This window comes from Sphaerodactylus townsendi, linkage group LG05 (assembly GCF_021028975.2).
Source record: "Sphaerodactylus townsendi isolate TG3544 linkage group LG05, MPM_Stown_v2.3, whole genome shotgun sequence".
NCBI classification, from domain to species: Eukaryota; Metazoa; Chordata; class Lepidosauria; order Squamata; family Sphaerodactylidae; genus Sphaerodactylus; species Sphaerodactylus townsendi.
In genome coordinates this window covers 38,327,266-38,399,268 of record NC_059429.1, presented here as the reverse complement: position 1 = coordinate 38,399,268, position 72,003 = coordinate 38,327,266, and the positions used below count along the sequence as shown (strand labels likewise).

The 72,003-nt window shown below is 43.3% G+C and overlaps 1 protein-coding gene and 1 long non-coding RNA gene across 2 annotated transcripts; one reads left to right on the top strand and one right to left on the bottom strand.

The window, feature by feature from the left end:
* The first annotated feature begins 4,013 nt into the window (after positions 1 to 4,013).
* Positions 4,014 to 10,116, top strand: S1PR1 (sphingosine-1-phosphate receptor 1). Its single transcript, XM_048497267.1, has 2 exons — positions 4,014 to 4,456; positions 7,662 to 10,116. Exon 2 carries the CDS (start codon positions 7,810 to 7,812, stop codon positions 8,947 to 8,949), a length of 1,140 nt encoding a protein of 379 aa, XP_048353224.1. The 5' UTR covers positions 4,014 to 4,456; positions 7,662 to 7,809; the 3' UTR covers positions 8,950 to 10,116.
* Positions 10,117 to 11,667: 1,551 nt separating this feature from the next.
* On the bottom strand, positions 11,668 to 49,526 carry LOC125433020. The gene is made up of 3 exons (XR_007244583.1): positions 49,400 to 49,526; positions 13,913 to 14,006; positions 11,668 to 11,940 (listed from the first exon to the last, which is right to left on the bottom strand). It is a non-coding gene; the product is annotated as an uncharacterized LOC125433020 (long non-coding RNA).
* Positions 49,527 to 72,003: the final 22,477 nt, after the last annotated feature.

The following is a 72,003-nucleotide window of genomic DNA, read 5'->3' as shown; positions in this document are numbered from 1 at the left end:
TCAATTTACTCAGTCAAAGAAGGAAATGGGTTTCATCTGGCAGGACCTGTTGGGAACAAATATGTGCTGGCTTTCCTTCAGATGCTTGCAAATTGATTTTAAAATCTGTTTCAATATCTTCCCTGGGATAGATGTCAGGCTGACTGGCCTGTAGTTTCCTCCCACCTTTCTTTTTTGGACTGGGATAACATTTTTTGTTCCTCCAGTGTTAAGACCACTGTAGGGCATCATTCCTATAGTTGCTTCAGGCTTACCAGAAATAATATGAAGAGTTTCACCTGAGGAAGGAGAAACCATCTCAAGTTCCATTCCTTGAGTCCTGATACTTCCACCATACCTGCCTGACTTACAGTTTCCATTCCCTGTATTCTTGGAGGGAGGTGGATTTGTGACAGCATCATCCTGGCTCTACATTTGCCACAGTGAAATGGGGACAAGCAGACCTGTGCAGGCTTCCCCTTGGAGTAGAATAGAGGCCATGGGTTCACTTTCTGTGCTGAGGATGAAGTTGTGGCCTTCTGCTCCCTTCTTGTGTTAGCTTGGAAGGGATGCATGACAGAGATAAAGTCCATAGCAGAGCGGTCTTCACAGCGGTTTCCTGATCTGTGACCCACCTTTAACCCATCCCTCTGCCGGGACAGCAGCACAGGATCCATAAGCAAGCACATTATGATCACATGAGAGGAAGAGGAGGAATTAGAATTACTAGCTTAGTCATCATGTCTTGGCCAGAACTGGGAATAGGAAAACATACACTGAGGATCAGGTAGTGTATCACAGCAAGAGACAAGCCAAGGGTCAGTCATGAAGGGATCTACTTCACCACTGAGTAACCTGGTTTCACCATCCTGCTACCCTGCAATTCTGTATGCTTGCAAAGAAAGGCAGGAGGCCTAACATTCTTGCTCTTTACACACGCATCTATCAACATTCCTTCCAAAGGGTGGTTATGTGATGTTACTCAACAGCTGACACTCTGTAATCCCCCATAGGGTTCCAACCCATGGGCTAAAGACCACTGTCCTAAGGGGTCTAGTTGAGGACTGTCACTTTGTTTGGCTAATATAGCTGTCAGAATACTCATAAAGTGAGCATGGTTGGAGGATGGTAAGAAAGCGAAACACAACTTTGACAGCTGGCAAGGGAGATCGACTTCCTTCCTCATGCAAAGTGAGGCCATGAATTAGGGGCCTCTAAGTCCCCTACTTCTATTAACTAATGTTGAAGTCGACAATAATTACACATTCCAAATATGGGGATTCCTGGAATTGGAGAGGCAGAGCAGGTCCCATTCCTTTACTTCATCCACTCCTTCCCTATCCCCTACCCTGATTCTGCTGGGCTTTAGAATAACACTCAGAGCTTAGTGCAGCTGGTGGGAATGTGGCTATGTCTCAAGACATCACACAATAGCTTGGCTGCACAGATGGAGAGAAAAAGGCATCCCATACGTATGAACAGTCCTACTGAATGATCCCTATTCAAAGATCTGATGCCAGCTTGTGCAAGTTGCATGACATTTTCCCTGTATTCCCTTTAGTGCTTGCAGAACATCATTTAATACGTACATTTCTTGGGAATTTCTCTTTATCAGCTTAGTCTCATTCAAAATTAGGGTTCTAAATTTTTAAAAACCTACCAGTTTACCCTGAGCCATCCACATACACACACTTCTATGTCTTCTCAGTGCAACCTTGTGAATGAAAAAGTTGATCCATTCTTGTGAATGCAGCAGGGACGTATCTGGGGGTGGTCAGAGGGGGAAGGTAACCCAGGCTCCACTTTTGAAAGTCACATGGCGGCACATTTTGGCCATTCTCTGCCCTGACCTCCCCCATAAGCAAGAAGCAGGGCCCAGCAGCACATAGCCCAGCCAGTCCTCTCGTGGCCCATCTAACAAGCAGCACTTGGTGGGGGGTGGGGCAGTGGTGCCACTGGTGGGTGCTGGGCCATGGCAGCAAAGAAGTCCTGCCACTGGTCCAGCAATGCACAGACCTCCTGCAGCTCACCCAGCAAGCAGAGCCTATACTGGTGAAATGGACTGTACAACTTGGGGCGGACACGTGGAGGACCACATTTTGAATATTCCCTGTTATTACAACTCTTTACAAATAGAAAACCAGGACAGTAAACAGAAACAGGGATGACTCTCTCTTGTAGCTGTCCTTGTTTTTCATCTGCGTGAAGTTTCTTAATGCAACCTGTCATCTCATCACTCCAGATGCTGATGAAAAACGAGGACAGGTACAAGAGAGATTGCAAAATGTGGTCCTCCACTTGTCCGCCCCAAGTTGTACAGTGTCTTTTGAAAAGGGTTAAAAGCATGAATGTCCTTAACTTTTTCTGCCATGCTGCTGCTTCAGATATTTGGCATCCATCTCACACTGGCCACCCATGACTTAGATAGTCTGTAGCAGAAGTTTAGACTAAGGACTTCCTGGATCCCAGCTGGAGTCTGAAGTCTGGAGTCTGATTCAAACATGCAGGAAGTCCTTAGTCTAAACTTCTGCTACAGGCTACCTAAGTCAGGGGTGGCCAGTGTGAGATGGATGCCAAATATCTGCAGCAGCAGCAGTTTGTGACACAGCTGAACAAGAGCAAGTGAGCCTGTAGCTATAGGCCAGATCTCCACTTCTACCTACCTTTCTGACACTTTGATGAAGCTTTGCTCTCTCAGTCAGCGACATGGCAGAAAAAATTAAGTACATTCCTGCTTTTTAACCCTTTTCAAAAGGCTAGAGATCTCCCATTATCTTCCCTTGCTTGGCTAATGTACCATTCAGAAAGTTCACAGTCCAAATCTCTTCTCTGCAAAGGACTCACCGGAAGTCTCTCCCCATATATGAAGTTTGAGAATAACACTTTTACAGGTGTGTAATTACATCAATGTTTATAAAAGACCAAATGCTTACTATTGTACCTACTACATTTTGCCCTGTTTTCTGCAAGTTTTTCTTTGGTGGGTGAAATCCGTGACACTCCTGAAACAGGCTAGATCAGGGGTAGGGAACCTTTAACACTCAAAGAGCCATTTGGACCCATTTTCCACGGGAAAAGAAAACACTTGGAGCCGCAAATAATTTTTGACATTCAAAATAAAGATAACACTGTATATATTGGGCTTTTTCCCCTTTTACGCCGAGCCATTCTGGAGAAGCCTGCGATGGATGCGACTGCCGCCCTGCCACACTGCAGGATGGCGGCGCAAGGATGGGGCTTTCAGCTGCTCAGCCTTGCCGTCACGCCGGGAAAGCACCCGCCTCTCGCCGCAACAACAAGCGGGCGCAGAGGGGAAGCCCGCCGGGTGTTGCGCTCCAGCCGCCGCTGGCAATCCAGGTGCGCGCGCCTCTGCTGAGATACCTGGGCGGGCGGGTGGCAAGGATGAAGCTGGCGGCTCAGCCTCGGCAGCCGCCAGGAAAGCGCCCGTCCCGCTCCAATGGGGCGGGCGAGAGGGGAAGAGCGCGGCCCAGCCAGCTGTGGGCAATTGGTGCGCCCGCCCTGCTGCCTGCAGGGTGGGCAAGGATGAAGCTGGCGGCTCAGCCTTGCCGGCTGTTGGGAAAGCACCTGCCCCGCTCCAACGATGAAGCCGGCGGCTCGGCTCGTGGAGCCTCAGTGCAAGGGCAGAAGAGCTGCATGCGGCTCTCGAGCAGCAGGTTCCCTACCCCTGGGCTAGATATTCGCATCAAGTCCAGCAGTTTAACTGACCACTGCGAAAAGGAAGACAAATCCCCAGCCTGGGGCCTTCTGCTGGCTCTCTGACTGCAGTTAGGAGAGGGCACCAAGAGAACCCTTTCTCAGCTGCCAACGGCTGCGCATCAGGCTGCTAATAAAGGCACAAGGCTGGCGACCTTTTTTTTTCGGGTGAAAGGAGACCTCTGAGGAGCCACGCTGGCCAGGTGGCGGCTTCGCTTGGCTGGGAAGTCTATAGAGAGGAAGGAAAGCCAACGGGCTCGGTGAATGCTGAATACCCTCAGGCAGCGCCTCCCCCCCATGGCGCCCGGCGGCTGGGAAGCCGCGCGCGCGCACACCCTTCCTCTCCCCTGTATAAAAACCCTGCCGGCCGAGGCGCAAACGACCCGCGCAGAACTTTTCGCCCGCCGCCAGAGGGAAGAGAAGGAAACAGGTGTGAACCTTTGGCCAGCCAGGCCACGCCCGGCGAAAACCTCCCGCCCGAGAGTCACCCAAACAGGCGCCTGAGGCAAGGCGAGCCGGGCAGAGTTGCCCCAAACGCCGCCCCCCCGGACTGGCCCCTCCGTGAGGCTCCTCAGGGGTTAAACTGAGAGGCGCTTGAGGAGGAGGAGGAGTGGGACTGGGAAACTCGAGGGGGTGGAGACCACTTTGCTGAGAGGAAACGTTGTCAATGAAGCCCCGGGGCTTTGTTATGCAAGTGCCGAAGCAAGATGTGAAGCTGGGGCTGCGCGGCGCTCTGGAGAGAAACGCTCGCTGCTTTGGAGAGGTAAGAGTTGGGGAAGGGCGCAAGTGGGAGCCGGTGAGTTTTGCACGGGGCCGTCTGATGGGCTTTCCTCGAGGGGAAGGAATGAACGGGACACACACATGCTGCTCTTGGAGGCTTCCAGGAATCGCCCTAGGAACCGGAGTTTATAAACTTTGAAAGAGTCATTGCGCTTTGCCGCATAGCTGCTTTGGGAAGGATGGCGGTGAGCCCGAGGACAAATCGGTGTCCTGCTGTTAGGAGTTGGTGGGGCATGGCAGAAAGTAGATCCATAGCAGCAGATTTCCCCGAAATGTTGCATTTTCGTGAGCTTTTCGGAAAGCTGTTGCTTTCTCCTTTCTTGTTTGAGATAACGAGCAACTGCATGTGCAAACTGCTCCTGCTGTGATTGTGCTTTAGCGGACGTACAAGATTTTTTTTTTTTTTGTGCTGCGTGATTTCTGAAAGCAGGTCCGAATACGGGTCTTCTCGTGCCTCAGAAATCCAGGAGTGTAATTTATACGTGCCTCAGTCCCTACAGAAGAAGTGTAAAATAAAGATCTCTCTCCTAGTCGACTGGCTCTTGTGAAGATGCTGCCCTGTATATGCAGATGGGAGGAGGCATAGTAGAGGATAAACAGAGTTAAGGAGGTGAAAGGAACATAATAGATACTTGCAACTATAGTTGATAGCAATTACGGCGCCATCAAGTGAGACATAATCTAGTGCAGAGAGAGAGGTGGGATGCAGATAATTGTCTTGATGGTTTCGAGAGTCCGTGTGTGTGTGTGTGTGTGTGTGTGTGTGTGTGTGTGTGTGTGTGTGTGTAAAGTACTGCCAAGTCGCTGCTTGGCTTCTGAGATTTGCCAGCCTGGGCTCTTGGGAGATAAGAATTCTCTAATTCTGTTTGTTTTCTTAATGCACAGAACTAGCGATGATGCATTCAGAGAGAAAGATTATGGTGGAAGCCCATGCAAGTTTTCTATGCAGATCTTTCTCATCAGAGTTCTTATGGATCCCCAAAACTTGCCTGAACTTACTTGGCACCTCCAAGTTGGAGGCTAGCTGAACAGAAAGCAGAGTCTGGATTCTTCAGTAGAACTGACCTTGTACCTTGGTACTGGTACTGTGGTCCCCTTCTGAGGGAAAACCGAACTTGAGAAAGGAAGGAAAGGGCTTAGGGGCCAGGCTAAGCTTTTTGGAGGATAAAGGACAAGAGCTTTGTTCTCAGACTCTTGAATTTAAAACTCAGCAATGTGTGGGGTCACAAGGAATTTTTGCCTGGTTCTTGTTGGCTGATTCTCCTCCTGCCACACACACGCACCGTTCTTTATATATTTATATAGCTTGCTTGAATCCTTTTGCCCATGGCACTTCTGACAAATGTCATTTGTGCTTATTTTTGAGCTGGACTTTAACACATAGGCTGTTGGAAGGGTTTGGCTAACTACATCAGACATCTGCTGGTCTTTCAGCTCTATTGTTCCTACGATTCTCCTCTTTTCTGAATTTGCCAATACTAGGTATCTGCTGGTATAGCACTGAGACACTGGAGCTGAGGAGCCTAGACTTGAAGCCCAGCTTCTACAGGATTTGTATCTTACTTGTAAAGCTTAGATTTAGATTGACATGGTTGTGTCAATAAAAGCAGCACTGGGAAGTGGATCTTTTCACAATCTCTCTGATCTCCATGTTTAATGCAGAGTGACCATGTATGTATCATTTACAACTAACCAGGTCATGTACATTTGTTTGCTGTTTCAGTTCTTGTGTGTTTTGTACCTGCATATACAATGTAATTTGGCACTTTATTTCACAGGGGCATCTTATGCTAAACCCTTTCTAGTTAAATTTCTAAACATGCAGCTCTAAACTTCTGAAGTGAAGGCTGGGACATAAATCTCCATTCCTAGATAGCTGAATGAAGTCTTGACTTGGTTTCTTCTGTCATTAATGACTTGATCAAACATTGCAATATGCAAAGTGCCTTGTGCAAAGTTCTCTGTTCATATCATATTTTTTTCTGGGCAGTTCAGGATGTGCAGGCTTTGATTGTATGTATAAAACACAAGTTAGGCACCATTATGTTAATGGGACTCAAAACTTCTCTTTGCTAGTATGTTTTCAGCCAAAGGCTTTTGCCATTATTCTGGTCCCCCCCTCTCATGCTTAGATGATCTGCCTGGCCTCTCTGAACTCTTTCTTCCAGTTCTACTGATATTTTCATTGGCACTGTTTTTGCCCTCTTCATGGTGGTGAAGGAGGGCATTTTTCCTGTTGACTAGTTATGTAGCCTTGGAACCTGTTCAGATGCTCATTTATAATGGGAAATAATGAGGTCTTTCCTACAAAGCAGTTCTGATGCAAATGTTACTTTTTTGCATACACAAAACAAACAAGAGCCACTTTCCTTCCACAACAGGAGCCATTTAAACAGCAGGTTGTTTTCTGCATTAAGAGTATGAGGTTATTCAGGCCATAAAATGAGTTTTGGCTTTGTATGGATTTGAATGGTGGCATCTTACAGCAGCTGCAATCCAGAAATTCTGTGCAATTCCCACATCCTCTCACTTCTGGTGAATTTTGAACAGTCAGGGATTTTGGGGAGTGTGTGTTTACATTGTCTCAATTAAATTAATTAATTATGTTTAAATTTCCACTGTTGAGAGCCAGAGTTGTACAGTGGTTAAGGAGTTGGACTGGGACCTGGAAAACCCAAGTTCAAATCCCCACTTTTGCTATGGAAGCTTGCTGGGTAACTTTGGGCCAGTCACACACTCTCAGCTGTGACCCTGGCTAGTAGCTGGATGGGAGACCTCTAAGAAACAGCAGGGCCATGACGTGGAGGCAGGCAATGGCAACCCCTCTCCAAATATCTCTTGCCTTAAAAACCTGTGAAGGTGATCTGTGTGAAAGAGGAACTAGACGAGAATTGGTGATATCTGGAATATCCTTTGAGGCACAGAACTCTGTAGTTTTTGTTCTCTAGAAATAGTATTTATCCTAGCATAGGTGGCACTGTCAGACAAGTGGTTCCATTTGCTGCTGGTGCTGGATGCTCAGGCAATCATGTATAGAATTTTTGGAAAGTGTTGCCATCCTCGATAAGAAATATACATATTATCTAGTGAACTTTCAGGATCTGATGTTTGCACTTTGGCATACTGGATTGTAATTAAAATATTATTCTGCAATTAACTCTGTTTTGCCCATGTCTCCTGTTTTTAAGGACTGTGGCTTCTGAAGTATTACCCAGAAGGAGCTAGATGTTGGAGCTGCATATATTTGGCTGTTGCAACCAGGGCAGCTGGTGAAGTTCCTGCTCTCCATCGCTGCTTGGAGCAGGTGGTTGGCACATAACAACCCAGGCTGGAACCATGGACTCTACCAGGGACCCCCATGTGAAGGCCCTCAGTAGTGTCAATGACTATGTCAACTATGACATCATTGTCAAGCATTACAACTTCACAGGGAAGCTGAATGAGAAAACAGATAGTGGGATCAAAGCCTCTTCAATGGTTTTCATCATCATTTGCTGTTTCATCATCATAGAGAACATATTTGTCCTACTGACCATCTGGAAAACCAAGAAGTTCCACAGACCTATGTACTATTTCATTGGCAACTTGGCACTTTCGGATTTGTTGGCTGGGGTGGCTTACACAGCCAACATTTTGTTGTCCGGAAGCAAGACCTACACCCTAACCCCAGCCCAATGGTTTCTGAGGGAAGGGAGCATGTTTGTGGCACTGTCAGCTTCTGTGTTCAGCCTCCTGGCCATTGCCATTGAGAGGTATATTACAATGCTGAAAATGAAACTCCACAATGGCAGCAACAGTTTTCGTTCTTTCCTGCTGATCAGTGCCTGCTGGGTCATCTCGGTGATACTAGGGGGTCTCCCTATTATGGGGTGGAACTGCATCAACATCTTACCAAGCTGTTCCATAGTGTTGCCCCTCTACCATAAGCATTACATTCTCTTCTGCACAACAGTGTTCACTGGCCTCCTGTTGTCCATTGTGGTCCTCTACTGCAGAATCTACATCTTGGTGAGGACTAGGAGCCTTAGGCTGACCTTTCGGAAGAACTCTGCTAAAGCCACCAGGAGTTCAGAGAAGTCTCTGGCTCTGCTTAAGACAGTGATCATAGTTTTAAGTGTGTTTATTGTCTGTTGGGCTCCCTTGTTCATACTACTTTTGCTGGATGTGAGTTGCAAAGTCCGATCCTGCCCAATCCTCCTCCAAGCTGAATATTTCTTAGTTCTGGCAGTTCTCAACTCTGCTACAAATCCTATCATCTATACGCTGACCAACAAGGAGATGCGGAGGGCCTTTGTCAAGATTGCCTGCTGCTGCAAGTGTCCCACCACAGACTCTGGGACCAAATTCAAAAGACCAATCATTGGAGGGATTGAGTTCAGCCGCAGTAGATCTGATAATTCCTCCCACCCACAGAAAGATGAGGGCGATACTCCAGAAACTATGATGTCTTCGGGTAATGTCACTTCATCATCTTAGGAGTTGTCGTAAAGATGAGGCATGAGCACCTTGACATCAGACAAATGGGAACAGTTCTGCTTGCTGGTCTGCAAGCCAGAATGAGAAGGCTATGAGATAAAAAGAGTGGGATAGGCCTGAACAGAGAAAGCGATGAGCTTACTTGGATATAATTGATGACAATGGGGAAAATCACATGATCTCACAACATTTTCTCACTGGAAGCTTGTGTCTTCTTTTTGTCTTTGCACTGAAGCAACTTAGGGTTGGGTCAAGATTTAAGCGTTAGTAACTCTGCAGGGCTGAAATATCAGTAGACAGATACATGTTGGCTGAAGGTCTGGATGGAGAAATCTTTATTGCCCCCCAGTGGTGGGATTCAGATAATTTAACAACTGTTTGATTACAAGCACCATTTTAACAACTGGTTCTGCCCAAGTTGTGCGAACCTGCTGAATCCCGCCACTGTTGCCCCCCCTCCCCAAACCAAATGTGAATGTTGACAGCCCCTGAAATACAGGTTTTACTATAGCAAATGACTGCCCAGCTTTCCTGATTATCTTGTTTTCTGCATAGCAAGGAAAGCAAATGAGTCAGCATATTTTAGGTAACGTGATGAAAATGTGCCTCAAGATTGGTCAAGGTGCAAATGACATTTTGGGATTTAACTTTCTGTTGAGAGCCAGTGAGAACTGGACACGAAGATTGTTTGAGGAATCCAGCCTCATAACTACTTGATTTAACTGAACTTTACTGAATCTAATGATAGGGGGTGTTCAGAGCTATGCCATTTGCACCTTGGAATTGAACTGACAAACATGCTACAGTTAATATGGCACCTCAGCATATGGCAGCCATCATCGTGTTTATCCATGTTCTAATCCTGTGATACAGTTTAGAATGAGAGATGGAGAGACTAAGGCTCTTGAAGGCCTCTATGACTGAAAAGGGCTACGAAGCTGGGTCTTTCTGTTTGTTGTAGCCAACAGTGTATGTTCTGCTACATCACACCCTGCATCCTTTTTATATCCTAGACAAGTGTCCCCAAAGGTGCCAAGTTGCCTGCCAATACCTTTTCTGGTACCCACCAAATATTGTTAGAAAGTGGGTGGGGCCAGATCAGCCAGATCGGTTTTGCCCTTCGGAACCTCTGATGGGCCACTGAAAATCTGATTGACTATGCAGATTTTTTTTAAAAAGTTGTTTTGGCAATAGCTGCCTCTACAGCATAGGGGTATTTGCTGCATGACTGAAGGAAAGCTCTGTGTGTGCATAAAAGTGTTTTAAAATAGTATGTTCACTTTGAAAGGCATCCTAGTAAAGAGGGCCTCTGCTCGAAATGTTGAAGACATACTGTTAGTTATGTATTACCTTACTCCCTGCCATTTAGTGGCCAAACCTGCCTCTGTGAGAATTCTGAAGGCGCCTGAAGGCTTAAAAAGGTTGGAGACCTCTGTCCTAAAATGTTTATAATGATTAGGAGTTCTGTTATTTCCTGTGTGAAATATCCTTTGTGTTAATTGAATGTAACTTTTACAGCATACGTTCTGCAATTGTCTGTATGTACATAATATTTTTTTCTAACTTCAGTTAACTGAATTGAATGTGTACACCGTATATAATGCAACAGGCCTAGGGGCTGCCCTGTGCTTAAAGCAGTAGTCTTCAGATTTCAGACCTAGGATCCAAACTAAAAAAGGGTCTAAATATAAATTATTTTTTCTTATGTTCACATCATTCCTCCTCTGTTTAGGATAACCGCATGCAAACCAGAACAGCAGAGCTACTAAACCTTTAATGGTCATGTGGAAAAGGGAATTTCAGTTGGTTCTACTTGCCAGGAAGGGGGTAAAAAAAAGCTTTTCTCCCCCAAATATCCTGTAGTACACAATTTTGAGCAGAACAGCAGCCATATGCTTCCTTTGTGTGTTGTAATTCTCCCCCGTCATGCATCTTTGTGCATATGAGAGAAAGATCTAAACAAAAAAGAAAATGGTTGTGGTGGTATCTTTGGCACAGCCCATCTGAAGTCGGGTCAAAACCCACTTATGGCTTTTTTTGTAAGATAGGTGATACTTTTTTCAGTATTTTCAGTGCAATTTTTTAAAAAAAAGAATAGTATTTAAAACTTTTCACTATTGTTGTGTTGTACAATTTGCACATAGCTTTATTGACTTCTAAACATTAATAAACAGTATTTGGGTTTTTGTACATGTTCTATGACTGTTTTTGCCCCTCACATTTTTATCTACACATATAATACATCCCGTCACTTGGAGAAGTCAGTGAAAAGTCTTCTCATTATAGGGTGTAAAAAAATTGTTTGGGGAAAAATTCAGATTTGCGCAAATTGGACCCCAAATTTTCCAGATTCCCAAATATTCCTGAATTTCTATACCAGTATTGGGGTTTGGGGGGGGGGGGATCTGAAAAAAAATTCATTATAGCCTGTGGGGAATCTTTCCAGTACTTGGGGGGACTATTTTTTAATGATAAAAGCATCGAAGTTTTAGCTGCTGGTGACACTTTTTAGAAGAACCCCCAAGTTTGTTAAAGATTGGGGTAGGGGGCTTAGTTTTATTGGCTTACATTTTTTCCTTCATCTCTCTCCTCTTCACAATCAAGTATGTTAGTTCCTGAATAAACCTTTATCTACACTTTAATCAGGTTGTACACCTTTTCTGTGTTATTCTGTCAAGCTTTTGTACTGCTAAATAGTGTAGAAATGGGAAATAATAGAGGATGGATGGGGCATCAATTTTGATGGATTTCTTAGAGGACCATACCTTAATCCAGGGAATGTGTCCTGCCAAATTTCAGGTAGATAACAGAAACCTTCCCCTTGTGTAAGCAATTAAACTTCTTGCATTCTCAACAATTGTAAGGAAGTGTTGATCCTTTCTTAGGATCCTTCAACAGGAAGTTTGTGTGGAGGAGATCTATTTTTTCAATCAACAGGAACATGTAGGTGAGGGCAGCTAAATGTGACTTCTTCAATTTATCCTCTTGCACCTGGGAGAAAACAATAGCAATTAACTTGTCATTTGGGGATGGGAGGAGAACAGGGGTGTATCTATGCAAAACAGCACCTAGGACAGCAGTTCTCAACCTGTGGGTCGAACGACCCTTTCACAGGGGTCGCCTAAGATTCTCTGCATCTGTGTTCTCCATCTGTAAAATGGATAAATGTTAGGGTTGGGGGTCACCACAACATGAGGAACTGTATTAAAGGGTTGCGGCATTTGGAAGGTTGAGAACCACTGACCTAGGAGAAGCTTTGAAAACCCCTCTCTCAGCCTGGCCAGGTCCAGTGTTAATCTGGGCACACTGCCTGTGAAGCCCCAATGAACTTCAGAGGGATAGCCTACAGTTCACTGTTAGACCCAGCTAGGCTGAGCCCATCGTACTATTGCTGGCTCCACCTCTGAAGTACACATGACTTTGGGGGCAGAGCCAGCAGTATAAAGCTTGCAAACTGGACCTGGCCAGACTGAGCCTAGTGTCGAACTGCAGACTTGGCCTAACTGGGTCCAGCTTTATCCTGCTGGCTTTGCTTCTGCTGTCCATATGACTTCAGCCTGGCTGTGTCCAGCTTCTAACCGTGTCCTCTGTCTTTAAACTGCGAGCCCACACTTCGAGGGAGGGAGGGGGCTGGATATCCAAGGGTGTTCTCCTTCAAGTGGCACTTGACTCGGGGGGGGGGGGTGTTAGGGTTTAAATTTCTTCTCCTATATACTTGAAAATAGACCCAAAAATCATGTTTCTGTATATCTAGCTTTAAAAACCCTTATCAGGGCTGATAGACGCTAGTGTTGGAGGGTGGGGAAAATATGCATCAAGTAATCACCTTCACAATGTTTGTCTGAAAGCAGCCCACCATTAACCATTAAGCATGATAAGCACAATCTTAGGGCACGAAGGGGAAAGGAGGCACCACAGTGAAAAAAGGGCATCACCACCACAAAAAAATGTCTGTGGTGCTAAAAAGGGTTGTGACAAAGGGGTACCACCACCATAAAAAAAGTCAGCTCAACTTCAGGTGATTTAGGGTCCCAAAATAAAGGCCTCTGTCACATACATGTGTGTCTTACAGATAGAAATGCAGCCAGTATCCTTAACTAAAATGTATGTCTCTATCCCATCTTAGTATCACCACCTAGAGCAGGGGTAGGGAACCTGCGGCTCTCCAGATGTTCAGGAACTACAATTCCCATCACCCTCTAGGGGCTGATGGGAATTGTAGTTCCTGAACATCTGGAGAGCCGCAGGTTCCCTACCCCTGACCTAGAGAATGCGAATTCTGGCAGCTGGAGTTACTGACTAAGCATTCACATTGATATCATAGCAACCACCGGGAGCAGCCAGTTTACTTGTATATACATATTATCACAGTATCAGTAGGCATATACAGGTAAGCAGAGGTGTAGCTCCGAGGGGGTGGTGGGTGAGTGACGCGCCAGGTGCACGCCCCTGTGGGGGCGTGGTGGTAGGGCAGTGGTGGTGAACTTTTGGCACTCCAGATGTTATGGACTACAATTTCCATCAGCCCCTGTGGCAGGGACTGATGGGAATTGTAGTCCATAAAATCTGGAGTGCCAAAGGTTTGCCACCACGGTGGTAGGGCATCTCTCATCTAGAGGGCTGTCACAAGACAGGATTTGATGTCTCTTCTGGTTGAACCCTGCATTTCGGGGTGGGGGGGATAAATAGTTCCCTATATTCTTTCTACTGTTCTGTCTGCCTTCCAGAAGGTAAAACCTTCTTTACATTTTGCTCTGTTTGTGTAGCCATTGTCTGCTACAATGTTTTTCTCTCCAGCATCCACCTCCAGAATGTAAGGAAAACATGGTATAGAGCCCTTCGGGAGTTGGGCAGTATAGGAAAAAAAATAATTAAAAGTGATTACCAAAATGCTTTAAACAAAAACACTACTTTCTGCAAGTGAGTACTGAATATGTCAAGACAGTTGGCTTTTGATACTAACTATGAATGTGGGGTGTCCAGATGCTGAGTGGAATCTCTACGATGAATCCCTTTCTGCTGCTTAGTCAGGTGTACACCCCTCATGGCTGTTATACCTTATTAGACAAAGATGGATATCTATGCATTAGTGCAAGAAACATCTAAATGGCTGAGAGGGAGGAAAAATGAAGATAAAGTGAATTATGTCCTTGAATACTATTTGGTGATTTTACTTTATTTTGCACACAAAGCTGTATAATACAAGCTGAAATATATGAAATGTTAGTACCTATTTTTAAAACTAGAAAACAGTGTAGTTTTTAAAAGGTATTATATTATTTGGTTCAGGGGATCTCTAATGAGAGCCATCATTCTCAAAATGCATAACATATCCCTAACAGCTGATCTATATGTTCTGCAGAATTTGATAAGAGTGTTTTCCTGATCTATTAGACAACAGACTGCATTCCTCAGTGGAAAGTTAGCACCTCAGGGAAGAGGTTAATCCAAAACTTTTATCTTCATCTGCTAGTTTTCTCTACGTAGTGAACTCTAATTTTTGTGGATGACTGTTCTAATAGGCTATTCTTGCAAAATGAATAGCTCATTCGTGGGGGAAAATTCTCTGTAGCAGGAGGTAGAAGGTAACTAGGCGGGAGGTACTGGTGCCTCACTGTCTTTTCCTAACACTTAAAAATATACCTCACCTTAGCTAGAAAATGAAATATGGATCTACTTCTTACAGCTGCTGAGAGACTATTTATGCTGATTACAAACAGGTGTGTGAGCTGATTTTTGAGAGGATTTTCCCATCCACATTATTTCTTCCAGTACAGAATTGAGGCTTCTTGTTAAATCTGATCTGCTTACTCATGGTGAACATTGTCATGGAACAACAGCAAATAGTCATTATTTGTTTGGATAACTTGAACAATTATTGATAACCAATTATTGATAGCCAACATCATTATTTGCAGCTCTTTTTTTAAAAAAATTGCATCTGTGGACTTCGACATTTGCAGCAGACAGAAAATTAGAATTAATGGGCTCCAGATGATTTATTCCATGATTCAGTACTCTGATTGCTTGTCCTTGTATCTCTCTCATGTGTTGACTGTCTCATTTCCTCTCTTTCCGTCTCTAGGTAGTGCCTTGGAATTTTACAAAAACATACAGGATGTCATTGGGTTGCAAAGATAACCCTCTCCTTCTTAAGCTGTGTGTAATGCCTGTGTAACATTTATGATGGGAAACTGGGCTGGCTGAACGCAAAAAGGGTTTTAGGTCACAGTGTTATACTTCCTGAAGGAAATTCCAAAAATGCCCTGAAGACAAAAAGGGGAAACAGCCTGGGATTTCTCTCCATCTGTCTGCCTGCTCAGAAGGAATGATTTCATGTGTGGTCACTTCCTTTTCTTTTCACTGGTGTCCTCCATAAAAAACCTTCTGGCCTATATTTGCGTAAATGCTAAAGTGTTCTTGGCATAGACATTTGTTCTAGCAATTACATATTATTATGTATTCTATTTTCCATTTCTATTCTGCCTTTTCACTTGGTCAGGGTTAGCACCCTAAAGAGGCCTTCAAGGTAAATGTTAGTTTTTGTATGTGTGTGCGCGTGAGGGTTTTGAAAGAGTGCATCCTCTATGTAGGTTATTTTTGTACTCATGAAGGAAAACCTTCATAATATACATATAGTCTAGTATGCAAAACAGTAGCATCCAGAAGTTCAGGCATTAGCAATTAGAGTCAATACCTTGCAACCTGGATGTTAATGCCTTCCCAAATCAAGACAGCCAGAATGGCTCTGACTTCCCCAACCTTGTGAGAGCTTGGAAGTAAAGCAGGGTTGGCTAAGTTTAGTACTTGGATGAAGACTGGGACTGCTATGCAAAGGACAGCAATGGCAAACCATCTCTGATGATAGGGTTTCTAATATCCAGGTGGTAGCTGGAGATCTGCCACTATTGTAACTGATCCAGAGATGAGTTCACTGGGAGAAAATGGCTGTTTTGGAAAGTAGACTGTATGATGTTGTATCCTTTTGAAGTCCCTCTTCTCCCCAAACCCCACCTTCCTCAGGGTCCACCTCCAAAATCTCCTGGTGTTTCCCAACCTTGAGCTAGCAGTCCTATCTGCATATCTCTTGTCTTGAAAACCCCACGGTTCTGGGGTCACCATGAGTTGGTTGTAACATGATAGCACGCAGTTATTAATATTAAAACAAGAAACAGCTGTGATTCATCCCACCCATCTTGTCCTGTGTCTTCTGTTCTCTTCATAATTTGACTCGTGCAGAGGCACAGTTGGCCACCTCTGAGGTGAGTAATTCTGCTGTTTTTTTGATTCAATTGATTCTGCCACATTTCTGGATGTGGACTGCACACATTTCTGCTTTACCTTCACTATAACCTACCAAAGGTGTGTGTGTGGGAATCATTCTAATACAAATAAAGATCTGACCTTCATTTATTCATCTACCATGCGTTACTAATTTTGTAGACATTTTGCTTGTGAGGCTTGCAGATATATTTCAAACCCCGCCCCCAAATAATTAATTCAACTGTGCATCACTTGCAGAAACTGTTAGTTTCTCTTCCTCCTGTCAAATTACTGGTAATGAAATATTGTGCCTTGTTCGAAACCATCCCCAGAAAGTGAAAACTTCAGTGAAAACTAGCTACTTCTGTCCTCTTTGCCACATTTCTATATAAAAAGAAGGTGGCTTCTAATGTTGATGCACTTCAAAAAAATATCTCACAATGAATGTAACATTAAGGTAAGGCAGACAAGCAATTCCCCTGACTAATATTTAATTATATTTCAATATTTCCTATATATTTGGCCTACACTAGACTGGTATAACATAAGTCCTTCTGTTCAATTGCGGTCTCTTCTGTATTTGCAGCTACGTGAAGATTTCCGACCACTCAGGGCCCTCCACAAGTCTGTGGGAATATCTGAGTCTGGATAGATAGGTCCTACATGTGACTTTTATATGGTGGAGTGATTACCACAACAATTTCGAATAGATCTACTCCAAGATCAGTTAGGTGTACATCTTAAGTTAAACTCTTCAGCATAGTGGGGAAGTGAATTGGAATATCACATACAAAAGAAACAAGTGGTATCTGTAACATTCCCCACCCTGGGTCTATATCATATTCCCACCCTAGGTCTGTGTGTTCTCACATGCATGTTGTGTGTCTGATTGCATGTAAAAGTCTGTTTCCACTTTGTGCCACCAGGAACCCTGGTAAGGCTATCTCTGCGCAAGTACAAAGGACAGAGCTTTCACCATGGTAACCTTAGGATTTTCCCCTGTGAGTGCATGTACTTTACAGCCCAGTTCAGATGTCTGGGTTGTGTGTGTGTGTGAATGGTTACTGGAGTTGCTGCAGGCTCACACCAATGCATTTGCTCTCCTCAACAGTGTAACTGGCACTTACACCTGCCAGGAGGGTAAACAGGGACGTGAGTTGATGCTGTGGAGCTCCGTGGCATCCAATCCACATCTACAGCTGCACTGGTCTAACATGTAGGTCACCACAGCTGGGGGCATTCTGGGGGCAGGATGGAGGGCAGGATGGGGGCAGGATGGAGGCGGACTCACCGGTGCACTGGGCGCTTTCCCCCCTTGCTATGCCTCTGTGTCTCACTGGGCTTTGGCCCTGGAAATGCCAATAGCAGGGAAAGTGGACTTATACCACCCTTTCAGGTGGTATAAGTCTATTGAGCCCTAAGGAGGGCTTTCTGGTGGCAGGAGTTTCCCCCCCTTTTTTCTGCCTGCCCACTCCACTGGAAAGCCCTCTAAAGGCAATGGGGTGGTGTGGCCATGGCGCCATCCTGGCTGACTCAGGCTGTGGATTGGGCTGCTCATGTGTAAGAGAGGGATGTGGTAGGGATTTCAGTCACAGACTGGTTTCTTAAACATGAAACTTGTGTGTGGGTTTTTTAAACTGTAGATTAAACTTCAGCACATATATGGAAAATAGGCATCATAGTAAGAGGTACAGATTTCAGGAAATAAGTGAAACATAATTCCAACTAGGTTAGATGCTAGATTATGCTAGTTTCTTTCAGCTGGAGAAAACACATCTCCACATCTCAAGGACAGTTTTCATGTGTCTGAACTGCAACTGCAACTCTTTGATTGGTCACTTAATATTGAAGCTAAAGTAACCTCTTTGGGTTTCACTTGGGAGTTGTTACTTATGCTTACTGCCCAAGAGATATATCACCTATTGAAAACTGGATTGTTTGAAAAGGAATATCAATTTCTCTTGAGTAAAGCTGAGAGTTCCTGCTCTCCATTGTTCTTTGGAATTACTCCCCATAAATTTTGCCCTGCCACCTATTTGGTCAATTGGTAAATCACAAATTTAGGTGGGTCATGACCAGAGCAAGATGTAACTCCTTTCCTTCAGATTTACTTCAAAGCCGATTTGCTAATATTTCTCATTCTGAGCATCATTGCCTGTTTTGTCCTCACACTGTTGACTCTCTTGTTCATATTTTGCTTCACTGTCCTAAACATAATAATCTCAGATCTGATTTGGTTGCATTATACACAATTTGTGTCTCTTCCAGATAAAATAAAAATGATTAAGCTACTGAATAATTCTGAGATAGAAATATCGGAAGCTGTAGCCACATTCCTTTCTCATGTTTTGAATGTTTTGAAATAATGTTTCTCTTCTAATTGTAATATTTCTCAGTTTCAGTTCCTTTTGAATTTTAATGCCTAATAAAGGTCTCTTCAAGCTTCACATGTCTGAACTGAGCTCCCCTTCTTCTCATATCCTCTCATTTTGCCCCACTTCTGAACAAAGGAAGAGTTCACCATTCTGCCAATTTGCCTGCTGAGATAAAAACTGCCCTCTCCCAATCTTGGGTCACATATCTTGCTCATGTAGGGCTTCCCTGTGCCCTCTATGTACCTAGCTTTGAGTGTTATTATCTAGCAACCTCTCTTTAGTAGGCATGGCAAAATAGTGGATTTCAGACTCATGTACTTTGGCAAAACTAAGATGAGAAAGTTGATGATTCTTTCAAAAAATGCTAACATATAATAGTTTCCACAGTAAGAAATATTTGCAAAGATGTGATCCTACAGCAATGGTTTGCCTTTTCTGTAATCTCTTAGCCATTTCACCTTTTCTGTTGTTACTAAGTTTTCTGGAACACCAAAAAACAGACAGGTTTTTTAAAAAAATGTTCTTTGCAGTGTTTCTTTAATATTCTTATAGAAAAGAGAGACTAAATCCTATGCCCATATTTCCATGCTTGTAGACAACAATGAACCTGCCAAAATCCCATGTCAGTATGCGTTTTGAAAAATGTCTCAAAGTTTTGCTGTAGTTCTTTGTTCCCATTTTTTCAGTTGTGGTTGGTTTTTCTTCACCTTTACCCTATTCTGTCAAGTAATTGTCAAGATTTTCCTTCATTCCATTTCCCCTCATTCCATGTTCATCACAGATTGTTGGCTGCTGAGGAGAAAAGCAAACAACAGGGCACGGATGTTACAGCATACCCTACCCATGAGCTTCTCAAGGCATCTGGATGACCAGTGTGGAGACAGGATGCTGGACTAAATGGTCTTCAGGTCTAATTCAGCAAGGCAATTGTCATGTTCTTTACCTAATGCCCATTTTCTATTCTGGACATATAAGCTGCTTGACTCAGCCAGCCATGCAGTTCTGAGGTTTCTATTCATTCAACCAGGAGTCAGGATATAGGGAGGGTGTGTGTGTGTGTGTGTATGTGTGTGTGTGTGTGTGTGTGACATGATTACTGATTCTCCTGCCAAACTGCATGAATCACACAGCAACTGTGTGCATTACTGTTAACCCAATCTGCTGTCTCCTGTGTCCCTTCCCTTCCCATAGTCTTTTTGTGAGCAGGTTGCTGGAATAGCTAAAAAATTTGAGGGCTGGGAGAGAGAGCTAATGATGTGTTCCAGTCAAATGGATCTTGATAGCAAAACATGTTTTCTTCACAGACTTTCTATCTGTTTTTGTGTGGATCATTGGTCATAGGCCAGTGGAGGCGTAATTTTACCTCCAGGGCCAAAGAGTGGGTTTCCCATCAGCCCCTGCCAATTGGCCATGCTGGCAGGGGCTGATGGGAATTGTAGTCCATAACATCTGGAGTGCCAAAGGTTTGCCACCACAGTCATAGGCAATGGTGGGATTCAAATAATTTAACAACTGGTTCTGGTGGTGGGATTCAAATAATTTAACAACTGGTTGTTTACAAGCACCGTTTTAACAACCGGTTCTGCCGAAGTGGTACGAACCTGCTGAATCCCACCATGTGAGTGACTGAGGAAAAGACCAGTTCCGCCCTCTAAAAAGCACTGTGGCTCAAAAGGGAAAGACTGTTCCTCCTTTCACTGAGCTTTTGCTGCGAAGTCACCACGTGAATACTGCAGCTTTTTCCTGCGATTGTGAATCCTCCTATTCTTTTAAAAGGCTCTCAGTAAATTGCACTGGCAGGATTTTTCTTCGTTTTTAGCACAGATGAGGTAACCTGAGGTGTTTTACTCAGTGAAAAGGCCCAGTGTTTCTTTCTGGTCAGTGTTCTTGTCTGTCCTTAACCAGTTGAAAAGTAACCTGACTTGCTTACCTTCCTTTTTCTTCAGCTACAGAAGGAAGAAGGAAGTCCTGCAACACAGCAGTGTTAGACACAATGCAAGATTCCTGGCTAGAGTGACCTGAATGCTCTAGCAAACTTGATGGATGCTTTCCACAAACTCAGCACCATTACAGATATATTCTCATCTATCATTGCAGGAGGCTAACATTTTTCAAATTAGATATGACAGGGCAAGCACATATATTTATTCACATTTATATATAAATCAGTGTGGCAGGGTTACTTGAAAATATAAATTGCTTTCCTCCAATCTTGCTGCCCTGTGTTCTTGCTGCCCTTGCTTTCCTCCAGTCTTGCTGCCCTGTGTTCTTGCTGTCCTTGCTTTCCTCCAATCTTGCTGCCCTGTGTTCTTGCTGTCCTTGCTTTCCTCCAATCTTGCTGCCCTGTATATCAACCACGTCCCCTGCCAATATCCATCAGCAAGAAGTTATCAAAAGAGGTCTACTCTTTTAATCTAGTTCTTCCATTGTCTTCAAGAATATTAATTCTAACTCAGCAGTCCCAAAACTTTTTGAGCTTGTGGGCACATTTGGAATTTTGACTCAGCAAGATGAGCGAAGCAACAAAAAATGGCTGCCACAAAATGAGTGCAGTAGGAGGCAGAGCCAGCCACAAAATAGTTGCCACAGCTTAACTTCAGTAACATAGCTCATAGCTAGAGGGTAAAGAATAGCCGGGGAAAGCAATGGCAAACTACCCCACAAAAGAGGCTTGCCTTTGAAATCACTGCTCGCAGTGGTACCCCAGGGTCGGACACGACTGAAGGGGAAACTTTACCTAACTTCAGCAACACAGTGTAGATACTTGTGCTGTAGTGGCAGCTGTTGCCAAAGCAACATTTAAAAATATCTGCACAGCCATTTAAATCTCCAATAGTCAATCAGAAGCCTTTCAGGGCAAACCCCTTACCTAACAACACCCACTTAAACTACTTGGCGAGCACCAGGAAAGGTGACAGCAGGTGTCATGGCACATGCAGGCACCACGTTGGGGACTCCTGCTCTAATCGCTCCCTATTTTTGTGGGGTTATGTCTTGCTACAATTTCTGGCAGTTGCAGACTGATTTCTGGATTGGATTGTACAATTCCTCTGAGGGACTAGAAGTTAGGAGAAGCTAGTTCCCCCCCTCAAAATCAGGACAAAGACTGGGGTTTGTTTTCTTTATAAGTTTCTCTAAATATTGTCGTTTTGCTGTTAAATATTTTATAGCTTTTCTTGTGCTACTCTTACAAAGCAAAAAAAGGTGTTTATGGAAGATTTGATTTAAATTTTTCAATTCAGGGTTTTTTAGCTTAAAAAGAACTAACTTTTAAATAGCTTTGGACTGTTTTTTCAGCATTCTCTGCTTTTAATGGATATTTTCCAATATTTAATATCCATATCTGAAAGTTCTGTGTTTTATTTAGTGTATTGCAGATCTTTTGTTCAAAACTCCCGAACCAGTGAATTTTCTCAGTTTCTCTGATTAACCTTGTGCTTTAACTATGCTGCCCCAGTTTAAATAATTAATTGCACAAATACCAAATTCTGGTACATAACACATTCCTTTAAAAAAAGTATGCCATGAATGCAGGTTTTTGAAGCCACTAATTTCTGTATTCTGGAGCTGAGTATAAATACGGATACATTTGGCAGTGTCATTTGGTCTGCCTTGGCTCTCTTAAATTAGGCAATTATTATGTAACAAAACTGGAGTGAGGGGTGTTAACAAAAAGGATATAAATACCCCCCACCTCCAAAACAGGATAATACAGGCTCTCCCTGTTTATGGAAACTGAAATAAACCTTCAGAAAACGAAGCACTGGTTAGCTTCACGAACAATAGGGCATCCAGTTTAGCTTTTCACTAAACTTGTTGGGGAAAAAACGCAGAGGCCCCTGAAGAGGGTTCAGAGAAGGATAACAAAGCATAAGAGCTTTAATAGGATGAACTAATATAAAAGACTCAGTGAGCGAAGGCTTTTCCCACCAAGTTCAAGAGATTTCAGAGGGTCTGTGCTCCCATTGCTAGGGAGAATGTTTGAAGAGGCAGCTAGGGGGTGGGGGTTGAGTTCCAGCTAGAGAGATGGGGAAGGAATACAGAAAAGGCCCATACAGGAATACAGGCTGGTATCTTAGACTATAAAAAGATCTCCCCCCCTTAATTTTAGGTCTGTATTATTATTTTTTTTTGGGGGGGGGAGACCATAAATTGTATTTTATTGGTTTGAAGTGCAGCATAGTCTTCCAACAGTAGTGTTAAAAGATAAGTACTGTTAAAAAGAGAAGTTCAAGGTACAACATTGGAGGAAAGGGGATTAAATAAAAAGGGGAGGAAAAGGTAGAACATTTGCAGTTTGAGCAATAAAAACATGTTCCAGCTGATGTCTGTGAACCCGAAACCTGTTTCTTTGTTTTAATTTCCCCAAATTTAATGTTATCTTTAGGGCACAAATCAGTCTCTCAGTGAAGCTTACAATAAATTCTATTGGAAAAGTACAGCGTGCCTATAATGTAAACCAGAAAAATGCCAACATAGCAATAAACAAAACAAAGCTTCATTTTTGAAAGTCAGGATGTATGGAACAGAACCCATATGGGACAGATTGATCCATTCTGGAATATCCCACTGTTGTTTATTTCATTTGAATCAAGGAACTCAAATTGGCTTGCAGAGGAAGCAAGCTCATGCAAATTCAGAACCTTTACAATTTTTTTAAGGTGATGGGGATACCATGCTATAACAGGAAAAGGAACAGGTTGATATTTTATTAAGGAGGAAGGATGTTCATTACAATGGCCAGGTTACAAAACATAATAAGGCAGTTATCTAAAGAGAAGGGAGGGATGTTTCACAAAACTTAGTTCCTCTTTGATGAAGTACCAATTTTCATGAGAAGAAACCAGGAAATGGAATGCTGAACTAAGATTGTGTATGCAGTATAGGCAACAAAGTAGATGGAGCAGCAAATTGCTCGGCTTTTGGCTGGTTTCAGGTTTGGGGGGACTTTGGGCACAAAGTGCTCAGCCTCCCAGCTCTTCTGCCCAGCTTCTGGCTCTCTGCCTGTGCTTCCTTTCTGGCCACATACCCCTGGCCTGTGATCCCTCATCTTTCAAGAAGGCCCCACTCCCATCTCCACAAGGAGATTAGGACAGGGTAAGCCCCGCTTGCCAGCATTTAACTGCACCCCTGCTTCGACTACCAGGGAGTTCAAGACAGGGGTGCAGATACCAGGGGGGCAGCTCTGGAATGCATCCTTAGGAAGTGGTTCCTGGGACTCCAGCCCCCTGTGCCCCCTAGCTATGCCACTGGATACATGAGATACAAACAGGCAATTTAAAAAATGCACATAAAAAGATCAAAATAAACATACAAACCAACAGACCAAATGCATTTCAACTGTTATAGTCTTCTTCAGTGCTCTCTAAAAACTGAAAATAGTATTTTCTGTAAAATTCACAAAACTGATAAGACCTCAACAGTCTAAGCACAACACCAATTTCACAACCAGCTGCAAAACAAAGCCCCTTAAAGGATTTTTTTTCTAGGATGTGTGGATGGTACAGTATTTTCAGGTTGTATGAAAATGAGTTCATGCAGACATATGCTAAACTGGTCTTTTGCCAGGTGTTGGTGGAGAGCAAACGTAGACAGAAATGTGTGGTCCTCTCCAGAGCAGCTACAGCATGGTCTCCTCAGCTTTTAATATTGTCATTTTGCTCCCATCTCATCCTTCCTTACCCCTCTCCCATGTGTCTATTCTTCTGTTACTTGTTGCTTTCTCTTGTATTTTACTACCGCCTTCCTGCCTGTGATCTTTTCATTCCTTTTTCTGTTACCTCATGTGCTGTTTTGTCGTCCCCTCCATACTCAGTCTAATCTGTTTGCTGGTGGAAGCGAAACCTCTTGGAATCCTGATCAGAGAGAGCAGGTCCCTTTGAACTCTTGGCTTTGCTGTGTTCGCGGCAACCCACTGGAATTCACTGATTACAATTGTGCTCTTGTAGCAAGGGGAGGTGGGAGTATGGAGTCTGCTGAGACATCCCTTGTGCAGTAAGACTTTTCATGCTGGCAGAAACGTTCACCATAGCACACTTCTTCCTCTCAAACAAAGGCATGAAGTCTTGAAGGACTGAAGGATATTTATAAGATTTAAAGAACTACAAAAAAGTTGCAAGCTTTCCCACATTTATGTGGGACAGGCAGAAAAAGCAGTAAATGATCAGTTGCATTAGAAGGAAAGGATTAATTGATGCCATCTGTTTCCCAAGGAGTGGCCTGCAGTATTGCCCAGAATATATGTTCAATTTCTGCTGCATGTGCTGACTGAAGGGCAGGCAACAGCAATTACATAGTAATAAATGGATGCTAGATTAAGTCAAAATTACTTTGTAATTGATGTGTAATTGTTCTGTATAGGGCTCTTGAATTCATTGGATTTGCTTTAATACTTATATTTTTGTAATGAATTACGCAGTTTGCATATCTTTGAGAGATAGTGTTGGACTGTTGTGCTGTAGGAAAAACCATAAGCCATTGGAGACACTTCTGTGGTTATAAAAATTATTTGCACAAGGTTAGGCCCATCCAGAAAAAGGGTTTTTTTTCCCCCATTGTGCCTCCAATTCCAATTTTTCTATTTGAAAAATGCTGGAATGTCCTTGGAGGGAAAAAATCAGATACACTTCTCCAGTTTGTTTATGTTTTTCCAGGCCTTCACATCTCTATTCTTGGCCTACTGAATTGTTCCTTGCCTCCATTTGCTGCCTTATGGTGTCCCACATTCAGTAGGGACAATACTACTACTATGGTGCCCCACATTCAGAGGGGACAATACTACTGGCCATGTAACTATCTCTACTTCTTCTCACCATCACCCAGTGTGATGCTGTCTGCTGGAAAAGTTGTATTTACATATTTTAATGACATATTTAATTAATAAATAAACTGGCTGTATGCTCAGGCTTCTTGGTGAACTTCCAGAAGAAAAAAGTTCCAGTGACTGCAGGCAATGTCCAAAGAGCCATTATCAGCCCACCTTTGTATATTCCACCATGCATTCAAGATAGTGTGATGATAGTACAAATTAGTAACATGTTTATACAAATACGATCTGGGGACAGTGTTGAAGATACTTCAGGGCTAGCAACTTCTTTCTCAACCCTGGTGTGTTCTAGCAACTATGTTGTCACATGGTGACAACAAGAAGAACTTTATTGTGGTATGTATTGTAAACAAGGAAATTTCATCTAAAAGGGCATGGAAAATAATAACTAGGTACCAAGGCTGAATCTTTAGGTCTTATGTGCCTGCCATTGATACCAGGCAAGTCTAGAGTCAGTTGAGGAGGGGTGTTTCTGCTGGGATTAGAACAGCGTTCTACCTGTTATAAGCTTGATATCATGTACGGTCCAGCCTCACTGAACAGGGCAAGAGTAAGATGGTCATCGATCTCAATTCAGGGGCTTTGATATCAAGGATCTGCCCTACCCACCTCTTGTATTGTTGGTCTTTAACTATCTAATTCTCCCAAATAATGAAAGGAACAGACAATTGGGTAACACCAGTTATGTTGCCCACTCCAGTTTTGGAAATTCTTGTAGATTTGGGGGCAGCCCCTGAAGAGAGTGACCACCTAAACCTCCATGTAACCCTGGCTGAGCAGGAGTAGAAGACCTTCTTGGAGTCCTGCTGTTAGAATGAAGCTCAAGATAGAGATTTTGTTTAATAGTGACAATGTGAGAACAGCTCTTAGGAGAAGGCCCTGGAACCAGTGAGCTCTCTAGGTGACCAGTTCCATGTGAGCAGTGGGCTACAGTTGATCTCCAGACTGGGGTAAGGTGGGGTAAGGAGGGATCTCAGCAGCAATGTGATGCCATAATCTGTGACTGCCTTCCAGAGTTTCCATTATCTCCAGAGGAATCAATCTCTGTAGTCTGGAGATCAACTGTAGCCCACTGCTCACATGGCACTGGTCACCTAGAGAGCTCACTGGTTCCAGGGCCTTCTCCTAAGAGCTGTTCTCACATTGTCACTATTAAACAAAATCTCTATCTTGAGCTTCATTCTAACAGCAGGACTCCAAGAAGGTCTTCTACTCCTGCTCAGCCAGGGTTACATGGAGGTTTAGGTGGTCACTTGTGGAGCAATGAGAGCTGCTGGTGGCCCGCTCACCAGGCTAGAGAAGGAGGGAATCTGGAGGAATCAGTTGAAGGCAGGGGAGGTGTCACCTCCTTCCCATCTCTTCTTGTTGGTATTTGCAAGTGTCTGTCACAATTCAGACATGAAGGGGTTAACTGTGTGCATGCTAATTAGCTACCGAGGTCAGAGTTTTATGGCCAGTCCATTTATTAAACTATTGGTCAGCTAGCCCCAGCATTGCCTATGTGGAACTAGACAGAAAGTTATAAAGTATGTTTCTTTGTTTGACCACACACTACCATTGCACACTGCTTTTTGCCAGATAGGCACCATGTGGGACCACATGGTGCAGAGCTATGTAACCAAGTTAGTGCTTGAATAGAAAGTTGTTCTTTATTTGTTCTTCCATGTAACCCTCCCTAATGGTTAGTAAATTCATTTAAATAAAACCAGCAATTATGTATTGGGTCTGTTTTATGTGCCAAATATATTAAGCTAAAAAGTCAACAAAGGTTTTGGCCCCAGACTAGCTTATTTGCTCCTTTAGCAATCAGCTGCTGAGTTTAAAAGGCAGATAGGAAAAGTTTTTTTCACTGAGTCACAGTGTGGATTTTACAAAGTGCCGATTGGATGGGCAAGAATAACAAAAGACTGCCTGGCCTCATGTCGACAGACAGAGCTCCAAGCACTCCTCTATACCACCCTCCCTCCTCTTCTCTCCCCCCCCCCACTCCTGCCCCGCTTTCCCCTCACAGTCTGTGCACAGTATTTGCTCCTCCATGTTTGGGAGGATTTGGTGTTATTTGCTGTGAGATGTACCTAAATGAAGGACAGAATTGCCCACTGGGAACAATGGGTGAGACTTGAAGGGCCACCGGATGTAATGAGAGCCTGGAATGCCAAGGGACTTGCATGGGCTCCCTTGAAAAACACTACAGTTCAAGATATGCAATTACAATGCAGAATGGATTTCAGAAGAAGGTCTCTTGGCCCAGATAGACTGTTCTGTGACTAAAATTATGACCCACAGAATGGACCAATGATTTCTGGGCAAGGTTGCCAATCTCCAGTTGGGGGCTGGAGATCTCCTGCTATTACAATTGATCTCCAGGTGACAGAGATCAATTCACCTGGAGAAAATGGCTGCTTTGAAAGTGGACTCCATTGCATTATACCCCACTGAAGTCCCTCCCCTCCCCAAACCCTCCCCCAAGGCACCCCCCCCCAATCTCCAGGTATTTCCCAACTCAGAGCTGGTGTCATGCCCCCACAGAGGCTTTTGTTATTGCCCCATTAAGCTTCAGTTTCCCCATAGTTAGCATGGGTTTAGTTCATTGTTAAGTCTTCTAAGGGAGGGTATTTTAGTTAGCCCCTGTCCCTTTAAGACATTTCCCAATAGGCAGTTTCCCTCTTTACCCAGCAATCCCCTGTTTTAGCTCTTGCCAGTCAGTCAGAGCGAAGTGCCAAAGGTAGCTGGAGATTGGAATATTCGTGGCGTATATGGTGGTCCATAGAGCACAAGTTAAGGTTAAGAGCAATTAAAACCAGACAAGGACTGAAAGAACTAAAAGGAAGCAAGACACAGTGGACTTTCTTGAAAGCAGCCAAGAGAAGACACAGTCTACTGCTTCAAATCTGCTCAAGACAAGCAAGTACTCTGATTTAGACAGACCCAAGGAAGGAGTTAAGGTCTTAATTCTCTTAAGTAATAAACCTATTGTTGAACTGTTGAACCTGGCTTGTATTTCCCCCACTCTGTCCTAGCCAAGTACTGGGCACAAAAAACAGATTCACTTGGGGGGCAGAACAGCTGGCAATTCTAGTCCTGGGAATAGCAGAAATGTTCTGGGACTGCAGTGTTAGCCCCAAGGGTGGAATGATGGCCCCTGGGAGTAAAACCATGTTCTGGCCCTAGAATGACAGCCCTAGAAGTGCTCTAGGACCATAATGGTAACTCCTGGGAAAAGTATAAGTGTACTGGGACTTGAATGACAGCCCCTCACCCAGAGTGGATGGACAGTCCCTGTGATTGAAATCAGTGTAGGGTATTGATTCCACTCTAGGGTTTGTGATTACAGGTGCAGAGCACTGATCACAGGGGTCATTGCTCCACCTTTGGACCTGTAATTCTGATCTCAGAACATTTCTACGACACTCAGGGACTGTCATTCAAGTCGGGGGGGCAGAGCTGTTATTCCAGTCATAGAACACTTTTGCTACTCCCAGGGACCCTCATTCTACTTGAGAGGGTGCCATTTCAGTTGCAGAACACTTCTGCTACTCCCAGGGGTCATTACTCGACTCTGGGGGCTGTCACTACAGGCCAAAACACTTCTTCTACACCCAGGGGCTGTCATATCCAGTTGCAGAATACTTCTGCTACTCTTAGGGGTTGTCATTCTGCTGTGGGACATGTTCAGTCTGTGGTATGTTCAGTCTGTGCTAATAAAAACCAGGAATTCAGGTATCTCTACCTATACCTTTGATTGTGAAAAACGAACACAAAGTTGAGATGGCTCAGGTATACTTGGTGATGCAAAGGGTTGCCCGCTGTTGGTTGAAAAGTGATTAGTGTGAATCACTTGCTGATAAGAGTTCGACACAGACTTTCAAGGCTAGGTTTTAAAATGTCATCACTTGGCCATAATCTAGAGAAGTGGTTCTCAACCTTCCTAATGCCGTGACCCTTTAATACAGTTCCTCATGTTGTGGTGACCCCCCAACCCTAACATTTATCCATTTTACAGATGGAGAACACTGATGCAGAGAGTCTTAGGCGACCCCTGTGGAAGGGTCGTTCGACCCCCAAAGGGGTCCCGACCCCCAGGTTGAGAACCACTGATCTAGACTCACTGTGTCATCTTAACTGAGTCACTATAACTTTTTCTAACCTACTTCTGAGCATTCTTTGGAGGGTGTTTTGTTTCTCTTTTTTCTTCTTCCTACCTTTCCCCTGTCCTCCTACTCTCAGGAAAAAAGCTACTGTTTCTTAGGTCATATCAGGATCAGTCTGGTAGGAGATTTACTCCATTTGAAATTCCATTACACTAGGAACAAGTCCAGTGAGATTGCACCAAGGAAAGGCAATACAATACTATCTAGCCCTCCCCCTGCCCCTTACCCCCTGCAGCCATCTAAAAGGTACAGAGATTGTATGAAGAGTGTGTGTGTGTGTGTTGTTACAAAACCGTTTGACTATCTCATAAAAGTCATGCAGTTTGTAAACCTCTACTGCCATGCAAAACAGTTTCTGCCTATGAGTGTTTGGTTTTGTGGTTATGTTCAATGCACACCCCATTTCCATCAGAGTGCAGGGTGGGGCTGAGGTTAAAAAGGTTCGCATTGTCTCATTCTGAAAGTTACGGTTAAATTGTTAACTGTTCTCATTATAACAGAACGAAACGGGTCATTTAAATCATGCTGATGTTGCTGGACATGACCTGTTCTCATTGAAATAAATAGCAAACCACTTGTGGACTCTTTGAAACAACAATTGTAACAGCTTTCTGTTCAGAACTTAGCATTAACACCCCACCCCAACCATTATTTAAACATACCCAGGTTTAAAAAATAGAATGTAACAGGAAGCTGCCTCACTGTGTACAAAGTTTGCCCTCTTTTAAATAATTCTTGCCTCCAAACTTGGGAGTTTAAAGAAAAATGGTCTGGTTTTGAAGTCAGAACACTCACTGTAAAAAATTATTAAATGTGTAGAATGTGGCCCAGGTCACCAGCCTGTCAAGATCATCCTTTGTCTTCTGTCAAGATAATCCTTTGTCTGCTACTTAATTTGCTACCCCTCCAAATTATTATCACCTGCAAATTTAATAAGCAATCTTCTATATTCCTTCATTCATATCATTTATAGAGATATTGAACAACACAAGGCCCAGGGTAGATTCCTGAAAATCCCACTTGTCACTCCTCTGCAAGAAGATGAGGAACGATTCACAACCGCTCTTTGAGTTACCTTCACCATCCCTGTCTGGATGTCTGTGGACCAAATGCACATCCAGAGCCCCTCTTGCTCCCTACATGGGAATTCAGCTGTAGGGGTGTGCACTTGGTAAAGCTAAAACAAAAAAGGTCTGAAAAATACCTAACTGGCGTTTTTTAAAAACTGAAAAAAAAGAAAGGGTTTTGAAGCTGTAGCTGGTAATCCCAACCCTGAAAAGGCAAAAAAAAAAATCAGCTTTGTTTGCCAGCCACAGCCACAGCAGTAGAAAGAAGCAGTAGAAGAATCACTTTGGCATATTCACACTGAACTTCACAGTACCTTAAAGTTTAAATCCCCCCTTCCCCTGGCTCCATTATAGCCTATGGAGAATCTTTCCATAGCGCAGGGGGCTGTGAAGGTAGAGCCACCAGATTTTCAGTTTAGCTGCTGGCAACTATCATTACAAAAATTGGTAACGATTGGGTTAGGGGGTCCAATTCTATGGAAAAGTCCAGGTTGGAGCCCCAGGACCACTAAACCCCCCCACAAGCTCCTTCGGCTAAGGCCAGACAAGGGGAAAGGGGAAGCCCTCACTCCGTATGAGACAGGTGGGAGCCATTGCCAGAACTTGACTGCCTGTGCCTTAGACAGCAGGACAAGCAACTGCTGCTCAGCTGACTGCCTAAGCCCTGGCTGTGGTGGCTGTAAATTGCTGTTGCTATGATTGGGCAGTGCAAGCTTTGGACTGGATGGGCTCCTCTGCACAGGGCCGGGGCCAGTTATCTCTGTTGCCTATTGGCTAGTACTATCCCTGAATAAATCCAGGTCTCGAAAAACAACATACACGCAAGTGGAATTCATTTAGACCCTGATGTACATCTCCTGTTAGCCCTTTTAACTTACTCTATTCCTGTTTGCCTCATGCAACATTTTTTCCCAGATTGCTAATATAGCACAAATAGCATCCACCTGAGAAGTGGGATTAGGCGACTATTTGCTCTTTGCAGCTCAGATGCTCTCATACTGAAATAGGGGATTTTTCCTTGTGTATCAAATACGTTTTCTGTAGCCATCAAAGAAAAAAAAATCAGTGGCTATGTTGTATTTTGCTCTGTTAAGACCAGAAGACAGAGAACTCTTCGTAAAAATCTTTGGAATTCAAATGGTGCGATTGAAAGTTATGCTCCAAGTTCAGTTCACCAATTAAATGAACTAGAATGTGTTTATTGTGAATAATTTATTTTGGCTCCAAGGTCCTAGTTTGTTCAATTAATTTAAATGACAAACTGGGATAGGAGAGTGCAAGGATGAAAAAGGAAGGGAAACGGCAGTATGAAGCCAATGGAGACGGAGCACTGAGTCCCCCATGCTCATTGCTGAACTTTCACAAGGCGCTCTGTACGTGTTCAGTCTGCATCCAGAGTTAAAAAGAAACTGGCCAGATTTTCTTGGTTGAATCTAATTTTGCGACTGGTGAGTGGAACCTACATATACAGGAATACACAATTCTCTGGCTATGTAGCATCAGGGATGCTAGCCTCCAGGTGGGACCTGGGAATCTCCTGGAATTGTGGCTCACTACAGAGATCAGTTCCCCTGGAGAATTCAGATGCTTTGGAGGGTGGACTTTGTGCCATCAAACCCCACTGAGGTTTCTGCCTCTCCAGGCTCCACCCTCAAATCTCCAGGAGTTTTCCAACTTGGAGACCTGGAGATCTGACATCCCTAATTGGAGGAAAAAGTAATCCTGTAACAAAAAGGTGATGCATAACAGAAGCTGAAGTGCTTGGACCGTCCAGCCCACGGACTTTTCTTTTGCAGACCATGTGTCGATGCAGCGTTACTGTTAAGTCTTCCTGCAATTTGATGGGCATCTCATAAACATTTCTCAGTGAGGAAGCAGTCTGATTTTTTTCCGGCATGAATCTGACCATTTATGTTGAAAAGTTCTCTTCCTTTCTGTTCTTAATTCTCATGCCCTCTGAGGCAGAGAAGTTCACACGCCTAGCCTTTTTCACATGTGGAAAATTATTTTAAAACTTGTGAAAACCAGCAATGTTTCTGCACAACAGGGAAACTTTTGAACTCTGCCTTTCTGCTTGACTTGGTAACTGCTATGAGTGTCAGGTGATAAATGTACCGGTATTGCTTGCAGATTTCCCACCTCAGATATATGTATATGTAAATTGGCCTAGATCCTGAAAAGAAGAAAAATCCCCATTTCAAATGGCAAAGGACTGGCCCCTTTGCAGATAGGCAAATTGGTGCATTAAGGCCAGCCGTGACCATTATTTAAGGCTCTGACCATTATTTAAGGCTCATACAGAAGGTAGCTAAATTTTGTATATTGGTACACAACAAGCGTAATTCCTTATTAAAACAAAGAGCCGCACTGTATGATGAGGACTGTAATAATGCCTGAAGCTAATGTTATTTATTAATAGATTTTATAATGGATTTTAATTTATATTATATTTTTGTATAAGTGGAGTGCTATGTATTCACATGTATTCTGATTTTAAACTATTGGCTGGCCAAAAGGCCGTAATAGTCTCTGTCTGTCTGTCTGTCTGTCTGTCTGTCTGTCTATGGCTCTGCAAATCAGAGAAACTCCAAGATCTGTAGAAAAGCCTTTTTATAAACCACCTGATTTGGGTATAAAACCTTATGAAAAGAAAAACAAATCTTGGACTTTGGGTGACATTTTGGAATGCAATCGCAACCCAAAGTGGTACATATAAGCTAGTACATGAATACATCCATGAAGGTGCTTAACAGTCAGTTAGTCAAGGTCTGTATTGCTTTGACTGTAGTGGCTCTCCAGGGTCTCAGGTAAAAGTCATTTGCATCACTTATTCCCTGGTCCTTTTAAAGTGGTTGGCAGGAGGAAGTGACCAGGGAATGGGCACAACCAAATGAATGAGGAGGCAATTCAAGCCAAAGCTAGCAGACAAAGGGAGGGAAAAAACCCAAGAAGACAATCCAGCAGGGCATTGGTGAGCTAGAGCAACTGGAGATGGTTTGGGAGGAGGAAATCAGATGTCCTTGTCCTCTCAAGTTCTCCTGAATCCCCTTATGCTGTGTATAATTTTCACAACAGAATGAGTTGAACAATACATTAAGTATTGTAGAGAGTTCTATTATACCTGGTCATAGAAAGTCTTTTTGTTTATGTTACAAGATCTATTTGTAAACAAAGTAAACTTAAGAGTAGTTACCAGTTCACATGGTCCCAAATTTGGAAAGCTTTACAATGGGGCAGTGAACTCATGTACATCCTCAGGGACAAAATGTCCTGTCTACATTGAATGGATCACATAGGCTTCACTATCTTGCACTGAATCAGACCATTGCCTCATCTAGCTCAGTCTTGTCTACTCAATGATCCTTTTAACGAGTAACCTTTATTCTTTATTGGAATCAGTCTTGCATGCTCTATGGGAAACTCCAATTTATTTGCCCTTGAAGGTTAATGGAGAGGTACAGATTTGTGCTAATTATAAGTGCACTATCAGCAGGGTCCTGCAGCAATACTAATGTGGATGTGTTGAGCTGATTACCCGTACCAACAATAGAGGGGAATCATTCACCATTGTTGAAAGTGATAATGGTAGTATCACTGTCTGACCCATCCTTGCATGCATCAGAAATAGCTCAAAGGTCATTGAAGGACCTTATTATCACTCAGGTCCTAAACTGGGCATGGAGCAGTTGGCTTATTGGGAAAGTGGATGACAAATTTACACCATTTGTATTAAGGCAGCACGAGTTATCTTTGCATAAGGGTTGCCTATTGTGAGGAAATAGAGTGGTGTTTCCAGCTCCCCTGAGGATACAAATATTGGAGACCCTACACGGGGTCACTGGGAGTCATGAGAATGAAGGCATTGGCATGCAGCTATGTATGGTGGCCGAAGATGGATTTTGCAGCAGAGGAGTGGGTTGCGAGATGTGAGAAGTACCAGAATTCATGGCCAGCACCACCACACACCCCAGTCTAGCAGTGGGAATTGACAAAGACATCATGGTTCCCAGCTACATATCTATTTTTCTGGACCCTTTCAGAGTCATAGTTTCCTAATCATACTAGATTCATATTGGAAATGGTTAGAAGTAACCCTTGTTGTATCAATGACATCCCATTGCATCAATTGCATCAATTGTCTGCTATGCATGGGTTCCCAGTTGCCATTGTATCAGATAATGGGGTACAATTTGTGTCGGAGGAGTTTTGTACATTCTTGGCCAGTAGGCTTATTCATCACATCACACCAGCCCCTTTTCATCCATCTACAAATGGGCAAGCGGAATGAATAGTGAGGACAACAAAGGATGTGTTGAGGCAAGGATGTAGGTAAGGCGGGGTTCCCGGGTTCAATCCCCCATTACATGTCTGAAGCTCCCCCCATTTGTGTTTGCATTTGGCATGGATTTAAAGGGAGACTCTGAGACCCCCAGTTTAAACATTGAAAGTGATGCTGTTTCAGGGTGGGGGAGAATCAGTGTTGTTTTAACTGGGGACCCCAGATTCTCCCTTTAAGGTGGATTTAAAAGGAGAATCTGGGCTCCCCAGCTTAAACACCATTTAAGCACCCCCTGTTTGGGGGTGGATTCCAGCATTACAGTGTCTTCTGCTGTCCCATGAACTGAAAACCATGTATGTTTTCAAGCAAAGGAAAGAACTGATGTGGCCAAAAATCAAGTTGCATTCAGCTTGTGGGCTCTACACCAGAGCTCTGCTCATTGTCTGTGTGATAAAGTTGTTGCCTTTGTGGACTACTTTGTAGCGCCAAACTACTGTGTGAAAATGGCATCAATGAAGCACAAAATGTGGGCAATGCAAAACTGATTCCTTTTTATCCAGAAAGTCTGCAAGAGATCCTGCATGTAAATGAATTGGTAGATTAGACAAAATATCCCCAACAGATTGATAGTATGCTATTACGTGAACAAAGAAAAAGCTTCAGGCATTGTTCTAACCGCCTTCCAGCACAATTAACAGATAATTAGTGTTTAGGGTTGGTTGAAAAATAGCAGGTTAGAATCTGAGTGTCCAATTTGTAAGTGTATTTCTCTTGACAGTGGGACAAGGCAGCCATCTAGTGGCTTGTGTGCAGAATTGTGGACAAAGAATGAAACATCTCGTTTGGGTGGTTTGCCTTGTTTTGCTTGATGACCTTGTGAAAAATAAGCAGAGAGACTAGCACTGTCCTCGTCTAACTTGTCTTAATATCTGCATGCAGCTTTGCCCAAATTATGTGATAAGCATTTATAAGTTAGTCATTTGAAACATGTCCTAACTTCTGACCTTCTCTTGGGATTTCTTGCCCGCCCACCCACCCACTTGTTTACTACCTTGCCAAGATGGTTCTCTTGCCAGTTAATGGAGAAACTGCTTCCAAAGGCACTGTGAGGACAGTGCCAAAACATGGGAAGAAGAAGAGTTTGGATTGATACCCAGCCTTTCTCTCCTGTAAGGATACTTAAGGCAGCTTATAAACTCCTTTCCCTACTTTCCCCTGCAACAGACACCTTGTGAGGTAGGTGGGACTGAGAGAATTTTGAATGAACTGTGACTAGCCCAAGGTCACCTAGCAGGAATGTTGGAGTCGAGAAACAAATTTGGTTCACCAGATAAGAGTTCGCCACTTGTGGGGAGCAGTGAGGAACCAAAACCCGGTTCTCCAGATTAGAGTCCACCTGCTCAGAACCACAACATCATGCTGGCTTGTCTTGATTCCAGCTGGTGTTGTCAGTCAAGTAAGGCCTGAGCTGAGCCTCAGTGCTGCTGCCTCTGCCCCTGGAGTTTGACTTGTCCCATTTGCAGAGGAATCCCATTATCAGTTCCTGACCTGTGCTGCTGCTGACTGGGTCCAAGCCTAGACACTGTAGCACTGCCTTTTCCATGGGGGTTTGGTTTGCTCAAGGTCACTGGTGGTGCAAGGGGAAGCAAAGGGCATCACATGCTGGGGGTAACAAAACCGCTTCAACCTCTGTCCTCCTTGCTTGCTTACTGACTCTGAAACTACAAAGAGAGCAGTTACAGTGGCACTAACTGTGACAAAAATCAGAGGGAAGCTGCCTGTAGAGAGAAATAAAAGGCAAATGGGCTGGGGTTGTTGTGTCCTGGAATCCATGGTTCCATCTTAAGAAATGAAAAACACAAGTAGAACCTGAGGCCTCCAACCAGCAGGTCTATTTAGTCCAGCATCCAGTTTCACTCAGTAGCCAACCAGTTGCCTTGAAGGCCCAAATAAAGAGGAAATAGGGGCTGAGGCTTTGCCCTGATGCTGCTTCTCAGCCCTGGTATTTAGAGATTTGCTGCCTCTGGATGTGGAGATTCCCTTTCTTCACCTTGGCTAGTAGCCACTGATGGATATCTCCCCCACCAATCTGTCTAACCCTATTTTAAAGTAATCTATAAGCACAGACTGTAGAACCTGGACTGTCTAAAGTATAAGATAATTTGGAATGTTTAAAGTAGAATATTATTATTTAATACACAGAAGGGAGATTCATGTTCTTTATGGTAGGGATGTACATAGCCTCCCCCATTTTTTGTTTGTTTTAGTATTGAAAAACCCCTTTGATTTTGATTCTTCATCACTGAATGTTAAAGCATCACATTTAGTTTTCTTTTCCTTTAGTTCAATAGGAAACACTTTTATAGCTATTTGTTTTCTGCTTGATTTGGATAACATTTTTCAGAATTATACCCTGACCCAAGGGATTGTCTCTCTCAGACAGATATGGGAAAGCTTCTGCATTTCAGAGGCATTTACATTTCCAAGTTGCTGAGCAGGCATGGGTAAAAATAAGGAGAGTAGTGCATGAGTTTTTCTTCTTTCTTTGGATTCTCAAGTAGGAGGTGAGGTTCATTTTTAAGTAAAGCCAGAATAGAAAGCAGGTGTAATGGTAGATTTGGTGAGTGAGGCAAATAACAACTGGTGCCATTTCAGGATGAGGCAATGACATGGAGGAGTTTTAAGGCTCCTCTCCCTATGCTGTGTAGTCCCTACCCAAATTGGTGTCTGCACATCTCCAGGAAACATAGATTCCCAGAATGCATTTGCTGACCTGACCGAGAGACATACCTGAAAAAGAAAAGCTATCATGTGGTTAGGTCCTTGAGAGACACAGCTTCAACTGTGCATCAGATCTGCAGAGAAAGAAATTGCTTCTTCGAAGTGCTTCAGGCAATGCACAACAGTCTTTTTCTGCTGCCCTGCTTTTGTTTTTATGAAGAAAGACTTCAACAATCGTGGACTGTTCAATTCAGAAAAAAGAAAACTAAGTGAAGTCTTGATAGAGGTTTATAAAATTATGCACGAGGTAGCAAAAGTGGGGGAGATAACTTTTTTCTCCATTTTCTTTAATACTAGAATGCTGAGGTATCCAATGAAATCACTGGACAATGGATTCGTGATGGACAAAGGGGGAAGTTTTTCTTTACTTAAAAGACAAATTATGGAATTCACTGCCAGCCGATGTAATGATGGTCACTAGCACAGATTGTTTTAAAAAGAAACTGGACAGATTCATTGAGGATAGCATTATTAATGACTACCAGCCATTATGATGGAAGTGATCCTCCATGTTCAGAGCCAGTAAATCCTCTGTCTAACAGTGGTGGGAGATGACATCAGGGGAATGCCCTAGCTTCCTTGCTCTGTTGGCCCTCAAGGCCAACTGATAGGGTACTGTGTGAAATGGGATACTGGATTAGCTGGACCACTTTTTATGTTATTATGCTCTTTCTCTGTTTCACCAGATTGTAAACTGCCTTTTCTTTTCACCACAGGTCCATACCTGCTCCTCCCCTTCAGCTGAAGAGTCACCTCTTCCAAATCCTAATGTAAATGCAATAGCAAAAATAACAAGAAGCAGAAAGCAAAGAAGCAGCAAACATTAGAGCAAACGTTTTTTGCTATTGTATTTTATTATTGCTTTCTAGAAGCCCCTTTGTGCTCTTAAGAACATAAGAACATAAGAACTAGCCTGCTGGATCAGACCAGAGTCCATCTAGTCCAGCACTCTGCTACTCGAAGTGGCCCACCAGGTGCCTTTGGGAGATCATGTGCAGGATGTGAAAGCAATGGCCTTCTGCTGCTGCTCCTCCTGAGCACCTGGTCTGCTAAGGCATTTACAATCTGAGATCAAGGAGGATCAAGATTGGTAGCCATAGATCGACTTCTCCTCCATAAATCTGTCCAAGCCCTTTTAAAAGCTATCCAGGTTAGTGGCCATCACCACCTCCTGTGGCAGCATATTCCAAACACCAATCACATGTTCACTTAAGAGAAGTGAAGCTTCTGAAGCAGCAGTATGAAATTGAGTTTCTAGAACAAATGGAGGGGGATAGCCTGGCTGGTGAGCCTGTAGGCTACTGTGATGTTCAGTGCAAAACTTCCCCTTTCTAAGTTTGGCCATCTGTGACCACTTTTCCATTTTAATATTGCTGTTAACATGAGCTGTTAACGTTTTTATCATTATTAATTTTTATGGTAAGCCTTTAAAATCCACATATTGTACAGAGTGCCTGCCTTTTCTGAAGCCATGTAATTAATCATGGTTCCTGTAGGGAGGACCTTGCAAGCATACTTACATGGTTCTCTGGGTACCTTTGAACTCTTTTATAATGTCTGCACTAAATGCCAATCTTTCACAAGTCTGTACGCAGGGTATTAAGAGTATCCTCAGGAAAATGATCAGTGGAGAGAGAGACTGTTCTACAGATGGCACACTTGTTCTTTGCGGAAATGACTGTTATACAATTTATTATTTACCTCAGGACCATTTTGCATATCATGAAGCGACAATGTTTAGAGAGCTGTATCCAGTCTTGTCTCCCTAATACCTCTGTGATGCACATGTTAATTGAAAATATTCGTTTGTTACGTGTACACCTTCTATTTCCCACCATCTGTTTAAAACATCTCTGATGGACACATAAATATTTCATCTGTGAAAGGGCCTGCAGGCTTAGGATCAAAATTTCTCAAAATGCAGACATGTATGAACAAACTGGGATACCAGAAGAATTTTTGTGATATAGAGGTAAAACAGATTATGTATATGTGAGTTACGACATAGATGTCATATATGTATGTTCTAAGCTTTGTCCATTCATTGGTAGGATTTTGAGTACATGAGCCAGACAGCCTGATATTCCTGTTACAATTGGGCATGGGTTTTCTAAGGAAAAGCATGGTCTAGCTACAGGGTGGCAGAATGGGAGGCTTTTGAGTGTGAAAACCAATGATGAGAAGCACAGTAGATTACTGGCAGCAATCTGTTGGCATTTGCAAATGTCTGTCACAACTCAGATACTAAAGGGTTAACTGTATGTAAACAAGGTAGTGAGGTCACTGTTTTATGACCAGACCTGTTGTTTAACCACTGGTCAGCTTGACCACCTTTGCCTACGTGCTGAGAAGTACACACATCAGAAGGTATAAAGTTACCTGACTTTGGGCAAATCCCCACTGAAAATTAAATACAGATACAACCAGGTTTCAAAAGAAACAGAACCTTTTCATCCAGATTTCATTGAGGTTTCTCCCTCCCCACAGCAGAGTGCGTCTATTGAAGACCTGAACTTCTATCACGGATTCAAACAATGTTACACTCCCCACACACACGTGTTCTGCTCGGTGGGTCTGTTCTGATTGGCTGTCATGTTGTGTTGGGGCAGGAACTTTTAAAAAAACATTTTTGGTGCGAAGCCATGTAGTTACATAAGCATGTAGATGCATACATACGATCTCCCCGGCTATGTCCCTTTCTTCTGATTAGCTATTGTGTTGTGCCGGGAACCATACTCCGCCCTTGTCTTGTTTTCAGCTCACATCCTCGTGACTGCGTGGTTTTGCCATTTGTGACTGTGTGGTTTTGCCATTTTAAATCTTTCACTGCATATCTACGTGGCAGCGTTGGCACAGAGGCTTCTAATCTCATACAGTTTGCAATTGGCACAGAGGGGTCATCTCAATTTGCACAGTTTACAGTTGGGACAGAAGACAAATCTCATCACTTCCAATGCTGTTTAAACTGGGGAGCCAAGATTCTCCCTTTAAATCCACCTTAAAGGGAGAATCTGGGCTCCCCAGTTTCAATAACTTTGGAAGTGATGCTGGAATCCACCCCCAAACAGCATTACTTCCAAAGCTGTTTAAACTGGGGAGCCCAGATTCTCCCTTTAAATTCACCTCCAACAGAGGTGGCAGATGCATTTATTCCAGCCATTGAAAAAGCAGCCGGTGCTTCGGAAGTTTGCATGTTCGCAGTTTCTCTTGTGGCCATGTTTCAACAGGGTGAAAGAAAAACCAGCCGCTGCCTCGCACATTTGCTCGGTCGCTGCTCCACTCCTCGGTGCCACATCACCATGTAGCCTCTACCAGCGCAAAACAAACAAACAAAAGTCTGTGCATGCATTGCGCGCAGCCCACTGCCCTGTGATTGGGTGGAAGGCTCCGTGTCACTCGCTAGAGCGGGAAAAACAAATACAGTTTCAAACCCTGAACCTCCCCACCGATCCAGCTTTGCAGTGTTTTTTTTTAAAAAAGCTGCACATACATGCAGGTTCTGAAAAAACATGCCATTAGGGGGAGAGGGAGCGCCAGAACTGGGATGAAACCCTGTTCGGAGATCAGGCAGTGGAGAGTTCTTCCTGAAACCTGGATATTTCACATGAGCATCACATATTATATTGACCATGGGGATTTGACCTTTCTTTATTTGAGTCTAGAAGCAGTAGAAGTAGTAAGAGAGTGTATATCTCACACATGTGAGTGAGATACCATGCTAGCCATGAGGCTAGATTGAAAGCAAGATGTAGTCTTAACTGTATATTTGCTAGTATCGCATTTCTTGTTTTATATCCATGTAACCTTGCCCCCCTTTTAAGCTAGTTAACATTCACTGCACAATTCTGCTACTTAAGTATCTCTCTGAAAATGTTGATCAGAAATTCCAGCACAATCTCACATCTGCTGATCATCTTTACATTCGAGTGAGTATGAAGTCAATTCATTATAGAGAATTGCAGGAACCCCTTCTGAACAAGTATGATAGCCACAGACTTGAGGATAAAGCCAGATTGAGGGTCACTGTGCATATATGTCCATCTACAAAGGGGAACTGAGAAGAAGGAAATTCCAGGGAACTTGGTTGTCTTGGGCCCCTATGAAGCTGGGCAACATGTGATTTATTTTCAAGTGATGGTTGAGTTAGGTCTGATGGTGTCAGGGGTGGGTCTGGGGAATTTGAGGGTAGCCCAGGAGGATTCTTTTCTTTGCTCTTGATATAGAATGAACTACAACGACAACAGCAAAAATGAAGGACACACAATCCTCAGGGATTCCCTGCAGGAATTAAAATGCAGCCCATTTCCCAGCCTGAGGTTCCTAAAGTAAAAGGGATTTTAAAAAGGCAGGGTCATAGAAGGATACTCTTCACGGCATTCACATTTGCTTCAGAACTTTGGGTTCTTAGTTATTCTGTTCACTCCTGCTTGAAATTCTGGCCCCTCCTCCATTCCCTGCAGGCTACCAACTGAAGAACAAACCCGCATCGATTCTCTTAATGTCTGATCTTGGCAGCAAAAACCATCCTTATGGTCCAATAATGAAGCTGTCTTTTCTAGCAGATAATGTCTTAAGTGGGAATTTGCCAACTGCTGTGCAGTATCTCAAACCAAGACAATGTACCAGCATGACAACAAAGTTCTGGTTTAGCAACTCTCAATTGCAAACGGTGCTATGAACACTTAGTCTTAGTTCAACAGCTCTTTAAAAATGTACGTCTGGAAGAGATCCTAAAATCCAGCCTCTGTCTATGCACTGTACCTCAGTCTCTCTTTATGTATGCTTACCATCTTCTCAGTTTTCACAGTAAGGCTAGCAATTGACCCATAGTTTCTAAGGTCCTATTTTGTCTTTAAATCCAGGTACTAAACTGAAGAGAGTCTAGCTCCCTAGGTCACTATGGCAGCCCAAGGTAATTTCCTTTACAGACAGGTGAAAAGAAGTTCACTCAAAATAGTTTTTCTAATTCTCTGAATTTTCTTCACAGACTAGATCTGAGTTTTTCTGGCCAGCTGACCTCTGACATAAAGGCAGCAGACCAGCGAGTGAATGGGAAACATGAGAGACCCTTACATGTTTAAAGCATCTGGATGTAGCTTTTATGGAATCATAAAACTTGGGATAAAATTGGGACAAGAAGACACTGATGGTGCTTAGCCTTACACTAATGGGAACTCTGTACAAGCACTGCTATGTTCTCAAGTGCCTTGACTTTGGTATCCCTGAAATGGGCAAGCTTTTGAAAATGTTATTCTGCTGATGAAGCTGTTTCTCCCAGGGAAACAGGGTCAATCCAAAGTTTCCTGTCCACCCCTTACATCTATTTACCCGAGTTACATGTTGTTCACATGGAAATATCATCTTTTACATCCACTTACTTGAGAGATATTGTATTGGGAACACATTTTCATTGACCTGTTTGAGACTTATCACACCAGGACTCTCGTGTTCCCCTGCCTCAGTCTTTCAGTGCTTGTCAGCTGGCTAGCACTTTTTGTGTGTTTTGTCCTCTTGTTTGTATCATTATTGTATGTTGTGTATTGTATCTACATAGATATATTGTATTTAATAGGTTTGCACTTACTTTCACAGTACTATCATTAAACTGAGCACTAACCATACTCGATTTTTAATTGTTAGTTAGTAGCTAGGTCTCTAGTCATTACAGGTGTATCAAGTTTCTATTTTATAGACTCAAACCTGGTGCTTAGTTGGTATAAAATTGGGACTTTATGGCCAAGCCACAGGAGGTCAAAATGTGTATGATGGTACACCAAAGCTGTAGACCTTTCCATTAGTGTGAATAATTGTTACACCATTAGACATATGATGGACCCACTGGTGTAATGACCATTGGGCAAGGTGGGCAGCTGCCCAGGGCATCACCTTGTGGGGGGGCATCAAAATGCTGGGTTCGTTTTTGGGTATTTTTAGTGGTTTTCCATTTTTGGCCTGCAGGGGGCGCAGTTTTTAGGCTAGCGACACCAAAATTTCAGCGTATCATCAGGAGACTGTCCTTATGATACCCCCCAGGTTTGGTGAGGTTTGTTCAAGGAGTCCAAAGTTATGGACTCCCAAAGGGGGTGCCCCTATCTCCAATTGTTTCCAATGGGAGCTAATAGGAGATGGGGGCTACAGTTTTGAGGGTCCATAACTTTGGCCCCCCTGAACCAAACTGCACCAAACCTGGGAGGTATCATTAGGGCAGTCTCCTTATGAGACCCTGAAAGTTATGAGACTGTGCCTTCAGAAATGTGCCCCCCCAGCCTGCAACCCCCATTGACAGCAATGTAGAAAACTCAATGCAGAACAAAGATTCTTGGGCAAATTTCGGGATGTTCTTGCAGGGAGGACATTCTTGGACGTATCAGCACCAAAATTTCAGGGTATCATCTGGAGACTGCCCTAATGATACCTCCCAGGTTTGGTGCAGTTTGGTTCAGGGGGGCCAAAGTTATGGACCCTCAAACTGTAGCCCCCATCTCCTATTAGCTGCCATTGGAAACAATGGGGGATGGGGCACCCCCTTTGGGAGTCCATAACTTTGGACTCCTTGAACCAAACCTCACCAACCTTGGGGAGTAGCATAAGGACAGTCTCCTGATGATATACTGAAATTGTGGTGCTAATATGTCTACAAATGCACCCCCTGCAGGCACCAATGTCCTGGTGCAAAAAAAATTGGTCGTGGTGGAGTGGCCGCCCATGGGGGGGGGGGCATCCAACTCAGGTTTTGCCCAGGGCTACAGTTTGCCCAGGGCTGCCTCATTACGCTCCTGGATGGACCTAGCTTGTCTAATTTTAAACCCAGCCACCAGGTTTGTCAACCTTCAGGTGGGGCCTTGATCTCCTGGGATTACAACTGATCTCTAGGTGACAGATCAGTTCCCAGATTCCACCCTGAAAATGTCCTGCAGTTTCCCAACCCAGAACTGGCAACCCTACTAGCCACCTTTTGCACTTTTGTACATCTCCCTCCTTGCAGATAAATTGGTCAATCAAACATGGAAGGGGAGAAATGCTTTCTAAGGGAAAGCTCAAATGCATACTATCGAATATCCCTACCTAGGCTGAAAAGTTGAGGTTAGTGATGAAGCAGAGAGCATGTGAGGACCAGTGCTGCAAGAAGGTTTAAATTGCTCTTTTAGAAATGTTTTTGTTGGCACATGGATAAGGGTGCATTTAAGGAAAGAAATGTATCTGAGGCATGGGTTAGGAAAAGAGGTTTGATTAAAAATGAATTAGCAATAACATCCTGAGAAGCAGAAGAGCACAGAAAAGTCTCATGTTTTATTCAGCAGGACTTTACTGTTCTGTGTTTCTGTTAACATGGGTTTACTTATGAAAGTTAAACCTGTACAGGGCAATTCAATCAGTCTGCTCGTCCTTCTGGGCAAATGGAGTCTCAGAGAGAACAATTGCAGGGTCCTTCCCCCCCCTCCTTTCTGTCTTAACCCCAGAATTATTGAATTTGAACAGCTATAGTTCTTGCTCTGGTTTTGAAGTATATTTCTTTAGAATTTTTATTGTCTGATCCTCTCAAGTAGATGTCCCAAGTTGCTCAAGATGGAGGAAGAGGAAAAAAGGGAAGACGGTGATGAATCTGGTAAGGTATAGTAGACAAGGAGAACATTACAAGTAAATAGTGCAGTCCTTTCCTCAATGTATACATTTTGAGTAGGGGTACAATGAAATCTTTCTCCTGGGCAGATTTGTTGCATGTGGATTTCAATGAAAGGGATGCATTAGGCTATGGTGGGAGAAGCAGGGCCCCCACCCAGGGCTGCTGCCCAGCCACATGGTGCCTTTCTTGGGGCAGCCCAGGGGGGTGCTGCAGGCAGGGAGGCTCCCTGTCCCTGGGCTGGGCGGAGTGGTTGAAGCGGGGGCTTTAAACCTTTCGAGAGAGGAGAGAGCTAGGTTCAAGCCTCCTCACACAAGACCTTATGTCTTATGGACCCAGGGGAAAGGAAGAAGGGTGTATGGGTTGCTGACTGGTTCCAGGAGACAGAGGGAGTGGGAGGAAGTGGCGAGGTGGAAAAAATATACCGGGTCTGCTCCCATGGTGTTTGCACGGCAGTGGGGTCACCTCGGGATTTTTTAAAAGAATCGTCAAACTGGCGATTTTTGCATATTCTGGGGTAAGGGAAATATCACAGGGCAGCCCCTGGGCAGGCCCACATTTGCGAAACTGCCTATGTGTGTTTTTCTTTCCCTCCCCACATAACCAGAAAGCCTTCAGAAGGCAGCAGGGCAGCACCACAGTGATGCCATCCCCACCTGTCTGGCCTGGGTGCATCAGTGGCGTAGTGGCTAAGAGCAGGTGCACTCTAATCTGGAGGAACCAGGTTTGATTCCCAGCTCTGCCGCTTAAGTTGTGGAGGCTTATCTGGGGAATTCAGATTAGCCTGTACACTCCCACACATGCAGGGGCGTACCTAGGCGAACTTGAGCCCTGGGCAAAACCTGAGTTTGATGCCCCCCCCCATGGGTGGCTACCCTCCCCCACCATGACCAAACAATGATTTTTTTCCACCAGGTCGTTTCAAAGTCACCATCACATTATAGAACATCCCCCAACTCACAAATCTGAACATAGCAATGGGCCATGCCACACAGCTGAAATAATATTTGGAAAACATTTTCAAAATGCTTTCAAAATGTTTTATTACTGCTATGAAAACATTTTATGGTGTTGTATCCAGTCCCCCCAATTGGGGGAAACAGCATCACTTTCAATGTTATTTAAACTGGGGGGGGGGGCAGATTCTCCCTTTAAGGTGGATTTAAAAGGAGAATCTGGGCTCCCTAGTTTAAACAAGTGATGCTGAAATCCACTCCCAAACAGCATCATTTTAAATGGTGTTTAAACTGGGGACCTCAGATTCTCCCTTTAAATCCATGCCGAAGGGGGTAGATTTAACAACAACAACAACAACAACAACAACAACAACCTTTATTAGGCACTGAGAGAATAAAAGAAAGAAAGAAAACAAGCATTGGTGGGAAGGGAGTGAATTTAAAAAGAGAATCTGGGGAAATTTAGCGGGTGCCTGTTGTCAGGGATGCAATTATTAAGATAGCAGCACCAAAATTTCAGAGTATCTTCGTGAGACCCTACTGATGATACCACTCAGATTTGGTGAAGTCTGGTTCAGGGGGTCCAAAGTTATGGACCCTCAAAGGTGTAGCCCCCATCTCCTATTAGCTCCCATTGGAAACAATGGGGGATGGGGGCACTCCCTTTGGGAGTCCATAACTTTGGACTCCCTAAACCAAACCTCACCAAACCTGGGTGATATCATCAGGAGAGTCTCCCAAAAAATCCCTGAAATTTTGGTGCTGCTAGCCTAAAATCTGCGCCCCCTGCAGGCCAAAAATGGAAAAACACTGAAAATACAAAATCCCTTACAAACCTGCAATTTTGTCGCCCACCACAAGGTGGCGCCCAGGGCAGCTGCCCACTTTGCCAATGGGAGGTACGCCTCTGCACCCATGCCAGCTGGGTGACCTTGGGCTAGTCACAGCTTTTCGGAGTTCTCACAGCCCCACCCACCTCACAGGGTGTTTGTTGTGAGGGGGGAAAGGAAAGGAGATTGTAAGCCCCTTTGAGTCTCCTACAGGAGAGACAGGGGGGATATAAATCCAAACTCTTCTTCTTCCTCTGTATTGGGCTGCTCGTGCCTTAGTTTTCTGCCAGTAAAATTATGAAAAAAATGTTAAACTATATACCAAATATTTTAAAGATCTGTAAATAGATTTATTGTTCATATATCTTACTTTTCTGAGAAACTGAAAAATAAAGACAGGAAACACACAGTATAGTATTTGGAAAGAAAGAGTCTCAGAATGTCAGAAAATAGGGCTAGGAACATATTTGGTATCAAGGGAAATATTGTAACACTCAAAACACTGAACTATTCAATAGTCTATTACCATAGCCTTATAGCATATTAATTGTGTGCAAAATCAGAAATGTCTGAATGAGAAGTGTATCCTTCAAGTATGTCTGTGATATACAAAGGAATTATATAGATACATTATCTAATGCTACAAATATGGAGAGAGTAAAATTTTGTCTTAAACATTTTACTCATTCTTCCTCCAGCAGGCAGTGGAGGCACTAATTGGGCACCACACTGCTGAAAAGCAATTGTACCCCAATAATGCCTCATAGCCAGATCCAGTTAACAAACGAACAAACAAACCACAGTCTCTTTGTTCCTCTGTTTAGAGTATCTCCTTCCAAAGGAAGGGTTGAGAGATTTTTCAGTCATTAGGAAACATTCCATGCTTTTGCTAAGTTTGTAATCACATTCCAGTTTAGTCAGGCAAAACCCATAACCAAGATAGCCAAACTAATAGCATCCCTTTCTTTTCTCTGTAAAGAGACAAAACAATTGATCTAGAAGGTTGGTGAGTTATGAAAGGTATGGATGAACGAAGCTGAACCCAGAAGTGATGTGCTGGAATGACAGGAAGAAGAGTACTTGAGCATTTAGGATCATGATAACATGAACTCCACACTGCTTGAGAGCTGCTGTTATCCTCTGCTAATGGACTTGAGGGCTGCATTAACACAATGCAAATGTACAGAGAGTTTCAAGGAATATTACCACTTGGAAAATAATCAAGGGACTCTGTGGGATTTTCTCTGCCCGGAAAACATTACCATGGGTGACGAGCAAACACCAAAGGGAGCAGCAGATTTCTGTACTTCCAGGACACACTCAGGATGCTAAATAATGCACTGATGTTATTAGTAGTGATTGATTCCACTGAGACTCTTGAACAGAGATGTGAAAGCCTAGAAAAATTAAAAATAATCAGAAAGAACACTACTCACCTATCTTTTTCTGAGGCCTTCTCACCCATTTTTCTGATGGAAAAATACAACATTTTGGATAATTTTGGAGGAAAACCCCGCTCCAATGACATATTTTCTTTTAAAAATTGATTTTAAAGACAAGGAGGCATGTAAATGTATGCAGTTCTTAAATCCAAGATGCAAGACCCTCTTAAATTCAAGATCCCATGGGAGAGGGGAGGACAGAGTATCCAGTTGTGAGGCACCTAGAATGATGCCAGATCTTCATTGGGGGAGCATGCAGGGCTCTCGTTTTGCTCTTCTGCTGTTGCATGCCTTCTATCTTCTTTTTGATCGTTGACCTTTCCAGCTCTCCTTCAAACCACTGTGACTGTGACACATATACCCACAGATCAGGTAAAGGTAGCTTAATTGCCCTAACTTGTAGGAAGGGGGAAAAGATCAGAAGGAGATGGCAGGAAACTACACCAATTTCCCATAGCAACACTGAAAGTTCCATTGACAACTTAGATCTCTCTAACAGAAAACAAAAATCAAGGTACTTGTGCTAAAACAGTATAGGCTGCACCAGCTTGGAGTTTTCTCTCAAATATGGCAATTTTACTTGTACAAGACTAAGGCATTCATAACTTTTAAATTGCATAAACTTGTCAAATATTACTATTTTATATGCTAAGAAAGTTATAGATTATACATTTAATGTTGTTAAAGCAGTAAGCTTAGTTTAGGTATGACAGTAAATAATGCATATATTTCAATATCCCCATAATTTCTATTTTTTTCTGAAAAAAGTGAAAAAAACCACAGGTTTTTTCTAGGACTTCAAAATTTCCAGAAAATCCATATTTCTTCTCAAAGTCCACTTTCCAGTGTCCTCTCTTACCAATTTATGATGTCTGAACTGGATTCACATGTTGTTTTCTTTCCCAGTAGTTTTAACAATCCAAAATAGAAACCTGGGCAGCCCTATTTAGGGAGCCGGATCAGCTTTTGGAGCTGGCATGGGGCCATGCCAGCACATTTGCCCACCCTGCCAGTGTAAGTGACACTTATGTCAGCAGGGAGGGCAAACAGGGAGGTGGGTGGGCACTGCAGTGCTCTGTGGCATCCAACCTGGAAGACTCTGTCCCCTGTAGAGCTACGCCAGCGTAAAGTTGGATGCCAGCACAGTTGGAGGTGGGCTAGGAACATTCCTGGGCATGGAGCCAACCGTATTTGGCTTCCACTGGACTTTCAGCCCAGGAATACCCCCAGGATAGCCCTCGGACTACACTTTATAGTCCTTAGTGTAGTCTGTTTTAGGCTATGGGGGCTTTTGAGGCAGTTTTCCTGGTCCTCACTGCCTCCTCACACCATCTGGAAGCCCTGTGGATTGGGCTGTAAATCCATTGAAATTAGAGGGTTTCATAGAATCATAGAGAGACTCCAAGGGCCATCGAGTCCAATCCCCTGCAATGCAGGAACACACAATCAAAGCACTCCTGGAAGTGTGTTTGGAAGGGTGTAATCTGGTTTAGGATTGCACTATAAAGCTTTCATGTCTTCTAAATGAAACTGGAGATTCAGGCACCCAATTACAAATAGTGCAATTTGCCTTTCAATTCTACAGAATGCTTGGTTTTTTGTTTTTCTTTGCCTGAATCAAATAAAGTATAATATGTCATTCAGAAACCTTTTATTGTTAGAAGATGAGTTGTTGAGAGCTGAATCAAGCAATTGTAAAAAAAAAACATGTGGTACAGTCTACTTTTAGATGTGGTGGTGATGGAAATAACACCTGAACTCTTTCTGCATGTAAGGGGAAGAATTCAGTCTTTCTTGTCCCTACTTCCCCAGTGCAATGGACATTTGCTTTAAGATTCATCCACTTGGTAACTTCCTGCATGTCTGGTTGTGCAAATTTCTGAACATATGAGAAGCATGTTATATGTATGCATAATTTCCTACCTACCTTATACTGAGTGTGAATTAAAAAAATACATCTCCAAACTGTTGCAAATCTAATAAGAGAAGGAGGAGAAATTATGACATTACAGAATTTTATAGAGTTAGGAGGTAATGAGAACTGGTTGGTCTTGAGGGGCATTTGGGAAAGGATAACGGTTTCACGAATAAGCGGAAAATGTAAAATGGGTAAATGTTTTGAACTATATGAAAAATGTAAAGGGAAAATTTTGGGACATATATATATAAGTATATGGTTGATGACAAAGACTTTGTGATAAGAACATTGAATCAAAAATGGGAGAAGGAAGGTTTTCTAGACACTGGGAAAACTGAAAATGTAATAGACAGTTGGAAAAATATAAAGATTGAGAAATATATGGAGTTGGAAAGAAAAGTGATATTGAAATGGTATAGAACACCAAAACAACCAGCATATATGATTAACGGAATTAGTCCTAAATGCTGGCACTGCGGAGACCAGGAGGCATATTAAAGTCATATGTGGACAGAATGTATAGACGTGAAAAAAATTTGGACAACCGTAATGTTATATATCGAGAAACTGGTGAAGATTAATATTGGGATAAATAATGATTTATTGTTCATGGGTGTAATGGAGGATAGAAGGGTGGATAAAAAATATAGCGATATGTATAAAATAATGATCAAAGTAGCAGATGCAACAATAGCTTTAGGCTGGAAAGAAAAGAAAAAATGGACAATCCAGAAATGGTTGGAATATATCTGGGAACAAGTGACACTGGACATTTTCGATGTAATAAAAAATAAACTGTGGCAAGATAAACAGAGCGAAATTTTGAAGATATGGACAATATATGCGGACTGGATGAAAGAAGCTGGAGTCAATGAGGAGATATGGGAGAAGAGATTACAAAGAATGAACTTACTGCTGTTTGATAAAATTATGAAGAAAATGCGGGGGGGGGGGAGGGGAAAAGGGGGAAAATGTATTGTTTGAAAACGAATGAAGACTAGTAATATAAAATGGAATATTCAAATGATACAATAAAAAATTTAAAAAGAATTACATCCAGGGGCTGCATACAGAAAGGGAAGATTTTTTACATACTTGGGGAAATCCCCAAGATTCTGGAAAATTCCCCACGTTAAAAGGGTTTTAACTCCCCCACCCCCAGAAGAAGTAATGTGTGTTTGTGTACATATCACAATTTGAAAAAAAAAAGTCTCATGACATCATGGACATTATGGGATTTCCTGGCAATATCACACAGCAAAGTAGTTTGCATTATGTCTGATCTAAGCCCCACTAAATAGTTTTGTGTAGCATTCTGACTTGCTTAGGGTTACTCTCAATACACCATTGGAGGATGAGCTTAGAAGAGTATATCTTTGTTTAGGATTGTATGTCTTTTCCAATCTCACTTGTGATACAAAGTGTAACACAGCACAATCCTGTGCAAATTTACATTAGCCTTAGATCATCATGTTTCTGCATAGGACTGCATTGTTCAACTCTGTACTTGAAGACTCACATTTTTAACCAGTTCTTTGCATATTCATAAGAAAATAAAACCCAAAGAATGCATTATTGGCCTGCAGAGGGTGCTCTTTCTCCTTTCCCAAGTGCTGCATAAGTTTGATGCAAAGCCAAGCTCCATAGGAGGAAAGGAAAATGTGTAGCAGCAAATTTTCTATATTGCAGCAATAAATTATGAGTATTTTTTTAAAAAGAGATGAATTCAAAACCGTCTCATATGAAAACAGCACTTTGAGAGAAGCCAAAACTCCCAGCATCAGCCATCTGCTTGCCATGGTTCTATTGGTTTGTTATACTTTTTTTTTATACATTGAGTAATGACATCAGCTCTTACTCTTGTTGGTGGTCATTCTTTGTTGATTCTCTAGCCTTTAATGCATATAATGAAACATAAACAAGTACTGGCTCTTGCACCTGACTCAGCTTCCAGTGTTGCACAATGAGATGCAACAAAATCATTCTTCCTTTTATATGTGTTCATTTCCCCTGACAGGCTTAGTTACAGCAGTTTTTAACAGCTCAAAGCTTTAAAAGACTGTGTAGCAAAATTTTGAGGGGTGCAGCTTGTCATGTTATAGTGCTGCAGGGCTGAGAAAAGTGACATTTGACAACATTTCCTCACTATGTCTGTCTGTCTGTCTGTCTGTCTGTCTGTCTGTCTGTATGTATGTGGTGAAGCTCCCACAGGGACGGTTTGTCCCGGGCGCCACCAAAAGAAGTCATGTGGGGGGCACAAAATAGCCAGACCACACCCCCTCCTCCGGCGCTTTTTTTTAAGCCGAGAAAGGTCCCTTTCTTGGCTTAAACCCCCCCCCAACGCCCAAAATGGAGGCTGTAGCGCCCCTCTCACTCTCAGAAGTTTCGTCTTAGAGTGACAGGGGCACTGACACCTCTAACCTCGGCGCTCTGGGCTTCCTCTTTTAAAAAGAAGAGGGAGCCAATAGTGCGGAGTTTAGAGGCTGCACGCAGCGCCCCTCTCACTCTCAGAAGTTCCCTCTGAGAGTGGGAGCGGCGCTGAAGCTGTGACGTAGCAGGTTAAGAGCAGGTGCACTCTGATCTGCGCCATGGCCACCCAAAGGCACTGTCATAACTGCTGGATAATGTAAGTGGTTGCACGCCAGGGGGGCGGGGGCAGAAAACTCAGAGGCTGCCCTAGGCGCAGCTTTGCCTAGCTACGCCTCTGTATGTATGTATGTATGTATGTATGTATGTATGTATGTATGTATGTATGTATGTATGTATGTATGTATGTAAGTATACATACCCTGCCGTACACTGAAGTCCCAGGGCAGCTTACATAATGGGGTTAAACACCCCCTTAAAATGTACAATCCTAAAAACATAATAACATAAAACATAAACATTACAAACCACAATAAAAACATCCTTTTAAAAAGTCAATTAAAACATCATTAAAAATCCTCACCTCCTCTCCCTATTAAAGGTTTGCTAGCGTTAGCCTTGTGTTAGGGTTGGTCATCTACTTCAGCTGCTGCAAAAATCTTTTCATGCCCCCACCTTCCTCTATAATAATTGCTTCAGTATACTGCATGGTTTGCGGATGTACCCTGCCTTATAAAGTGAAAACAGCTGTGATGCAACAATGATTAAAAAGGACAGTTCTTTGCTATTGCATGTATTTTAAAACATTTCTACACTATTTAGCAATACAAAATGTTGGCAGAGTAATTAACATAGAAAAGATGCTCAATCTGATTAAAATGCAGGAGAAAGTTAATTCAGGAACTAACATGCTTGGTAGTGAAGAGAAGATAGAGAGAGGAAAAATGGGGACCAAAAAAACTGGACTGTCTGACTCAATCTACAAAACTTAGAGGTTCTTTCTCTTATGCACACCTCACAAAGCTGCACAGAGCATGGCTCACCTCTTCCACTAGGCACCCATGACAGTTGGTCTCCCTCTCTGCCCACTGTCGGCCTCTTGTCTAGAGAAAGGTGAGGAGCAGGGCACACTTTTGGGGGGAGGGTGCACTTTTTTGGGGGGGGGGAGGGGGTGCAGTTTCTGCCCTTGCCCTCGGTGCCATATTCTAGGGTATGGTCCAGGTGCTTCTAAGGAGAGACACCAGTAGCTATATTGAAGATTACAAAATAACTGACCCAATTTGGTTGAAGGTGGAATTTGCGGGGCAGAGCCTACAGTATAAAGCTAGAGAGGTGAGAGCAGCCGACTTCAGTCTGAGCCCAGCTGGTGCCAGGCTTGGATCTTGCTCTAAGCTGCAGGCTGCAGCTTACAGTTGGATCTAATCTGCCCCAGCCAGGCTCAACTGGCCTTTGCTGTTCCCATGACCACGTGGAGACTGGGCATGGGGCTCGCTGACCTTCAACTGTATCCCATTCCCAAACTCTGTGGGAAGTTCTGGACTGGGGCTCAGTTACAAGTGGGGGCACATTTATGGCCCCCATGAATGTGCCCCCAAGAAGAACCCCTGACCCCTAGATATGCCAGTGAGTTTATTCATGTATTTTACACACTGAAATAGCAGCCAGCTGCAATGCCAGCTGAGGAAACATCCCTGGGAAACACTCAGCAAATGATGGGCGGCATGGAGAATCCCTTAAGCAACAGAAAAAGGTGGATGCAAGAACCATTTTCACTGGCAATGCTTTATTTTGCTGTGCTATGCAGACAAAGTGAAAAAAGTTCTTTTTATAACGTCTGCAAGACATTTGTGTTGTGCAGAAAAAGCCAATAATTTGTTCATTGAAAGCATGTTTCACCAGCTGGCCAATGTACAAATCAGATTACATAATCAGAAGTAAAAAAGATGGAGCTCTATTCTCTCTGCAAAAACAAAACTAATTGAGGTACAGCAAGTAGGAGCTAATTGAGGTACAGACCATGAATTGTTAATATCGAAAATTAGACTAAACCTGAAGAAAAAAATATTTATAATGCCAAAAAACAATCTAAACAACATTCTTAAAGAGTTTCAAAATCATGTAAAGAACAGATTTACAATATTAAATTCAAGTGAATAGGAACTAGAAGAGCTGTGGGTAGAAACCAGAGATATTATCAAGGAAGAATGTGCGAAGACTATTTCTGTAGCGCCCCGCCCTCCAAGAAAAGGAAAATGTTGATGGATGACTGATGAAACTCTCAAAATTGCTAATAATAGACAAGAAGCAGAAGTAAAAGTGACAGAAATAAATTCTAAAGTCTAATTGCGGAATTCCAGTGACTTGCACACAGAGACAAAGGAGAACTATTATAATAGTGTAAAGAAATACAAGAGACCAACACAAAAGAAATAACAAGAGATGTGTTCCATGAGATCCAAAAAATCAAAGGGAAATTTAAAGCATCATTACTGATGTGGAAAGATCAATACATTAACTAAACAGGACAAATAAAGAAAAGATGGGGAAAATGCAGCGAAGAACTACATAGAAAAGATTCCTTCAAAGGCGACTGTTTTGAAGAAGAATCTTCAGTTTTAGAAAGTGAAATGAAAATTGCACTCAAAGTAATTCAGGGAAAACAAATCACCAGCAGTACATGGGATATAAATGGAGCTATTTCAAGCCATAGAAACGGAGTCCATTAAAAATATTAATACGAATGAGCTAACAAATATGGAAAATGAAACAATGGCCCACAGGCTGCAAATGTTTAATTCCAGTTTCAAAAAAGGAGATGTCAAAATCTGCTGCAAGTATCAGACTATTACATTAATTCCTCATATGAGTAAAAGGATGCTCAAAATCTAACTTTTACCATATAAAGAATGAGCAATGCCAGAAGTTCAAGTTGGAGTTAGAAAAGGAAGAGATGCTAGACATCATATTAAAAATTTACAGTGCTCATGGGAACATACAAGAGAAATTCAGAAGAATTTCAGAAGAAATCAGCTCATTTTTCACAGATTATAGCAAAGCTTTTGACTGTGTGTATCATGAAAAGCTATGATTTGTTTTAAAAAATATGTGCATGCCACAGCATCTGACTGTTTTGTCGTGCAAGTTATACTCTAGACATGAGGCTACTGTTAGGACAGAATATGGGGAAACAGAATGGTTTACAATTGGCAAAGGTGTCAGACAAGGAAGTATTTTATAAGCTTGAGCAATACTGAAAAAATTAGGTAAAATTCAGATTCGACTTGATTCAGCTGTAAAATTACCATTATTGCTGGATAAGATGAATTCCTGATTTGGTATACCTGAATGTATTTGGGTATACCGAAAAATTCAGGTTCATTTGATTTTTTTATATTTTTCTAGTGTTTTTGGTTTTCAGCCTGTAGGGGGTGCATTTTTAAGCTAGTGGCACCAAAATCTCAGGGTATATTCACACTCCTGATTATACTACCCATGTTTGGTTCGCGGGGGGGGGGGGGGGGTCACATTTTGAAGGACAATAAGAAGGGAATGGTATTCCTATGTCAAACAGTATTGTAATAAATAATAACTCCCAAACAAGTGGTGGTATTAAAAAACAGTTGATTTTGGTTTTTTAAAAAAAATAAATCAAGGGTTGTTGCTGTTTCCTTTAACACAGGCACAAAAAAGACCCAAGACAGGCATTAAATAATATAACATAATAATACACATGGCATATAAATAAATGCTCAAAGAAGTTATAAGCTGTTGCCAAGGGAACCCTGATGCTCTTCCCTGGTTCTAGCAATATCTTGAAAGTTTTTTATAAGAACCAAAAGACAAAACTGTGGTCTTGCCTGTTGGCATCCACAGCCAAATGGGGCATCATGATCTGCCTCACTTTGCACAAGCAGAAACAGCCAACAGTCTATTGTAAGGAAGGTGAAAGTATTTGGGAAAAATGATTTTCCAGTGGATTCAAATAAAGTTCCCTCAGGATGCAGGAGATAATGCTTTCACATTGTGGTAGTTGGTAGACATCAAGGTAGATTTTCCTGCCCACTTCTTTAACTGCTGCTTGTGGGGGTCAGAGAAATGCAGTAGAGGCAAATTATGTATTTTGCCTTATGAAATTCATTGTGGGAGAAAGGAAGAGGAGCTGCTGGATCCATCACTGCCATGCTTCAGTTAGAGATGTTGGCCTTTTAAAGTCAAATCAAGGGACTCAGGTGGCTTGGGTTCTCAACCCAATTCATGCAGTTTGTCTGACTAACATGGAGAAATAATAGCGTGGATCAAGTTCCCCTGGAGAAATTGGTTGCTTTTGAGATGGATTCTATGGTATTCCATAGATTCTAGGTTAAATCCCTCCCCTCACCTCAGACATTGGCCCTTTCTGCACGGGCCATAAACGGCGCCCTGGGGACGGCAAAAACGCCATCCCCAGGGAGCCGTTTGCACAGGCGGCGCTGCGAAAACGCAGCAGCGCCAACCTGGCTCCCCTCCCCCTCCCCCAGCGTGGCGTCAGGCCACCTCCAAAAACCTCCCTCCTGGAGGGAGGTTTTTGGTAAACAGCGCATTCCCGGCAGCGCTGGTGCTAACGGGCAATCGCTTCGGAAGGCAAGCAGTTTTCCCCGTTCTCTCCCACTCACCTCATCAGCCTTCCTCGTTTCGGTTTTCCTAAGACTCTTCCTCGTCCTCCTCACCCCCCCCGGAGGTCGAGAGGGCAGCGTATGGAAGTCTTAGGTGGACAGCAGGGCGATGGAGGCGACAAGGTGAGTGGGAGAGGGACGGGGAAGAGGCGGCTCCGTGCGGAGCCGCCTCTCTTGCACCGGCCTCTTTGGGGGCCGCTCGCACGCTCTCGTGCGAACGGCCCCCACCCCTCCACCGGCAGAATTCCTGCTGGTGGGGAAGCGCCCTTTCCACACTGCGGAAAGGGCCATTGCCTCCAAATCACTGCGAATTTCGCAGGCCAGTTGGCGATCCTACAAGAGAAAGTGGACATTTCCACAATCACAGAAATACTGCCCCCTCCCAGCTTCCATAGTTGCACAGTTTGTGGCTGTATACAGCTTGGTTTACAATGATATTTCCCTCCATGAGCTATTTCAAGGTTGACCCAGAATTACCCTCATAGAAGAAAGAGACTATATTAATTGACCTGGAAATATGGCAAGGAAAAAAAGGAACTTGCTCCTTCTTTGAAAATGGGCCTTGCTTCCTTAGGAACACTGATTCCTGGAGGATCAGTACCCCATGCTTGCTTGTACAACTTGTGTTTACTCATATCCAGCCAGCCAAATACACCATACCAGCTGAATATGGCAGCCAAACAGGAACTTCCATTAGTGGCTGGGCCTTTTGTGCAAATGTGAAAGAGAATCTCCCAGGAAGCCACAATGCATGGCTGCATTTGGTTTCATGGATCACAAGTTTTATGTATTTGCCTTCTGCTGCCTACTACCCTCTCAGGGTTCAACAAGACACATTTACTTGTTAAAAGGAATTTTGTGGGATATTGCCTGCTGAAGGGGAGAAGTAATAAGGAGATTGCTATTTTGGGTGGCTGTCCTGCAATCAGTGTCGTGTCAAGATCAGCATTCAAGACTGAAATACTCTAAGGCAGTGCATTCAGTCAGCATATCAATGCCCGTGAATCTAACTTCTTTAGTGTGTCTAGACACTGCCAGTTCTCTGCTAACAGTCATATGTTTAATTTTTAAAAAGCAATTTTTCATATTTAAGAAGGGGAGGAGGGGAGGCTGCAAGCTGTAGGAAAGATTTGCCTGAGATGCTGCCCTGGTGTGCAAGGCAAAGCAGCAAAGAAGAATAGTGCATAGATTTCATATGCATGACCATTAATTTTTTTCCTCTAATCAAAACAGTGACCTCTGATAGCAGTCAGATGTATCATGGGTCTTCAAGATGGCAAATTCATTCCAGACATAAACTTTGTACATTACCAAAGCCAGCCATTGGAAGGACAGCTATTTAATCTGATAATTGTCAGACTGGGAGGTCACTATTTCAAGTTATCATTATGATTTATGTGGAAATCCATTTGATGGAAGTTATAAAGCAGTCATAAATCAAAGCTAAAATAAGAACAAGACTTGACTTCTGCCCTATTAAAAATAGTGGCAGATCTTGGAAACTGATTTTCCCTGAGGAGATGTTTTTTCCCAGTGTGAGCTGTAAGGACAGAGTTAATTACAGGATTAAAAACAACAGTCCCAAAATAGACATGTCTTGTGCATGTGAGAAGAGAAAAAAATCTGCTCATGTTTTAATACTGACTTTAGGCATAGCACTTGCTCCTCCCCAACTTCCCACACATTTATTTTAGGTTTGTTAAATTCTATAAGAACACCAGTTAACATGATGCATAAACAAGTAATGTAGGTGTTGTCCACTACAGTAGAATGGTTGTATTAAAAAAAAGTTCCATGAAGCGCACTGATTCACTGCAGACTGCGATCTGGGAGACCAATCCCTAATCTTAGATGGTGGCCTGCTGTTGGGCAAGTTCTTCAACCTAGCCTACCACACAGGGCAGATGTTGGGCTAAAATGGAGGAGGTAAGAACGCTGTTGTAAGCTTCTTTGTGTTGGATGTGAAGGACTGTATGCTGTTTCCTGCCTCAGAGACAGAGGGGGACTTACCACTGAGTCAGATAGCTACAGAGGGTCAAGACACTGGCACCTTTTCTCTATCACACTGAGGCCCCTTCCGCACGGAGGCGGAAGGGGTTGGGTCGGCGTAACTCACGCCGACCCGAAGATGCTGGGACCGTCCGCATGGACGGTCCTAGAGCTGGCTGGGACGACGGCGCCGCGGAGAGCCGTCGCCCGGTCGACCCGGCTTGTCCCCGGCCCTCCGACGTGTCGCCGAGGCCTGGAGACATGCCCCCCGGCCCTGCGCGCCTGTTGCAGCGTCGCAGGGCAGGAGGGCATGTCCCCAGACCTCAGTGACGTGCCGGAGGGCTGGGGACAAGGTAAGTGAAGGGAGGGATGGGGGGGGGGGGAAGCGCCTGGAAGCTGCTGCCGTTCGCATGGCAGCGGCTCCCAGCCGGCGTTTTCAGGAAAGTGTGCTTCCAAGCTCACTCTGGAAACGCCGGCTTGGCGCTGGTCAGGCAGTGCGAGGGCGGCGCGGCTGCGCAGCAGCTGCGCCCCCTGTGCGAATGGCTCCCTGGGGACGGCGTTTTTGCCGTTCCCAGGGCGTCATAAAATGCCCGTGTGGAAAGAGCCTGACACTATCCCTTTTATGTGTAGAATGCTTTGTCTTTGCTCACAGTAGGTGCAAACTTCATCCTTGATAGCAGATCATCAATACATATATCAAGTTGCCTTGATTTCTTTACTGACCTGTTTGATATCCCTGAGAAAATAGTGCATGTGGGGAATAACACCACAATTTCTGCACAAAGAAAATGCGAAGGAATTTTATAATGTAAGCTACAAGATGGATCTAGAAATGAAATTCTAGTGAAAGCTGCTTTGTATATCCCTGACTTTTCAAACTACATGCTTTCACTATCCAAGCTAGAGAAACAAGGATATGAATTGTACATTGGCAATGAACAATGTGTTGTTAGTAAGGAAGAAAGTGTCTATCTAATTGATTCAGAATACAAAGGCCTGTACAACGTGGAAGAAGAAAAACCAGTTTTAACCACAGCTGAACAGAACAAACCAGTTAAAGCAAACCTTGCCAAATCATGCTCACATAAGGACTGTGTACATTTATGGCATGGACGCTTAGGTCACAGGAATCATGAATCAATCCAGAATATGAAACAAAAGGGGTTAACGGATGGAATAGACTTTATACCATATGATGTCTTCAATCTAAAGCAGTTAACACTCCTTTTCCCAAGAGAAGTGAAAGGAAGGCCAGAAAGCCTTTAGAACTGATCCACAGTGACACATGTGGACTACTGTCATGGGTAACTTACCAGAGAGATTACCAACACTTTGTATCCCCGTAGGGAAGAAGAACATAACATATTTTAAATTAACTACTTTTAAAAGAATTGGTATGAAGCCTTTACATAATTGTAGCAACAGATCTCTTGGGTAAGGCCCCCCCCCCCCCCATGAGTCATTCTCTACCTACTTCCTTCTTCCCTCCGTATTTCATTTGAGGGCCTCCTCCTGCTTACTACACCTTCATTTTTTCCTGTGTCTTTCCAGTTTTGTTCTTATTCCTACACTTCCATGGTTACCAAGTTCCAGATGTGACCTGGACTTCCTCCAGCATTACAGTAGATCTCCAGACTGCAGAGATTAGTTCCTCTGGAGAGAATGACTGCTTTAGAGGGTGGATTCCATGGCATTAAATCCTGTTGGGGCCCATTTCCTCCTCAAACTCTGTTCTTCCCAGATTCTGACCCAAATCTCCAGGAATTTTCCAAACTAGAATTAGCATTTCTAGATCCTACTCCAACTCTCGTTCTGACTTCTGTCCTCATTTTGGGTGTCTCTCCCTCTCCCTCTCACTGTCTGTAGTCCACTTTCCTCTTCTCTTCTTGCTTTTTGAAAACCATCATCAGCCTCCATTTTGTTCACTTGCCCCTCCTATGTGGCCTTCCTGCTCCTAGCCTGGTCTGTGCCTTTAGGCATCTAGCCTTCTTGCTCTGACTTCCATCCAGGGTTGCCAGCTCCAGGTGTGAAGAGTGGAATTTAATGAGAGGAGGGACCTCAGTAGGGTATAATGTCATGGAGGCTACTTAGGAAAGCAGCCATTTTCTCCAGGATAAGTGAAATAAATGTTGTAAACAAATAGATGATTTATGTAGTCTGGAGATCAACTGCAGTTCCAGGAAGCCTCCAGCCCCCACCTGTAGATTGGCAATCCTACTTCCATCTATGCCCCTCCTGGGTGTGGGGGGACCTCAGCATGATATAATTCCATATACTTTACTCTCCAAAACAACCATTTTATCCAGGAAAACTGATCTATTACAAGTTCCCCCCAAAGTTTTCAAAATGTTTTTGAAATGTTTTCAATTACCCCATTTGTCTGCACTCGCCCCCTTGAAATGTTTCCTGGCCACCATTTTGTGATTTTTCCATTTTTTCATTTTTTTGTATATTTGATGCTTCTATGCTTTGTGCTGCAGTTCACCATTGCTGATTACAACAACAACAACAACAACAACAACAACAACAACGACGACGACGAACTGGTGAATAAACAGGCAAGATAGAATGGAGTGAACTTAGAAAATGAGGAGGGACTCCAGGGACTGTAGAGAGGTGTGGGAAACGTCTCAAAGAGATCACACAGCAAGTCAAATCATTTTGAAAATTATTCAGCAAAAGAATCACTAGAAAAGAGGATGCCTTTTAAATGGTTTGACACTGGAAACAAAATGTTTAGGGATAAAAACACTGCAGAACTCCTCAGAGGAAATTTTTTAATTTCCTGCCTTAACATGTTTTAAAATGTTTATGTGGAAAAAGCCAATGTCATCTGGAGATCAGTTATAATTCTGGGAGTTCTCCACCCACAGCTGAAGGTTGGAAACCCTACATCTGGTTTCAGGTAGGACGATGGGAATGGGAGAGGGGTAGTGCCCACTTGAGATGGCCATAACAGTAAGCAAAAGGCTCTGTTCAAAGGAAATAAAGTGTTGGATGTGATCTGCAAGACCCAGATTCAAATATCCACTGTGACATGAAGCTCATCTTGACCCAGGCGAGGCCCTCTCTTTTAGCCTAACCTACTTCATACAGTTGTTGTGAGGATAAAGTGGAGGAGCAGGGCCAATATATGCCCCCTGAACAACTTGGAGGAAGGGAAGGATAAAAGTGTACTAAGCAATATTAAAATGTTGAGAGAGTGGTGAGTGGTCAGGAAGTTGAAAGACTCAAGACTAATAAAGGGTGTGCTTTGAATATCTGTGTAACTAACTTGTTTTTTGGTGGTGGAGGAGAAGTGAGTAGCAGTTACTCCTCCCACCCCACTCCAATGATTTTCATGGTCAGAGATCTTAAAATCTGATCCTCAACAACTGTAAATACTTGTAAGTGCTAACAAATGGAAAGATCTTGTCACTTGGCAGAAATGCCATTTTTGGTTTTAAAACTTTAATGTTTCTCTTTCTAGAAGCCTGGAATATAGCTGGGCACTGAGAGCCTGTGCTGATTACCCTTCACAAATCTCTGTTGCTTCTATGGCAGGTTGGATTTTCATTTCCTAAGGCCAGGCAGTGCAGTAGGCGTTCAGCTGTGCAAAAGACTACCAACGAGAGGGTAAACGTTGTGCCCTGGGAAGCGTACGTATCACGTTCTTCATAGGTTTCCATTACCTTTTGCACAGTTTGGTTTTGTGCAGCATTTACCTTGCCTTAAATAATTTTTTTCTTTCAAAACGATCCAGCAAAGCCATTGGCATTTAGCCAGGATCAGCTATATCTCGTGGGATTTAATAAGGATTTTCATTACTTGTTTTCTGTGGTCCTTTTATCCCATTGTGCTCAGGCTGTGCTCTCTGTAACTAAGCAAAATATTAATTATTTATCTTTCTTCTCTATCCATCTAGCCTGACCTTCTCGCTCTCTCATCACTCACTTTCTTTATAAGGTTTCAGCATGGCTAAATCTGTTGGGTTCTTCTTAGCCAGTACTTTGCAAGTTCTTGGTTGTTTGCCACCTTCTTTTTTAATACAATACCTGGGCTTTTCTCTATCTATCGATCATTGCAGTCCTATGTGAAGTGACCCCTGTCTGAGTACAAAGATTTCAGTGGGCTTAGGCTGGAGTAACCCTGCATAGGATTGCACTAAAATGCTTCTGTTTTCTTCTTTCTCTGCTTGTTTTTCACAGCCTTCCTGTGAAGTTCACTGAGGGACAAACAGTGATGCTCATGTAACCCCCACATAAGAATGGATGAGTCAAGAAGGGATGGAGACTCTGGAGGTGGAAGGGTACAGAATGTATGGGAAATAGAAGGAAGCGAGGCTGCCCAGTGGTTCTTAACACCTTATTTAAGGTAACTATATTATTTTTTATGGTATGGTATGTTTAATTTAATGTATGGTATGTTTAATTTATATACTGCCCTCCCTCGAAAGGCTCAGGGCGGTGCACAACAGGATAATAACAATATCAGCTACAGGGTAATAACAATATCAATGTACTACAAACATCAAAAACAAGGGTCAGAAAACATAGCATCATAACATCATAAATATAACATTATAAATAACTATAAGCCTAGAATCATAAAACATAACATTAAGAACAACAATAAACCTAGCATGATAAACAACAGGCATCTGTAGCTATAATATCAAACTATGAAGCAACAATAGTCACAGCAACATACATAATCAATATCACTGTTTTAAATTAATATTTTAGAATTTATGGGGCTGTTTTAAATTAATATTTTAGAGTTTATGGGGCTGAGTTCTTAATGTTAGGTATTATTTATTTGTTGTTACCTACTCTTATTATTTATGTTTTATGCCGATTATGTTGTACACCGCCCAGAACCCTCCGGGGATGGGACAGCACACTAAATCGAATGAATGAATGAATGAATGAATGAATGAATAAATGAATAAATAATAATAATAATAATAATAATAATAATAATAATAATAATAATAATAATAATAATAATAATAATAATAAGCTGCACAAAGATTGCCCAGACTGAGTACAAACAGAGACACAACTCAGTGGCCAAGATGATCCATTGGAATTCCCATGCAAGAATTCACAAACATAAGAACAGCTAAGAACTGATGGGAATATTGTACAGACAAAGTAATAGAAACTGAGAAGGTCAAGATCCTCTTCGACTTTTGAAACCAAACAGACAATGTGTTGAAACACAATACACCAGACATCACGGTGATCGAGGACAAGAAAGTGACCATCATTGACATAGCAGTCCCCGGTGACAGCAGGGTCACTGAAAAAGAACATGAGAAGGGTCAACTAGATACCACGATTTGAAAATCGAGCTTCAGCGTGTATGGCACAAACCAGCTGAGGCCGTCCCAGTGGTAATCAGCACGCTGGGTGCCATCCCGAAAACACTAGGACAGCACTTGAAACATCTTCGAATTGACAAAATTAACATCTGTCAAGTTCAGAAGGCAGCCCTGCTGGGATCCGCACGAATACTACGCCGATACATTACAACTTCCTAGGCCTCTGGGTGAGGCTCGAATTGTAATGGCCAACAACCAGCTAAAGATCTGGCAGCTGTGGAATCTATAATAATAATAATAATAATAATAATAATAATAATAATAATAATAATAATAATAATAATAATAATAATAAAAACCTCGGTAATAATGAGCATAGATGGTGACTTTCCTCTATAATGACTTAGAAACCATCCGCTAACTGACTGCAGCTGTGTTAGTGCGAAAGCCTAGCCCAGTGAATAATCTATACAATAACTTGTCACTAAACTAAGCCCAAACAAAACCAAACAAAACTAACAATACCCAACACTAACACAATAGAATTTACAATAGTACAATAACACACTACCTAAACTAATAAATATTAATCAGGAGGGAGCCCAATATAGCGTGGCCGTGCCTGAGATGCGGCCGCCATTGCGGGAAGGGAAGGCTCAGTGAGGGGGGGGGGGCTCCTACTGGTCTTGGGCTGCGACTGGTGTCGGGGCCCGGTCTGCACATGCGTGGCCGATCCACACATGCGCATAGGGCCGGGTGGCTTCAGGCCCAGTCTGTGCGTGCAGAGCAGTCATTTTCTCCAGGGGAAATTATTTCTGTTGTCCGGAGATCCATTTTAATTCTGGGAGATCTCCAAGCCTCTCCTGGAGGTGGGCAACTGAATGAGTGTCCTTTTGCATGTGCCAGAAGGTTTAGAATTCAAACCTGTAACATTTGATTTTTTAAAAATCATAACTTCTGTATTTGTTGTCATGCGGCTGAAACTGTAGTAGAAATGGATTTGATGAGGAACAATCAATATAAATTTAATTACTAACCTCTGTCTCTCTCAAAATCTGTTATTTTTATTGGAAAGTAGTTGCAAAGATAGGTAGACTAGACTATTTTATTTAATGTACATTCCAAGGGTTAAAAATCCCAAGTGATGCAAAAGGATGCAGACAAACTACTAGCATTCACATTGGGCATACTGATCTAAAATCTGGAAGACAAAAAAGAAACAAACTTTTCTGCACAACTGACCTTATGAGCTCCAGCAAAGGTTCATGAACACTAAGAATCTAACAGTGTGCTCTTTAGCAGAATTTCACCATTTGTGTTGCTGTCCCTGTGTTTGCCAAGGTTAAACGAATCTGAGACCGCAATTTGCAGGTAAAATTTGTGGGCAGGAGGAGAGGAACTAGTTTTTCTTACTGAGAACTCACTCTCACCCTGGAAAGTTCCATGGATACTGCTTTTCCTTCCTACCACTCCTTATGGCCAAGAAGTTATTTGCATTATGCTCTAGAACTCTTTGCTTAAGAACCATCATTGCTGCTGTAAAAATGCTAGGTGGGGCAAAGGGTTGAACAATCTTTCCCTATAGATCCCTCCCCAGCTCCCACATCAGTGGTATGTGAGAACTGAGGGTTAGGAAGCCAGCATTTGTCTTATATAATGTACAGTTTGGCCCTGAATTGCTATATGAGTTAGCTTTCAAAAATGCCACCAAGAAAGAATTTTAGCTGCCATATCTGCAGATTTTGCAGGACTGACCATATCGCTTGAAAGGGAAATGGATCAGAGGAGTATTTACTTAGACAGGACACAGTGGTGGGGAAAATGTTCATTTTGGTTTGCTTTCTGTTTAGACCCTTAAATCGAACCTCATTTGTTACTTTGCAACTGTTACTCCTTTACATTTACCCCATCTCCCCGATTTAATTAGATTACACTACTTGTTGGACAGTAGGGGTGGGTAGCGTGTAGGGGTGGGTAGCGTGGTGGCCAAGTTTGCAGATGATACCAAATTATGTAGTGTGGTGAGAACCACAAAGGATTGCGAAGAGCTCCAAGCGGACCTTGATAAATTAGGTGAGTGGGCTCAGAAATGGCAAATGCCGTTCAATGTAGCAAAATGTAAAGTGATGCACATAGGGGCAAAAAATCCAAACTTCACATACACACTACAGGGGTCAGTGCTGTCAGTCACAGACCAGGAAAGGGATTTAGGCGTCTTAGTTGATAGTTCCATGGGAATGTCAACTCAATGCATGGCAGCTGTAAAAAAGGCAAACTCTATGCTGGGGATAATTAGGAAAGGTATTGAGAATAAAACTGCAAAGATTGTCATGCCCTTATATAAAGCAGTGGTGCGACCGCACTTGGAGTACTGTGTCCAGTTCTGGTCGCCGCATCTCAAAAAGGATATTGAGGAGATAGAAAAGGGCAGAGAAGGGCAACAAGGATGATTGAGGGACTGGAGCACCTTCCCTATGAGGAGAGGCTGCAGCGTTTGGGACTCTTTAGTTTGGAGAGGAGGTGGCTGAGGGGGGATATGATTGAAGTCTACAAAATTATGCATGGGGTAGAAAATGTTGACAGAGAGAAATTTTTCTCTCTTTCTCACAATACTAGAACCAGGGGGCATTCATTGAAAATGCTGGGGGGAAGAATTAGGACTAATAAAAGGAAACACTTCTTCACGCAACGTGTGATTGGTGTTTGGAATATGCTGCCACAGGAGGTGGTGATGGCCACTAACCTGGATAGCTTTAAAAGGAGCTTGGACAGATTTATGGAGGAGAAGTCAATCTATGGCTACCAATCTTGATCCTCCTTGATCTGAGATTGCAAATGCCTTAACAGACCAGGTGATCGGGAGCAACAGCCGCAGAAGGCCATTGCGTTCACATCCTACATGTGAGCTCCCAAAGGCACCTGGTGGGCCACTGCGAGTAGCAGAGAGCTGGACTAGATGGACTTTGGTCTGATCCAGCTGGCTTGTTCTTATGTTCTTATGTTCTTATGATCTTAACCCTGATCCTTCTCTCTGTATGATAGTGGCAGACTTTCTCCTGGAAATTACTAAACGCCAGTAGATTTCCTTCGACCTAACATTTATTTCCTGTATTGTATATGCTTTTTAATCCGTTTTTTTATTATTGTTGTACTGTTGTCTATGCCAATAAAGGCTTGCTTGCTTCTTCTAACTGTTTGAAGCAATATGCAAATACAGTTGAAGTGACCTTTATCCTCAGGGTTAGCATAAGGAGGGATGCTATTTTAAGGAACTCTCGGGCAAAATATACCAGCATGATGGCCTACTTAACCTTGTGTCATATATCAACCAAAACAAGATATGCTGTTGTGTGGAAATGCAGCCTTGGACTACAAAGATTAGACAGTACTCAAAAACATAGTTTTGTATACACCATTTTGAAGAATAATATTATTTTTCATACCGGTTATATGCATGCCTTCAAATTCATTCCAATGCTGGAGAATGGAATGGATTTAAAGGAAAATATACATTCAATTTCCCCCCTCTAGTATCATTTCTTAAAGCTCTTGGAGCCCTTTCAAGGCTGTGGTATTCCTTGCCTGAGGCAACTCTTGAGTAAGTCAGCAGTCTCACTCCCTTCTTTTGCAAGCTGGATCCGGCTTTACAAGGGTGGGGGGAGCCAGCATGTGCCTGTGAAAATGGAGATAATTATCCCTATCTCCATAGGCACCCTCTTCCCCCCCTTGCAAATCTGGGATCCAGCTTTGCAAACCAGGGTTGTCTATGGAGATGAGGAGAACTCTTCCCATCTTCATGGGCACCCTGATGGCGCCCCACTTTTGCAAAGCTGGGATTCAGCTTTGCAAATAGGAGTGGGAGTGCCAACAGAGATAGGAATATTATATTTCTGAAAGGCTCTTCAGGTTGCAGTGCCTTTCAAGGAAAGTTGTAATGCAGGCTCACTCAGTAGTATAAAATACTGCTCACATTCTTTGATACAACATACAATACCCATCCTCTAGCTGTCACTAAGCAACTCAAGTCTATTGCCAACAGCAAAAGGACATATTTAGGTCATTATATGAATAGTGAAGGTTCAGTTCAAACACAATAGTATTTTTTAAAAACTTCTCAGGTGCTTTAAGGCTACCACAAATGAGATTTGACAACTACTGTATCCTTACAAAAGAAAATTGTCAGAATCCAACTTTAAAAAAAAGCCTCATATGAGTCATCATAAAATCAGACCTATCATATGGAGCAGGCCAGGCTTTCGACTGTGAAAATGCAAACATTGTTTCAGTAGAAGCCTAATAGAAAAACAGATGTTCAAGAAATAAAATAGCTCAAATGCGGGATGGTTTGTTTGAGAATAGTCTATGAAGTGCACTAAGTGAAATTAATTTAACATCCTTTCTCATTGTCGTTTTTTATGACAAGTAGCCCAATCCACAGGGCTCTGGCAGCTGGGAATGACATCACTACCGCATCACTGCACCACCTCCAGAAGATTTTTAGGTGACACAGGGAGGCAGCAAGAAAGAAATACCCCCCAGCTTCCTGGAAAGTCTTCCATAGGGCTCAAGAAAGTCGGATTCTGCATGGGCCAAAACTGTGTGAGAGGACAGTAAAAACACCATTTTGGGGGAAGATTTAGCACAGCTACAGCTGTTGAAGCGAAGCTGCAACGTCCTATTTTCCCCAAACCAGAGTATATGTGACTCGCTAAATGAGCGAGTCTTTTCAAAAACTCTGTTCTGCAACTGGCGCCAAGTGAACAGCCGGGCAGGCTCACTACCTCATAGCCATGCAGGTGCACAGGGTTGTATCGGGGTCTTGGAGGATGTTAGGGTGGCTGTGGGGTTCATATGTGCATTCCTGCATAGCTACGCAGGAATGGATGCCCAACAACCCCCCCGCCCCTCTGTGCGAAGGCCTGCAGCCCGGCCAATTTGCATGCTGTCCACGGGACGCCTGGCCATGCGAACGCCCTGGGGCAGCTGCTTTTCCATTTACACCAACTGCACTCTACTGTTTTCGGCCTGTGCAGAATCCGCCAGAGTTAAGCCACCATTTTGGAAGGTAACAGTGATGTCTAAGTGCAGAAAGTATGTAGGATTTTGTACTTCTTTTAGTGGGTGTATACAGTGGTGGGATTCAAACAATTTAACAACCAGTTCCGGTGGTGGGATTCAAATAATTTAACAACTGGTTGTTTACAAGCACCATTTTAACAACCGGTTCTGCCGAAGTGGTGCGAACTTGCTGAATCCCACCACTGGGCGTATAGAATAACTAACAGTCAATCAGGACCCACAGAATGCAAGAAGAACCAAATGGGAGAAGAGAGTGAGAAGGAAAAAAGTGAAACCATCTGTTTCAGGCAGTTGGAGTCACCAGAAAATAAGACTGGAAAGATTCTTTCTCAGAAGATGGTATGTGTCCCTGAGTCTGGCCTTAGGAGAAAGAAGGGGAATACAGTGAATACTTTAAAAGGTACAGTTTGCACCTCCAGAGTGTTAGGCTGAAAAGATCCTCTCTCAGGAGATTTTGGAAAGTCTCAGAGCCAAGTTTTCAGCAAAAGCAGTCTAATTTTAGGGAATACATTAAAGAGGAGACTACACTTCAGAGGCGTACCTAGGCAAACCTGAGCCCCCGGGCAAAACCTGAGTTGGGTGCCCCCCTCCCCATGGGCAGCCACCCTGAGCCTCACCTGCTGATTGTCCTGGCGCCCGGCCTCCCTCCTCTTCTGACTGACTCCTGGCTGGCAGGCGGCAGATCCACAGGCCGCAGCGCCAAGTCCACGCCGCTGGCCAGGAGGCGGTGGAACTTGGAAGCGAGTGGCGGCCTCACTGTTCTCGGAGCTCCACCGCCGCCATCCAAGGGCCACGCAGCAGGAGGGCAGAGCCTCTCAGACCCGGTAGTTCTCGCAGGCCATTCTCTCAGACCACAAGGTCCGCCGGCCTTCTTCCACCGGGCCCTCCCGGCTCCCCTGAGTCCCTGCCAACGACCATTCACGGCCCCTGCCCCGGAGCAGCCGTTGCTGCCACCCCCCGGGGTCCTCCACATCATGCCGCCGCGGCGCCGCCTCTGCTGTCCGGGCTGGCCCGCCGCCCGCCTGCTTCCTCAAGGCCTGCACTCAGGCCTCCCGCCCCGGAGCAGCAGCCGCCGCCGCTGCCGCCGCCGCCAACCTCCGCCTGGGAATCCCGGCGCCGCCTCTGCCGGCCGGCCCGGCCCAGCCACTTCCTCGAGGTTGCCCTCCTGCTGTGCGGCCCTCGGGCAGCGGCGGTCCGAGAACCACGAGGCCCAGCCGGCGGCCGCCGCTCGCTTCCACCGCCTCCGGCTCCTGCTCGCCTTCTTGTGGGCCAGGCGGCCGGGTCCAGAGTGGCTGGGGCCTCTCGGACGTTTTGTCGCCCCCCACGTGACCTACAATTGTTACGCCCAAGGCAGCTACCTCTTCTGCCCTATGGGAGGTCCGCCTCTGCTACACTTGTCAAGACTGAAACTGCCTTACAGTTCTGTTGTTTTCAGTCCCAACGCCTGGAATTCTTAGCAAACTCGCCCAAACCGGGCAAATAAGGTGATTCCTTTTTTTGCACAGTCACTAAGCCAGATATTGTATATAGACGTTTTATTTCTAAAAAATTAAAGAAGCAAAACAATTAAAATTCCAGTACATTCTCTGTTAGGTCCAAGAGTGACTAAGGTAACAGATCTGACACTATATAACTCATGGACTGTTTTCACACAAGTCACCTAAAATGTTTTAGAAACATTTTAGATCCCCTCCCCAAATAACATCATTTTTGTTCACACTCACCCCCTTGAAATGATTCCTGGTTGCCATTCTCTGTTTTTCTCCCTCCCCCCCACCCCAAGTGTTGACAAATCAATGCTTAGCAGCTTTGTGCTGTGATTCCCTGAGTCTTCTGTAGTTGATACTGTAAAGATTAAGCCCCTCAAATCACAAAACATTCTAATTCTCCAAAAACAGACCAAGGGGCATCCGCAGGCAAGGAGTGTGTTCACAACCTGGCACTGATGCGGAAGTGCAGGGAAGGCAGAGAGGTGTGAGAAATGTCTGAAAGGCAAATTAAGCCTTTTAAAAAAATGTTTCAGCCAGAGAATAGTTTTGTAAAGGGATTCAATTAAAATGTTTTGAGGCTGCAAATAAAACATTTTGGAGTAAAAACAATGCAGAATTCCTCAGAGGAAACATTTTATTTCCTGCCTCAAAAAGGTTTAAAGT

What these genes read in the sequence shown, in the direction of transcription:
- S1PR1 (XM_048497267.1), top strand. Translation starts at nt 7,810, where the DNA reads ATGGACTCTACCAGGGACCCCCATGTGAAGGCCCTCAGTAGTGTCAAT.